Source organism: Anolis carolinensis, unplaced genomic scaffold, assembly GCF_035594765.1.
Source record: "Anolis carolinensis isolate JA03-04 unplaced genomic scaffold, rAnoCar3.1.pri scaffold_35, whole genome shotgun sequence".
NCBI lineage: Eukaryota > Metazoa > Chordata > Lepidosauria > Squamata > Dactyloidae > Anolis > Anolis carolinensis.
In genome coordinates this window covers 99-72,187 of record NW_026943844.1, presented here as the reverse complement: position 1 = coordinate 72,187, position 72,089 = coordinate 99, and the positions used below count along the sequence as shown (strand labels likewise).

The window sequence follows — 72,089 nt, the reverse complement described above, 5'->3', positions numbered from 1 at the left end:
AAAGTCTGCAGACACAATGTGATCTGTATAAGGTTGCATCTACATGGTGAAATGAATGCAATTTGACACCAACTTAACAACTGTGGCTCAATGCTATGGAACCATGGGAGTTGTATTTTGTCAAGGCACCATTCCTCTTTGGCATAGAAGGCTAAAGACTTTGTGGAATCGTCCTCGGACAAGTGGCCTCTTTCAGGAATTTGTCCTTGAGGCTCCAGTCTCTGTTCTGCAGAAACCTCTGGCTCTAAGGTAAACCTGTCAAGACCATCATCCCCATGGCAATCAGACACAGGCCCAGAAACCTCATTGACAACAGGCACTAACACAGGCTGAACTACAACAGTCCAAGTCAATCATATTATAATTATAATTATTTGTGTAGACTAATAGATAAAAGAGATTGTGCCTATCCCAGAAGGTGTTAAGTAAGAGACACTGATCTAATGAGGCACCTGGTGTGTAGAGACAGCTGGCTATAAATCTCCTGGCAGTTTGTTGCTCTCAACTAATATTTTCTTGTGACTGGCATTTGTTTTCAGTATTTATGTTCTTCCTGATCTTGGACTGGCTATGATTAATGACTCTGTTTCACTCACTTTTTAAAAAAGATTATGACTTGTTACAATAATTTCTGGACCAACTGATGGCCACTTTCCTGTTTTGCCCTTCATCTTCTTGGAGACTCTATGATTGATTTGGACTGTTGTAGTTCAGCCTGTGTTAGTGCCTGATGTCAATGATTCTCAATGAATCCATGGAGTTATCTGTCTCAGATGCAGCTGGTGGGAGTAAGAGAAAGGGCCTTCTCGGCGGTGGATCCTCGGCTCTGGAACTCCCTCCTGAGGAATATCAGAATGGCTCCCTCACTGCTATCATTTAGAAAACAACTTAAAAACTTACTTTGGAAGGAAGCCTTTGGTAGTTTCCCCTAATACACCCAGGAAAATCCTGGGGAAACTACCCAAAAGCAGCAGAGCACCCAAAAATATGCAAACACAGGATACTTAAAGTTGAGCATTCGGCTCACAGCAAGCAGAGTGTGTGGTGTCATGTGGCTGTAAAAAATGTAGAAGACAAACATGCAGAGTTCTGACTTTAAAAATACAAAAGTTTTATTTACAAAAATAATATCTACATTTCTTAATAGTAAAGAAATGAGTCTTAGCTACTCTATACTCCATCTCTCTAGGGTTCAAAAGAGAGGGAAACATCTCCAAGTACACATCTCTCCTGATACACAAGCAGAGAGGGATCTCAATTCACACAGCACACACCAAGATGTAAAAGTAGAAAAGCAAAGACAAAAGGCATGCACCTGCAAAGTATCAATTCTACACAACCAATCAGAATGAGAGTGAAAACAGAGAGGAGAGAAGAAATAGATACATTCCAGGAGACACCGGAGAAGGAGACACTGTTGGTGTATTTTGTTGTTAGAGGGAAATGTTGAATCAAGTGTTTGCTGTTGGTTTTTTGCAACTGTGTATTCTGGCAAACTTTCCAGCAGCACATGGGTTAATCACAAGTCAGCTTGACTGATAGCCTGCAGAGCCAATAGGTCAAGACTTCCGGACTCAGCAGCATGGATCGTAATCAGGAGTGGAATGTGGGAGTTGCTTGCCTGAGTGGTTTGCAGATGCTCAGCAAAGAGAGAGGACATGCTTTACCCTTGCTGGGGAAAGCATGAGTCCTAAGAGCGATGGACTTCGTAATTGTATATAGTTGTATATAATAAAGCCTTAGAACCGCTGGGATCAGCAGGATTACGACTGTGGTGTCGTTTGTCGGTGCTGCTTTCGCTGGATGCTTAAGCGCTCTGACTGGAGAGGAGTTGGTGAGAGTCCAGGCTCACCAATAAATCAGGGTGTTTCGGAGTCAATTAAAATTGAACCTACCCTGGCAGACACCAGGGAAGGAATTTCTTTCAGCCTATTCTAAACTAACTAACTACTCCTCATTGAGGATTGGAGACTTGAGCAGTGAGGGGTTGAATGCCAAGAGATGTACCCTTTGTCTTTATCAATGGTAGATTGATAGGGCTGGGCTTTAGCACGGCTGGTAAATCCCCAGCAGTAATAAGATCTACCAACTGAAAGGTGGCCAGTTCGAAGCCTGGTCGGGGTGAGCACCCAACTGTCAAGCCCAGCTCACTGTTTGTTTACCTAAGCAGTTCAAAAACAGCTTAGATTTGTAAATGAAAAATTAGACTAATTAAGCGGGGAGAGGTATTTTACAGCATCATATAATGCTAGTGACCAAAAGGAAGGCCTAATGGCTCTGCATCATAGAGAATGGAGGCACAGCACCCCCCTGTGGCTGAATCCGAGCACAACCTCCAAGGCACCGAAGCTGGACTTCAAATACAACATACCTCCTCTCAGTTTGTTCTGTCCTGTCCTCTCTGTTTAAACAGCATTGCCATGTATGTGTACTGTGATCTGCCCTGAGTCTCCTTGGGGAGATAGGGCGGAATATAAAATTATTATTATTATTATTATTATTATTATTATTATTATTATTATTATTGTATGACACAGCAAACAAGATAGATATGCTGGATTTCGTATCACAAAATCACAAGTCGAACACTTCCCAAGTGTCTAGGACTGTATGATGTATTTTCAGATGATGCGCGCAGATCCCAGCAGGGTGGCCTTTTGTAGTTGGCAGTTCGTAATTTTGTTAATGTCTATTGTTTCCAAATGCCGGCTGAGATCTTTTGGCACGGCACCCAGTGTGCCCATCACCACAGGGACTACCTGCACTAGTTTCTTCCAGAGTCTTTGAAATTCAGTCTTGAGGTCCTGATAGCGGCTGAGTTTTTCCTGTTGTTTTTCGTCAATGCAACTGTCACCTGGGATGGCGACATCAATGATCCAAACCTTTTTCTTTTCCACAACTGTGATGTCTGGTGTGTTGTGTTCCAGAACTTTGTCAGTCTGGATTCGGAAGTCCCACAGTATCTTTGCGTGCTCATTTTCCAAGACTTTTGCAGGTTTGTGATCCCACCAGTTCTTTGCTGCTGGGAGGTGGTACTTGAGGCATAAGTTCCAATGAATCATTTGGGCCACAGAGTTGTGCCTCTGTTTGTAGTCTGTCTGTGCGATTTTCTTACAGCAGCTGAAGATATGATCCATGGTTTCGTCGGTTTCTTTGCACAGTCTGCATTTTGGGTCATCAGCTGATTTTTCGATCTTGGCCTTAATGGCCTTTGTCCTGATGTCTTGCTCCTGGGCTGCAAGGATCAGGCCTTCTGTCTCCTTCTTCAGGGTCCCATTCGTGAGCCAGAGCCAGGTCTTCTCCTGATCAGCTTTTCCTTCAATTTTGTCAAGGAACTTTCCATGCAATGTTTTGTTGTGCCAGCTGTCAGCTCTAGTTTGTAGTGCGGTTTTCTTTACAAATAAAATAAGAAGAAGAACATGCCCTGGCAGAATATGTAAAGCAAAGTGAAAAACCTGCTTTGATTGAAGTCAATAATAATAATAATTATTATTATTATTACTACTATTATTATTGATAGAATTGTTTCGAATGACCCTGGTGCATCTCTACATTGTAAAATTAATGCAGCTTGACATGACTTGAACTGCCGATGCTATGGAATCCTGGGAATTGTCATTTGGTGTGGCACTAGCACGTTTTGGACATCGAAGTGGTGTCAAACCGGATCAATTCTATAGTGCCGATACACCCATTATGAGCTCTTTCACATTGGCTGATTCTTCGTCTGGTTTCCATCAGACAAAGAGCTCAGAGAAATAAATAAAGAGTAAATTAGCTGGGTGCTGACAGGAGGGCTGGTTTTTCTTTTTCTGCAGAAGCAAAGGCTTCAAGGAGAGAAAGCTGGGAGGCAGATGTGCCGTGCGAGGAAACCCAAGGAAAAACAGCTGGCTCCCTCTATAAGCAACAGCACCGCCGAGACTGGATTGTCACCAACCGTGGATTTTTCTTTTTTTCTATAACTCCAGACATAAGCGAGGATTACATCATGAAGCCTTGCAGCCAGGCTCTGCAGCCAAGAATACTTTCCGCCAGTTACCTGATCCCTTGCGTTGCCTTCGGGGAAGCCAGACAGCCAGGAATGGCGAGACGGGACAGGAATGGCCTGTTAGATCCAATGTCTAGGCTGGGTGCGGATGGGCCAGCTGTATCGTGTTTGGACTGCTGCTCCCATAATCCCTCTCTATTGGAAGTTGGAGGCCAACAATCAGCAGCACCTTTTCCATGGTCCCATGTACATTGACCTTCAATACTGTTCGAATCTAGACTCCAAATGTCCACAAAAGTGTGCAAAGAATGCCCTTAATGAGCATCAGTGCGCTATGATCTGTATCACCACCATCTGAGATTCAGACTGGTTCCAGGATTTCTTATGTACGTAATTATCTGCACAACAAACCCATTTTCTTCTCAACATCTGTTTAAAACAGCATTAAATGGTCAGTGCATTATGGGATTTCGGCTCCGCAAAATTGTGGGCTCAAGCCAAAGGATTGAATGAGACACAGATAGGTTGAAGGTAGAATCAAAGGCATTTATTCTTCTTGGCCAAAAAGGATGTCAGCAAAGACTGACATACTTCAGTGTAAACATATAGAAACATTTACACTACCTTGACAGCTTTCCAAAACAAAGGTATGCTGCCACAGTGGTTCCGGATTGATCCAGAAAGTGTCCAGCTAGGATCCACTTTCTGCTTGGTCTATAATAATAATAATAATAATAATAATAATAATAATAATAATAATAATTAATAATAATAATTTTATTCTTATACCCCACCCCATCTCCCCGTAGGGACTCGGAGCGGCTTACATGGGGCCAAGCCCAGTCACAACAATATAAAAACAAGCAGTAAAACGAATCAAACAACAATAAAACAAGTTATAAAAACACATACAATACAACATGGTAAAATCATGGATAAGATCTGTAGGAAACTGGGGTAAAGTGCTAGTATGTCGATATCATCGGGGGGAGTGGTTATCCAAAGTGTCATAGCCATCAAAGGTGCTAGGAGATTATAACCTTTTGAAAACCAGGATCTCCATTGCCATTTGGAATCGTGGTCCTTTTTTGGAGATCAACTGGCATTCCCATTATTTGGAGTAATCATAACCTTTTATAAAGTATGATCTTAAGAAGAGTTAAAAACTCGCTTGAGTCAATCTTCTCCTTAGTGGTAAATATTCACAAGTATTCATGCAAGGGAATTTAGGTTTCTCAGTTGTTAGACTGATATCCCTGGCTTTCTCTTTGAACTGTTAGGAACAAAGATATGCCAATGCATAAAAGATATAGCAGATCTTCAGAAGTATTATTTCAGTTGCCCAAAAATGAAACATCTACTCTCCCATAAAATATATTGCTTTTAAATCATGCTCTCAAGAGACCAAAAAATAAGTAGTCTTTGTTAAAAGTTAACATTGTTGATTTACTTACAAAACTTCACGTATTCAGCATACAGGTATATTGCTTATTGGTTCAAAATTTAAACAGTCTGTTCTTTAAGCATTCTGTTTCAGTCTCTTCTCTGTTGAATACAGACTAACACTCTCTTCTGGTCAGAGGCGGTTTAACCGTTAGGCGAGCTAGTTCTTTATTTAGGCTTTTCCTTAATCCCTCCTTATTATCCAACATTTTCGCTTATCCAACACTTTTATTTTTCAGTGATTGGTTTGGGGGGGGGGGCAAAATTCTGTTCGCCTACACTTGAAAATTACCTTGGGCCAGCCCTGCTTCTGGTGCATACTGTACTCAACTGTACTCAGCTCTCCTGACTTCTAAAATGGAGACTCAGTCTGAATAGTCCCAGGTCTGATCACATGGTCTGTAGTCCCACAACCTAAAACAACATAGAGTTATGAGGAAAACTGCATATCAATATATACATACAATATAGTAAGCAATCTCAATTATATACATAACAAATAGCTAGTAAAGGATGCTTGTGGAAGGTTGCTTTGTCCAACAGGCTCCATCCGTCATCATTGCTGGTTGGTTCCAGTTGTGGTAGGAAGTTTAAAAAACTGTCACTGGATTGTTTTGAAGATTGTGTGTGTTTATTGATCCGCCCATGAGAGGGATGCAGTCAGTAAGGAATGCGGTAATGGGCTGAAATGGGTATTGATATCTCAGCTCAGTGGTTAATACAATGGGTACAGAAGAACAAAAGGGTGCATAAGATGTTGACCGTTTCAATGGGAGCCCCCGGAGAGGGTCTGGTTGGAAAACATGGGTGAGAATGTGTTCAAAGGAATACATCAAATCATATCAGACAGGAAAAAAAGACACAGGATCTCATGTGCAAATCCACTGTGTGCCCCAGAGTCATCCCAATTCCTTGTGAGGGGATTGTGATATTTTGTTATTGTATCTTGAAATCTGAGTTATGATGGGGAAACATTCCGGGGAAATTCATGAAAGGTTACTACAAGATGAATGGAGAAGGTAATGTGGGCTTGCTGTATATCCCAATGGAGCCGGATCTCATAGTTCATAATTTTTGGAGCCTAATTTTCGATAACAAGTGGGTCCCAAGAGTAGTTTCTATCTGGAGTTGGTTTTGTGTTCAAGTTCAAATCCCAAGTCTGTGGAACCCGTATTAATGTTTTCATTATTCACAGCGTCTCTGGGAATTTTCTACGTACTCCAGCATGGTTTTGTGGTGTTCTTCGGCCAGAGGTCCTTCATTTCAATACAGTATAACATTGTTATACTGGTTTTCTATATCAACATGATGTCCAAGGACAGGGTCATTTTTTAGAACCCTGGGATTTGTAGTTTGGGCAGAAAAGGAAAATTACAACTCGCAGGATTCTGCAGTATTGATTCATACTCATTAATCTGGTGCCAAACCTGATTAATTCTACAGGATTTTGTAATATAGATCCATAACCATTAATATAGTGTCAAGCTGGATTAATTCTACAGTGTAGATGCATCTTCAGGGAGATCTATTTTGTCTTAAAAGAAACTAACTTTAACCTGAAGTAACCTCAGCTCCTGCTAATACTGACAAAGGTTTGGGATCCCCTTTGTAAACCGAACAATATATTTCTCAGACATTGTTGATTTGCGCGTTGTCTTCTTGCTCCTAACCAGTTCAGCTCCGCAATAAATATTTCGGCGCCGGGCTCGTTAAAGCCTCGGTGACTCAACGCAACGCAAATTCCAAATTTAGCCAAAGCCAAGTCAGGATTACGAGCCCGGTTCTTGTTTTGCTCCCACTAGAAAACCTCTCGGAGCTGCTCATTTAACTGAGGAAGACGGACCATATATTTGTCATCACTTTGCTAATTCTTCTGCTCTGGCCAATGTCTCCCTCTGGAACAAGAAGCGGATTTTGGGGAGAAATTCAATGCCATTTGTCTTTCTGTCACCAGGGTAAATTACCAACAGAGAGGGCCAGAGACAACGAAGACTTCTATATGTATGTGTGGATATATGTATATATTACTTACTTACTTTACTTAGGCGATCCCTTGTAGGCCGAGGATGATGGTCCTCTGTTTCTGGTGTCTTGGGGGTGTGTCTGTAGGTGGCTGAAGAGACCTATTCTTGATCTGCATGTTCTCCCGCAGTGAGGACATCGATTTCCAGGTAGAAGGCGGTCTCAGTCAGGGTTGGCTTGACGGGCCTTCCTCTTGGCACGTTTCTCCCTTAAGCCCTCCATTTGTGCCTCTTAGAACTCCACAGCACTGCTGGTCACAGCTGACCTCCAATTAGAGCGCTCAAGGGCCAGGACTTCCCAGTTCTCAGCGTCTATGCCACACTTTTTAAGGTTGGCTTTGAGCCCATCTTTCAATCTCTTTTCCTGCTCACCAACATTACGTTTCCCATTCTTGAGTTTGGAGTAGAGGAGCTGCTTTGGGAGACGGTGATCTTTGGGCATTCGGACAACGTGGCCAGTCCAGCGGAGTTGATGGCGTAGGAGCATCGCTTCAATGCTGGTGGTCTTTGCTTCTTCCAGCACACTGACATTTGTCCACCTGTCTTCCCAAGAGATTTGCAGGATTTTTCTGAGGCAACGCTGATGGAGTTGAGTGTGACGTCTGTAGACCATCCGTATTTCACAGGCATATAAGACGGTTTGGAGGACAATGGCTTCATAAACAAGCACCTTGGTATCTCTACGGATGTCCCGGTCATCAAACACTCTCTGCTTCATACGGAAAAATGCTGCACTCGCAGAGCTCAGGCGGTGTTGTATTTCAGTGTCGATGTTGACTTTTGTGGAGAGGTGGCTGCCAAGGTAGCGGAAATGGTCAACGTTTTCTAATGTGACACCATTAAGCTGTATTCCTGGCTTTGCAGAGGGATTGGCTGGTGCCTGTTGGAAGAGCACTTTGGTTTTCTCGATGTTCAGTGAGAGGCCGAGCTTCTCTTATGCTTCTGCAAAGGAGTTTAGAGTGGCTTGTAGGTCTTCTTCTGAATGCGCACAGACTACGTTGTCATCGGCATATTGGAATTCTATAATACGTTGTGGTGACCTTGGTTTTGGCTTTCAGTCTGCTGAGGTTCAATAACTTGCCATCTGTCTGATAGATGATTTCCACTCCGGTGGGAAGCTTCCCATCAACAAGGTGAAGTATCATAGCGATGAAGATGGAGAATAAGGTGGGGGCAATAACACATCCCTGCTTGACGCCTGATTCCACCTTAAATGGGTCACTTTGGGAGCCGTTGCTGTCCAAGACTGTTGCCATCATGTCATCGTGGAGGAGCCGCAGGATGTTCACGAGTTTGTCAGGGCACCCGATTTTTTGGAGGATGGTCCAGAGAGCGCTGCGATTCACGGTGTCGAATGCCTTTGCAGGATCAATGTAATGTATATATTACATACACACACATATACATACATTACATTACATTACATTACAAAGTGGTTCACCATACCCAATCAACCTACAATAAGACCTACATATATCCACAGTAGCTTTGTACATAAACTTACCATGAAAACCCAAAAGATGAATATTGATGAACTCTATCAAAATGAATGACTTTTGTGGGACCATATCATAGAACTGCATTGCAAGTCTTAGAAAACATCTAGATAGAAGACCACTCTTGCCATTTCTAGTTCCTCCCTATGTTCGATTGGTGGAAGTATTGCATAGAATAGAACTAGGACAAGGGCTGAAAGGGAATGAGAAGGATTTCAACATTAGGAAGAACATTGGAAGAACTTCCTGATGGTTTTACGAGGGTTGAATGAAAAGTAATGCCTCCACCTTCGTTACTTGGGTTTGGATGGGAGTACAGTAGTGTCTCACTTATCCAAGTTAAACAGGCCAGCAGAAGCTTGGTTAAGCGAATAACTTGGATAATAAGGAGGGATTAAGGAAAAGCCTATTAAACATCAAATTAGGTTATGATTTTACAAGTTAAGCACCAAAACATCCTGTTATACAACAAATTGGACAGAAAAGGTAGTTCAATACGCAGTAAGGTTATGGTGTAATTACTTTATTTACGAATTTAGCACCAAAATATCACGATGCATTGAAAACATTGACTACAAAAATGGCTTGGATTATCCAGAGGCTTGGATAAGCGAGGCTTGGATTAGTGAGACTCTACTGTATTTTAATAAATCAAACGCAGAAATAATCCTTAGAATGTGCTCTTTAACTACCACTATTCATTTTTCCACATAATCACCAGACAATTGGATACATTTCTGCCAATGATGAACAAGTTTTCTGAAGCCGTCACGGAAGAAGTCTATACTCTGTTTCCGCAACCGGAGTCTCACAGTTCTCTCAACGTCTTCATCAGAAGCATAATGATGTCCCTGCAGATCTTCTTTCATTATCAGGAAAAGATGGAAGTCAGAAGGTGCTAAATCTGGACTGTATGGAGGATGTTGTACGGTGTGAGATCCAGTCTCTGACACTTTCATTTCAGGCATCAGCATCCTGGGTACCCATCGTGCACAGATCTTCCGATAGTCAAGCAAAGTAATAATGTGACCCACACGTTCTTGTGAAATGCCGATTATACTTGAAATTTCTCGCTAATATGGTGATCGTCCTGAATCCATCTGTCCACCTTTTGCTTGTGAAACTCGGTGGTTGCTGTCACAGGACGTCCAACTCTTTGTTTGTCACGCAAGTCAGATGTTCCCACCTCAACATCTTGAAACTTACTCATCCAACAGTACTCACATCAACACAAACACCAGCTTGCATTCTCTGATGAATCTCCTTTGGGGTGTCAAGAATTCAATGACTGCACATTGCTTAAGTCGCATTGACCGACCATCTGCGCAGGGTTCCATACTTTGCACTTTAACAACACAACCGTTCATTGCTAAGGCTTCCCCGTCTGCGCAGGGTTCCGTACTTCGCACTTTAACAACACAACCGTTCAATGCTAAGGCTTCCCCGTCTGCACAGGGTTCCATACTTTGTACTTTAATAACACAACCATTCAATGCTAAGGCTTCCCCGTCTGCGCAGGGTTCCATACTTTGCACTTTAACAACACAACCGTTCAATGCTAAGGCTTCCCCGTCTGCGCAGGGTTCCGTACTTCGCACTTTAACAACACAACCGTTCAATGCTAAGGCTTCCCCGTCTGCACAGGGTTCCATACTTTGTACTTTAATAACACAACCATTCAATGCTAAGGCTTTCCGCCAAACAGAACTGTAGAAGAGAGTCTACTGAACAAGCCAGGACCTGCCGCAGACCAGGATTGCCATCTGTTGAGGAGTTACGAAGGTGGAGGCATTACTTTTCATTCAATCCTCATATTTATTTCGTATCAAAAACATTGCATAAATGTGATCAAAAGGTGATGGGCTAAACTTTGCCCGCAACTTACGCCCTGATGCCTAGCAGCAGAAAGTCCAAATGGTATCAATGCAAGTTGGAAAAAACCCTACAACAACAATGAAATAAGAGTTTACCAATGGAAAGAGGTTTCGGTTCATGAGAACAGGAAAGATTTGATCAATGAGGTGTGCTGGGAATGTATGTATACATTAAGCAGCTCTCCCCAATTCATTGTGAGAGGATTAGTTTTAATAAGTATACATGTTCAAGGGCTGCATAGTTTTCCAAGGGTGATTTGGAAGGAAGGAGATGCAACCTACTTGGCTTTAGAGAAATGGCAAAACATAGGGAGACAACCTGTTGGCATTGCAAGATTGCCAGGAAAAGAAATTTAATAATTATTATTTAGAGTTTATTATTTAGCGGGCTCATTTTTTCGATCACAATTTCTATGATCCTATTGATGTTCCTGAACAAACAGTGACTTGTTCAAGGTTTTCTTGGCAACTCTTCCAAAGTAACACCCTGTTTGTTCCAAAAGCGATCAGAAGCAAGCCCACATCGGATGAATCATTTGTGATTCATGAGCAACGAATCCAGCAGAAGGGATGGGCTCAGATAAGGAGGAAGGTGAGGAAGGAATAGTGCTGGCTGTTTTCCTGGAAGTGCCAGAGCTGAGCAGAGCTAGGTTTTGGGGACTAGAACTCACAGCTTCCAAAAAAGTTGCATTTCCAAGCCTGGAGTAGTTTTATTATGCACTAGCTGTGCCCAGCCACGTGTTGCTGTGGCAAAGTGGTGGTGGTATTGGTTAAAAATTGTTGTGTAATTTTTATTTGACGTTATTTGCAATTTTTTATTAATTTTATTGTAAGTTATATTTTTATTTATTATATTTTATTATTTTCTTGTACTATTTTTAGTTATTTTCTGTTATTATAGTATTTTATTGTATTAATTTTTAGTGTTTTTTATTATTTTTTATTGGGTTGCTAGGAGACCAAGTTGGAGGAGCTTAGCCTTCTAACTGGCAGCAATTGGATAAAAGCAATTATTCCTCTCTCTCAAATTAGGACTTTATTTTTCTTTTCTTTTTGTTGTATCAACCTAGAGGCGTGGATGATGGGTTGTGTTGTCAAATTTCGAGGTTGGGGGGCCTGTAGTTTTGTTGTTTTGTGGGTCGCCGTGATGCCATCACTCTTTTATATATATAGATTGTTAGTGTGTCGGCTTAAGCATGGCATCACTGACTTGTTTAATTTGACTCGTACCTGTGCCGTTGAGTGCTTTACTGCAGCACAGATGAATGAATGAATTATTCAATTAATTCAGTGATTAATCTCACAGCAATAAAGCATGTTGAATTAAGTACGTCCTCGTCAGTTTAGATATTATCAGTCTCACAGCTTCCATATGAAGGAGACATAGGGTGCACCTGTAAAGCAATTATCTCCAATCAGGCAGAAAATCCAGTTCTCATGAGAGTACAAAAGCAAAGTATTTATTGTTAACATAGCTATGATAAGGCGAAACAGCCGTACACACACACAGGTCTGTACATGCAAATGGCTGCTGCGCTGCGTGGTACAGTAAACAAAGAATATATATCGTGGCTTATCTAAACTTGACCAATTGCTGAGGGTCTCCTTCACCTCCACACCTATTTTGGCACAGGTGGTATCTGTGACCTAACTTGTTTACTCTGAGCTAGCTTTTGTCCTTGGAATTTTCTGGAGAAAGGCACCAGCTCAAAAGGGAGGGGCACAGGTCCTTTGTTACATGTACTACTTTGGTTCATGCAAGGAACTTACGTTGTCTATATAAAAAGGCTAATATAATATATACAAAGGCAAAGCTATGTATGCAAAAGTTTACTATTTTCTGGCTTACGGTCCCTTCACATCTACTTTGTGGATTTAATGTAAACCACTCCGAGTCTTCTAAATAAACACAATAATAATAATAATAAAAATGCAGACTGTGCAAGAAAGCTGACGAAACCATTGATCATATCCTCAGCTGCTGTGAGAAAATCGCACAGACAGACTACAAACAGAGGCACAACTATGTGGCCCAAATGATTCATTGGCCAGGTGGAATAGTAGTGAATAGCCTTGAAGCCTCAAAGCCAGGCTGCAAGGCTGTTTTCTTCTTATGGGAATCCTTTTTTGGTACTTGCATTCTAGGGGAATGTTTTTTTGGGCTGCTAGAATTGCAATGAATAGCCTCGCTGCTTCAAAGACTGTCTGCTTGCTATCTAGCAGAATCTTTGGTTGGTCAGCTTCAATAGTACAGAGTAGTATCGCTGCTTCAAAGCCTGGCTGCTTTCAAACAAGGTTAATCCTTTGTTAGCCTGGTTGAATTGCACTGAATAGCCTTGCAGCTTAAAAGCCTGGCTGCTTTCTACATATGAGCATGGTGTTTTCTTTTCTTTCTTTCTTTTTTTGATGGTCACTCCTTGGAAAGTGATTAGTTTTGTGGCCAAATTTGGTGTGATTTGGGCCAGTGGTTTTGTTGTTAACTCAGTCCTAATTATGCAGATTACATTTTTATATATAAAGATTGGCACAGTATGACACAGCAAACGAGATATACATGCTGACTTTCTTCTTCTTCTTCTTCTTCTTCTTCTTCTTCTTATTATTATTATTATTATTATTATTATTATTATTATTATTATTATTATTATTATTATTATTATTATTATTACAGATTGGTACCATTCAGAACTGGTTCAAAACTTCAAGATAGTTTGGACTGATAGGATTTTCTTCTAAACTAGCTTCCTATTTGTGGATTCCTTTATTGATTCCTTAATACTTGCTCGCCCCCTGGTGGCCATCAGGATGACCTGCCACTCAAAAGATGAAATTAATTTGCTTTTGAACAGTCTTTCATTTTATAAGTCTTGAAAAAGTTCCCATTTCTGGACATCACCTCGTATATGAGTTGGGGTCATTGAGGATTCTGGGAGACGTAGTCCCCCTAAAAGTTGCTTCTGATTGTCAAATACAGACTCAGAATTTTTTTGAAGAATGTTAAATGTTTTTGAATATTTACATAAAGCTCAAATTGAAGATAAGACTGTCCAACTCTGATCAAATCATGATTCTCATCTTCTTCAATGTAAATGTGCTTATGTATCCTTTTAATAATAATAGAGTAAAATAATACATGTAATAATAATAATAATAATAATAATAACAACAACAACAAATACAGGAGAATAATACAAGTAATAATAGTCAAATAATAAATGCAACAATAATAATAAGATCAGAGTGAAATAATAAATGTATTATTATTAATAATAATAAAAATAGAGTAAAATAAATGTAATAGTAGCAACAATAATAGAGAAAAATAATAAATGTAATAATACCAATAATAATAGAGAAAAATAATAAATGTACCATATATTCCCAAGTATAAGCTGACCCAAATATAAGCCAACCAGGACCCTCATCCGAGTATAAGCCAAGGGGGGCTTTTTCAGTCTTAAAAAAAGGGCTGAAAAACTAGGCTTATACTCGAGCATATACAGTACATGCAATATTACTAAGTCGTATATTACAATATAACAATATATAATGCTTATATAATGCCTATATTGTGCTATACTAATAATATAATATATTGTATGTATATATAACTTGTAAGCCACCCTGAGTCCCCTTCGGGATGAGAAGGGTGGGATATAAATGTCGCTAATAAATAAATAAATAGAAGGAAAGGGTATATTGAGTATTCATGACAAGTTTGGTCCAGATCCATCATCGTTTGAGTCCACAGTGCTCTCTAGATGTAGGTGAACTACAATTCCCAAACTCAAAGTCAATGCCCACCAAACCCTTCCAGTATTTTCTGTTGGTCATGGGAGTTCTTTGTGCCACGTTTGGTTCAATTCCATCGTTGGTGGAGTTCAGAATGCAATTTGATTGTAGGTGAACTATAAATCCCAGCAACTACAACTCCCAAGTGACAAAATCAGTCTCCTCCCAACCCCACCAGTATTCAAATTTGGCATATTGGGTATTTGTGCCAAATTTGGTCCAGTAATAATAATAATAATAATAATAATAATAATAATAATAATAATAATAATAACTATGTGGCCCAAATGATTCATTGGAACTTATGCTTCAAGTACCACCTGCCAGCAGCAAAGAACTGGTGGGATAACAAACCTGCAAAAGTATTGGAAAATGAGCACGCAAAGATACTGTGGGACTTCCAAATCCAGACTGACAAAGTTCTGGAACACAACACACCAGACATCACAGTCGTGGAAAAGAACAAGGTTTGGATCATTGATGTCGCCATCCCAGGTGACAGTCGCATTGACGAAAAACAACAGGAAAAACTCAGCCGCTATCAGGACCTCAAGATTGAACTTCAAAGACTCTGGCAGAAACCAGTGCAGGTGGTCCCGGTGGTGATGGGCACACTGGGTGCCGTGCCAAAAGATCTCAGCCGGCATTTGGAAACAATAAACATTGACAAAATTACAATCTGCCAGCTGCAAAAGGCCACCCTACTGGGATCTGCACACATCATCCGAAAATACATCACACAGTCCTAGACACTTGGGAAGTGTTTGACTTGTGATTTTGTGATATGAAATCCAGCATATCTATCTTGTTTGCTGTGTCATAATAAAACTATTATTATTATTATTATTATTATTATTATTATTATTATTATTACTATTATTTGGGAAGTGTTCGACTTGTGATTTTGTGAAACAAAATCCAGCATAACTATCTTGTTTGCTGTGTCATACAACATCGTTGTGTCAATAATAATAATAATAATAATAACTTTATTTTTATACCCCGCTCCATCTCCTCGAAGGGACTCTGGGCGGCTTACATGGGGCCTAGCCCGATAAGACAATCAATATCAATAGCACGACTATAAAACGATTATACCAGTAAAACATAAATAGCAATAAAACAATTGTTAAAATCAGCAAAAAGCATACAAAAACATACAATATTAAAACAGGAGACTAATTCATAAAATGTCCAGTGAATGCAAACACATCCTGCATATCAGATATTTGCATTATGATTCATAACAGTAGCAAAAATGAAAGTTGCGAAGTAGCAACAAAAATAATTTTATATAAGTCACTACAACATGAGGAACTGTATTAAGGAGTTGGGAAGGTTGTGAACCACTGCCATAGAGCCATAGGCATCTCCGATCTTTTTGCCAACATGTCTGCATGGGATGCTCCTAACAATGACCGATTGTTAGGAATGGTGGGAATTGAAGTCCAAAATACCTGGAGGGCCAAAGTTTGGCCATGCCTGTGCTAAAGTAATGGATCTTATTGAGTGCAAGTGGGACCATAAGCCAGAAAAGAGTAAACTTTTGCATATATAGCTTTGCCTCTGCATATAACACATTAGCATTTTATATAGACAGTGTAAGCTCTTTGTGTGAACCAAAGTAGTACAGTAGAGTCTCACTTATCCAAGCTAAACGGGCCGACAGAAGCTTGGATAAGCGAATATCTTGGATTATAAGGACGGATTAAGGAAAAGCCTATTAAACGTCAAATTAGGTTATGATTTTACAAATTAAGCACCAAAACATCATGTTATACAACAAATTTGACAGAAAAAGTAGTTCATTACGCAGTAATGTTAGGTTGTAATTACTGTATTTACGAATTTAGCACCAAAATATCATGATATATTGAAAGCATTGACTACAAAAATGGCTTGGATAATCCAGAGGCTTGGATAAGTGAGACTCTACTGTATGTGTAACAAAGGACCTATGCCCCTCCCTTTCTTTTTGAGCTGGTGCTTTTTCTCCAGAATATTCTGAGGAGAGAAGAAAGCTCGGAGTAAACAAGTGAGGCCACAGATACCACTTGTGCCAAAGTCGGTGTGGAAGGTGAGGAAGATCATCAGCAATTGGTCAAGTTCAGATAAGCGAAGATATATATTCTTTGTTTACTGCGTCATGCTTTGCAGCAGCCATTTACATAGTACAGGCCTTTGTGGGTGTGTACGGCTTTTTTTGCCTTATCATAGCTGTGATAATAATAAATACTTTGCTTTTTGTACTCTCACGAGACTGAGTTTTCTGCCTGCCTACCTCCTGGGCCAGAACCTTTGAAGGTAATTGTCTTACACAAGGAGTGTTGTGCTCTGTTTGTGGGTACACGTTGCAGAATATCTGGGAAGCAGATGTACCATTTGCAAGAAAAAGCAAAACAAAGCCCCGCACACACACCTTGGCAAGCCAACAACTCTTTTACTGTAAGGCCTACCGAAGGGGAATGGGGGTTTCGAGGGGAAAATATGTCAAGCCGCACCTCTCCGGGACTCGCACTCGAGTCCAAAGCAAACAAAGGGCCCGGTTTCCAGATGGAACTGGTTAAGGAGAAAGGAAAGGAGACCCGTCGCCTCTCTCTCGCCTTCAGGAAGGGGCCATGGGGAAAAAAGGTGAAACGTTTGGGTCTGGAAGCAATTACAGGCAGAGTTTCGAAGAGCCCACTCCCTGCCTTTCTTGCAAGGATCAAATCCATGTTTTTCTGGTTGAGCAACTGCTTTCGAACTAGATTCTGGGAGGGACATCCTGCAATACGTTTTGCTTATGTTTTTCAACAAATATCTCTCAAAATCTCAACCAATTCAATATAGTTCTTGGCAGCCATGAAAAAGTTTCTGGAGTAGAACAGCTACTTTAGAAGTCAGTGCCGCACAATTAAAAAGGAAGAAAAAAAAAAACCACTTTCAAACCAGAAACAAATGCATCCACACTGTAGAATGGATGCAGATTAACACCACTTTGACTGCCATGTCTCGATGCCGGTGGAAGTTGTAGTTCAGTGAGGCATCAGTACCCATCCTGCTGTTGAGCCAGGCATCGCCCCCCATTCTGTCTCTTTGCATTTCATTTTTTCTGTCTAAGTGGAGTATCTTGCATTTATCCCTGTTGAACTTCATTTGATCATCTCTCTTATCTGTTGAGATCGTTTTGAATTCTGCTCCTGTCTTCTGGAGTATTGGCTCTCCCTCCCAATTTGGTCCCATCTGCAAACTTGAGGATCTTGACTTCTAACCTTTCACCTAAGTCAGGGGTCCCCAAACTAAGGCCCGGGGGCTGGATGCGGCCCATCGAAGCCATTTATCCGGCCCCCACAGCACAAGGGCAGAAGGGGGTTGGGCTAAATGACCCAAGGGGTCTCTTCTTCTCTTACAACCATCATCATCATCATCATTATTAACATTGAAGGTGGGTGGCCATCTTTCAGGGGTGCTTTGCTTGTGCTTTTGGTGCAGAAAGGCAGGAGGGGATTGGACTCAATGGCCCAAATGGTCTCTTCCAGCCCTCTTTTATTATTATTATTATTATTATTATTATTATTATTATTATTATTATTGCTATTAACATTGAGGCTGGGTGGCCATCTGTCAGGGGTGCTTTGAATGTGCTTTCGTTGCACAAAGGCAGAAGGGGATTGGATTCAATGGCCCAAAGGGTCTCTTCCAACCCTCTTTATTATTATTATTATTATTATTATTATTATTATTATTATTATTATTATTATTATTACTATTAACATTGAGGCTGGGAAGTCATCTGTCAGGGGTGCTTTGCTTGTGCTTTTGGTGCACAAAGGCAAAAGGGGGTCGGGCTAAATGGCCCAAAGGGTCTCTTCCAACGCTCTTGTTGTTGTTATTATTATTGTTTGGTGGCCAACTATAATCCGGCCCTCCAACGGTCCGAAGGATCGTGAACTGGCCCCCCGTTTAAAAAGATTGGTGACTCCTGATCTAAGTCATTAATAAAGATGTTGAACAGAACCGAGCCCAGGTTCTGTCAGGGGAATACAGACAGTTCCCAAGTTGGGTTGTTATATGTCTTTCGGGCTGTGTGGCCATGTTCCAGAAGCATTCTCTCCTGAAGTTTCGCCCACATCTATGGCAGGCAACCTCAGAGGTTGTGAGGTATGGATAAACTAGGCAAGGAAAGGAAAAAAATATATATCTGTGGAGAGTCCAGGGTGTGGCAAGAGTCTTTTGTCACTGGGAAGCCAGCATTAATGTTTCAGTTAATCACCCTAATTAGCATTGGAAAGGTTTTTGTCTCTTGCCTGGGGGGGATCCTTTGTTCAGTCAATAGCCGTCCTTGGGGCTCCTCTGCCTTCAGAGTGTTGGTTCCCATCTACTGTTTTGATTTTAGAGTTTTTTAATACTGGTAGCCAGATTTTGTTCATTTTCATGGTTTCCTCCTTTCTGTTGAAGTTGTCCACATGCTTGTGGATTTCAATGGCTTCTCTGTGGAGTCTGACATGATAGTTGTTGGAGTGGTCAAGCATTTCTGTGGCCACACAGCCCAAAAGACATACAACAAGCCTGTGATCCCGGCCATGAAAGCTTTCGACAACACTGTTCCCAAGTTACAAACAAGATAGATTCTGTAGGTTTGTGTTGTCGAAGGCTTTCATGGCTGGAATCACTGGGTTGTTGTGAGTTTTCCAGGCTGTATGGCCATGTTCCATGTTCTGGGTGTATGGCCATACAGCCCGGAAAACTCACAACAACCCACCTTCTGAAGTTGAATTTGTATGTTAACCAGAACATATGCATTTTTAACAGTAACTCCAGATATATATATATTGGATTGCATTGGGAAGGGCTAACACTCTTGTGGGGTTTCCCTCACTGCCTGTGCCCCTGTTCAGAAGATTTCCCCTCACTTTCTGTCCCGGTGATCATTGGATTTTGGAAAATGTGACTTGTTGTGGAAACAAGGATTGGTGAGAAAGCTTCAGTGGAGACCCCTTTTCCCCATGATAACTCTTTCAAGAATTTTTCTTCCAAGTGGTAGGTTTCTCTCACTTTCTGTTGTCTCAGCCCTGTTTGCAACTATATAAGTTGGATATTTGTAACTCAGGGACTGCCTGTATTTGATTCACCAGCATGGCAGAAAAGGTCCCTCTGCATTATTCCCTTATTCAGAACGAAGACAAGGAGCAGACATATATGGCAAGATACAGAATGTACAATAGAGAAGGACGGTGCAGTACAGCCTTGGTGTCACTACTTGGGTGTCAAATTATACTTTGCAAGCATAATACAGGATCCAGCCCATTCTTGGAAGATTTTTTTCCCCCTGACCCACCTTGTTGTCTTTGGCCCAGATTCTGGAATGAAGCCACTGACTAGCAATGATTCAGTGTCTTTCCCTTTCGAGCCAACGTCAACAAGGGCTCCGAGCAGCAGTCTGCAAGGCACAGCAGGAGGGTTGTGCGGCTGCAAACGGAGACCCTTTCGAGCAGGCTCCACATCTGGAACTGAGCTTCACCAAGACACAAGCCTTGATGCAAAGACCAGAAGGGCTGGAGGGAAATCGAGAAAGCCAAAGCATCAAGCAAAGCCAGGACTTGCAATGAATGAGGTTTAGAGCTTTGCTTTGCTTTAGGCTTTGGGGCTGTCTGGGCAGCTGGGTCGAGTCTGTTTGGCACAATCCAAAACTAAAAAAATGAGTTTCAAGAGGGAGAAATGGACGGTGCTAAACTTTGGCAATAAAAAGGAAAGGCACAGATATAGAATGGGGAGCACCTGGCTTGGAAACAGTCCACGAGGAAAGGATCTAAGAGTCTTAGTAGACCAAAAGAGTTAAACATAAGTCAATAGTGTGATGCAGCTGCTAAAAAAACCCAATGTGATGCTAGGATGCATCCATAGGAGTATAGTGTCGAGACTGAAGGAAGTCATAGTCCCATTCTATTCTGCTACAGACAGACCTTACCAAGAATAACCCTGGGTCTTGTTTTGGGAATGACAATTTGATATCTGGATTTGGTTAAGCAAACGAAGATTATCGCCAATGGTTCCTCTTCATCCTGGAACGAAGCCATGAGTAGAGTGCTGCAGGGTTCTGTCCTGGGCCTGGTTCTGTTCAGGATCTTTATTAATGACTTAGATCAGTGTGGTCCAATCTTTAGTTACCTGAGGGCCAATCAAGCTTTAGTATAGGAATGTGAGGGCCAGAGACATTCCAGAAAGAAAATGAATTACATAATTGAAATATTAATATTGAATTACATAATTCAAATATTTTTCCAGCAAGAAGAGCAAGGGTCAACAAAAACGAATTTTGGGCTGCAGGTGGCTCATAGGCCGCAGGTTGGACCACAATGACTTAGATGAAGGGCTAGAAGGCTCTATCATCAAGTTTGCAGACGGGACCAAATTGGGAGGGAGAGCCAATACTCCAGAAGACAGGAGCAGAATCCAAAAGGATCTTAACAGATGAGAGAGATGATTGGCCAAAACTAACAAAATTAAGTTCAACAGGGACAAATGCAAGATACTCCACTTCGGCAGAAAAAAAATGAAATGCAAAGACACAGAATAGGGGATGATGCCTGGCTCAACAGTAGTACGTATGAAAAAAGATTTTGGAGTCTTCATGGGAAGGCAGGTGGACATGAGCCAACAATATGATGCAGCAGCTCAAAAAGCCAATGGGATTTTGGCCTGCATAAATAGGAGTCTAGTGCGTAGATCCAGGAAAGTCACAATATCCCTTTATTCTGCCTTGGTCAGACCACTTTACCTGGAATCACACTGTGTCCAGTTGAAGGGCACTGCAGTTGAAGGGAGATGACAAGCTCGAATCTGTCCAAAGGAAGGTGACTAAAATGATCAAGGGTCTGAAGAACAAGTCCTATGAGGAGCGGCTTAAAGAGCTAAGCATGTTTAGGCTGAGAGGAGACATGAGGAGGGCCATGGATCAAGAGGCAAGGGGAGGAGGGAGAAAGCTTGTTTTTTTGCTGCCGTGGAGACTAGGGTGCAATGGAGCAATGGCTTCAAACTACAGGAAAGAAGATTCCACCTGAACATAAGAACTTCCTGACTGAAAGAAGAGCTGTTTGGCAGTGGAACTCTCTCTCTCTGCCCCGGAGTGTGGTAGATGCTCCTTCTTTGGAGGCTTTTAAGCAGAGGCTGGGTGGCCATCTGTCAGGGAGGTGCTTTGAATGTGATTTTTCCTGCTTCTTGGCAGAATGGGGTTGGACTGGATGGCCCATAAGGCCTCTTCCAACTCTAGGATTCTATGAGAGAAGATATGGCCAAGATGGAAGGAACCCAAAGAAGGGCAACACAAATGGTCAAATCCAAACGCTATGAGAAATGACTTTGGGAGCGGAGTATGTTTAGCTTGGAGAAGGGAAGGTCGAGAGGGGGCATGATGATATCCATGTTTAATTTGATGTCCCAATGAGAAGGGGCCAAACTTGTTTTCGGCTACTCCAGAGACTAGGACACAACAGAGCCATGGGTTCAAATTGCAGGAAAAGAGATTCCACCTAAACATTAAGAAGAACGTCTTGAAGGCGAAAGCTGTCCAGCAGTAGAATATGCTTCCTCGGAAAATGGTATTCCCTGGAGGTTTTTAAGAAGAGGCTGGATGGCCATCTGTTGGGAGTGCTTTGATTGTATTTTCTTGCATTTTAGGGGGTTGGACTGGATCCCCTACTCTATGATTCTATAATAGCAAGAGCAGGTGGTTTAAATCTCAAGAAGGGAGCCTCCGTTCTGGATTTCAGGTCAAATTTTGAAAAAACTAAGCAAAGAACCCATGTGGGCACACCGGATTAAGTTTCCCCAGTAGGGCCTTTAAAGCACAGGATAAAACCCAGAATGGATTCGCTTCCCAACCTGGAATGGAAGGTCCCAGCTGGCATGGCCTTGAGGGTAAAATGTGCCATGGGCCTTGCTCACTCCCTCAAACATTGGGCATAAAAACAATATAAGGGAAATTGAGAGATTCCAGTTTTATTGGAAGGAGCAAACCGTGGGGGCCCAGCATGCAAAGGGGCCAAAGGATGCCAAATGTGTATTGCTCTGATAAAAGGCCATTTCTGCCAACTTGTGGGCATTCATGCCATTACGAGAAGGAGCTGTGGAACAATGTTTCCAGTCCCAGTGCAAGTGAGGTATCCTTTCCCAGCCGGAATGCTGGGATAATAAGAAAAGTGCAAGTTGCCGTACTGTTTCCGTGTGCTCCGAAAAAGCACCGTAAAATTGCAAAGTGCTCTCTTAGGACGGGCTGTCACAAGGGACCCCGTCAGCCAGTCTTTACATTACCAATCGCTCATAATTAGTATTTACATCCGTTAAATGGAAGCCAAGTCTTAGGGGGAAGGGAAGGACAGGTGGCCGGAGATTTAGCGTGACCACAGTCTTGTAGTGCCGTGCATCCAGGCGGTGGTGTCTTTGCCCTTTTGACAGCCGATCACTTGTAGGAGACGAATTCGATTAATCGAGGAGGGATGTGGAGCTGGGCCACCTTCTGCAGGCCACGCTGGCCAATGGCTCGTCTCAGGCTGAGTCGGCAGAGCTGGGACAAGCTCAGTGGGGTTCCTGGAAGAAAGAAACAAACAAAGAAGATGAGCAGACATTGGCAAACTTCACCCCTCCCGGTGTTTTGGACTTCAACTCTCTCCATTCCTAACAGCCTATTGGAAATAGCAACCTCTCACGCCTTTCACTATTTATTTGTAAATGTATATATTTGCTAACCTGTATTCTATGTATCTCCTGCCAACCTAGCAGTTCGAAAACATGCCAATGTGAGTAGATCAATAGGTACCGCTCCGGCAGGAAGGTAAGGGCGCTCCATGCAGTCATTTATTTATTTATTTATTTATTTATTAGACTTGTATACCACTACTCCCAATTTGGCTCAGAGCGGTTTACAGAAATAGATTAAAACAATACAATTAGCTTTAAAATAACAATAAGAACAGACATGCCGGCCACATGACCTTGGAGGTGTCTACGGACAGCGCTGGCTCTTCGGCTTAGAAATGGAGATGAGCACCACACCCCAGAGTCAGACATGACTGGACTTGACGTCAGGGAAAACCTTTACCTTTACCTTATTCTATGTATATGTTGATTTGCCAGTTTAACTGTACCTCTTTGGTTGGGAGAGGTGATAGACATTTACTTATATTTATTTATTTATTTATTTATTTATTTATTTATTACAACATTTGTATCCCGCCCTTCTCACCCAAAAGGGGACTCAGGGCGGTTTACAATAAAACACACATATATAAAAATATAAAATACAATGGAAATCAATTAAAATAGTTAACTAATTAATTACAGCAACATCCATAAAATACAATACTAAATAAGCAGATGGGCACAATCAGATCTAGAAATACGAGTCTATCAAATTGAGTTCCAGCACACATAATAATACTTAATGCTGCTATTGCAATTGCAGTTGTAATTGCTCAAAAGACATACACTCTCTTAGTTTAAAATATGCACTCAGAGATTTAAAAAACGAAGTATTGTACTGACCACATTCAGACTCAGGACTCCATTTTGTATTCAGTATCTGCTATCTCCTCAGTGGAGGTGGATGCATGTCTGCTTTACACCTCAGTGGAGGTGGGTGCATGTTTGCATCAGACCTCAGTGGAAGTGGATGCATGTTGCTTTTAGGCCTTCAGTAGAGAAGTATGACTTATGGAGTTCAGTGCGTACAACTATACCTAGACTATGAATAATTGATGCCTTGTGTACTCAACACAGAGAGAACTACATCCTATCTATAACTGAACTTTAATAAGAAATGTACCTGTATGGTGAATCTTTGTGGGTAAACAAGATACATTATTTTTCAAAGAATACTTCGGTTTTTTTTAAATCTCTGAGTGCATATTTTAAACTAAGGGAGTGTATGTCTTTTGAGAAATTACAACTGCAATTGCAATTTCAGCTTCAAAGAAGAAACCATCTTCTGCTAACCAAATATATTTTTGTAGTGGCATGTCTTTGTCCTTGGCAGTTCAAAGACATGGTTCTTCAGTTTAACAGCCGAGTTACCTGTGTGCCATTACATGAATGCTTATGAATATCACTTGTTCAAAGAGTTGACTTCAAACAAGCTCATGCCTTTTTTTGACTAGTGCTTTTCAAAAGGTGGTCTCCATATGTTCATGGATATTCATATTTGCCAAATGGGCATGGCATCATTTTTCCTTTTAAATAAGGTTATGATTAAGACAGCAATATAGATAGATAGATAGATAGATAGATAGATAGATAGATAGATAGATAGATAGAGATATAGGCCCTATAGGAAATGCATGACTATAACACCCAGCAGCCCCAGATGATATCACCAATGGTGAAAAATGCTGGGAACTACAGTTCTATATCTATATATATAAAAGAGTGATGGCATTAGGGCAGCGGACAAAACAACAAAACTACAGGCCCCCCAACCTCGAAATTTGACAACACAACCCATCATTCACGGCTCTAGGTTGATACAACAAAAAGAAAAGAAAAATAAAGTCCTAATTACAGCGAGAGGGATAATAGTTTTTATCCAATTGCTGCCAGTTTGAAGGCTAAGCTCCGCCCACTTGGTCTCCTAGCAACCTACTCAGCCCAGGGGATAGGCACAGTTAGGCCTCACTTAGGCCTCTTCCACAGATTATCTCATTTTAACTGGATTATATGGCAGTGTAGACTCAAGGCCCTTCCACACAGCTATATAACCCATTTATAATCTTATATTATCTCCTTTGAACTGGATTATCTTGACTCCACACTGCCATATAATCCACTTCAGTGTGCATACTAAACATAAAGACAACCATACAACAGACATTCAATACCACCACTACCTCAACAATTTCTCAGCAACACCACCAGACAACGCCACAGCAACGCATGGCCGGGCACAGCTAGTACATAATAAAAGTGATTATTGTTACTATTGTTGTTACTATTGTTGTTGTTGTTGTTGTTGTTGTTATCACCCTGCCCTGTACTGCCGCATTTAGTCCACCCACCCACGAAGATAACAGAAACTGTGTTTGTTTGCCGGTTGATGTCATTATTTATTGTTATGTTGTTGTTTTTACTCTGTTTTTATACTGTAAACTGCATTTATATATAATTTTTATTTTTGTGTTGTTGGGCTTTGCCCCATGTGAGCCTCCCTGAGTCCCCTAGGGGAGATGGTGGTGGGATATAAAAATAAAGTTGTTGTTGTTGTTGTATTGCCATTTATGTCCAAAGGGATATCTGCCCAGAGACTGAGTGCAGTTATTTCCAATACGATAGGCTGTTAGAAATGGTGGGAGTTGAAGTCCAAAACACCTGGAAGGTCGAAGTTTGCACATGCATGGTATAGAGGCAAGGAGTATAGCAGGAAACAGCAACGACCTTTAGTAGTGACCTTTTTTAAGGATTGCAACTCCCAAAATCCCCCAGCCATGCTAGTTTTGAGTGTCTGAGAGTTGCAGTTTTTTTTAAAAAAGGAACTTGTCCAAACTCTGGGCGTTACTCACTTTCGTAATGCTCAAAGCACTTGGCTGCGGGGCTGCTGCTCCAGGTGTAGTCGGAAGGCTTCCTCCCTTGGTTGTCCCGGGCCCAAATGTTCCCTCCAAATTCGACCAGCATCTCCACCAGATCGGCGTTTTTCACTTTGGCAGCGTGGTGGAGGGCGGTCTCGTGGAGTTTGGCAGCATTCACATTGGCTCCTGATGGTACCGAAATAAATAAAAGTCGAACAGAAGCAAATGATCGAGGTGACCAGGCAACTCCAAAAAGGAGAGGCATCAAGCAAATTTCCTCCTTGTCCTGTGCAATCTGAACTCTACAAAATCTGCTGAATAACATTTGAGGTTCTTCAGATGCGGTAAACGCCTAAGACTAATAAGATTTAGAACCATAAGTGAGCACTACAGAGGCACTATTCATCCTAAGAATCTTTGATATACTGGAATACAAATAGAATTTAGTACAGGTTGACTTTCTCTCATCCAGAAATCTGAAATACTGAAATAACTGGAACTTTTTGCTACCTGCTACCCACTTCTATCTTTGGGGAAAGGGGGCTGGACACACATTCGGCACCCCCACTGAGGTGTTCCTTAATAAGAAAAACAAAGAAAGGGGAATGGGAGAAAACTCTGCTCAAACACGGTCACTGTAAAAATTGGGCATCCTAGACCCTTCTGTGTTCACCTTTCATCCAGCCAATGGTGGAATATGGTAGGTCAGGTGCCATAGAAATGGCTGCAAGGGTTAGTATGGAGCAATTCCATTGGCTTCCACCTGTATCCAGCCCAAAGACAATGTAATAGATTCATAGGAGGAGTATTTTTCCCTGCCTATTTGACTAATTTTGTAAAAGAGATGAAAGTGCGCTGAAAACTCTGCAGGTGCTGGATGTGTGTCTAGCTCCCTTTCCCTCATTTGTGACATATAAATATTGTTATTCCGAAATCTGACAAATAGTGTATATACTCGAGTATAAGCCTAGTTTTCAGCCCTTTTTTAGGGGCTGAAAAAGCTCCCCTCGGCTTATACTCGAGTGAGGATCCTGGCTGGCTTATGTTTCGGTCGGCTTATACTCGAGTATATAGGTAATCAGACTTAGACAGTCTTATCTTATTGAAGTCTTATTATTATCATCATAAATTACAATTTTATGTAAACAATCAAAAACATTTAACCTATTGATTTATTTATTATTTATTTACAGCATTTATATTCCGCCCTTCTCACCCCAAAGGGGACTCAGGGCAGATCACATTGCACACATAAAGGCAAACATTCAATGCCATAACATAGAACAGAGACAAGACGCAGGCACGGGCTGGCCTCGAACTCATGACCTCTTGGTGTGATGACTCATGGGCCATGTAGTCCCGTTCCTAGCGCTGTTGTGACAGATGAAGAGGAAAACTTAGGTTTCCCACCGTTTCAGCCAGAATTGGAGCTTTCTCAGCCAGAAATGGAGCCCCTGCACCTGCAGGAGATTTGTCTTCCAGAAGTTTGTCAAACAAGCCCTGAGCCGAAATCTCCCCCATTTTCTCGCCATGTTTATTGTAAACAGAGGGGCGCTCAGGAGGCGTCTCGCAGGAGCGCTAGGATCGCTGCAAAGCATTTAGCTGATTAAGCCTGCTTCCCATGGGAAACTTTAAGGAGTCATGCATCTGGACTCAGAGAATAGCTTTCGTTTCTGGTTCTCCAGAGAACTGCTCTTTGGCGGGAAAACGAGACCCTACTTAGGTGTTTTGCCCACGAAGGAATCTTGCGGAGTCAATTCGTCAGCTTCGGGAGTAGGTTGTGTTTGGACTACGCTACTCCCGCATCCAAGTCCTTTGCTCTCGTTTCCAGCCCTGCCTTGCTTCCCAGGACCTTGCCTTGCTTCCCGGACCTCGCCACGTAATTACCACGGATCCTGGTTTTGCTCCTCGTTCTTGTTGCTTTGAATCAAGCCTAGTGTTCCAAGAATCAAGTTACTTCCTAGCCTTGCTTAAGTTTCACGGACTAAAGGGCCTTGTCATCTCCCCTCACTTTGCTTGGCAAAGTGAGTGTTTCGGTTACTGGATTACAACTTTGGACCTTAATATTTCATATTGGACATTGCTTTCCTGGACTATAATTGACCTTTCCCGAAAGGTCTTCTTCTGAACTTTATTCTGCACTTATTTTTATTGACTTTACATATTTCCTTAATAAAGATATTAGATAGATTCTGGCCTCTGTGTATGGTTATTGGTGCTCTGCAGCCTGGGTCGTGACACTTGGTCAGAGTGATTTGTTGCAGCTGGCTTGCTTTCCAGCCTGCACCACAGCCCGTGCCTCAAATAATGTAATTTTATTAGTATCTATATCTATTTTTGAAATTTGCCAGTAGCTGCTGCATTTCCCACCCTCGTCTTATACTCGAGTCAATAGGTTTTCCCAGTTTTGTGATAAAATTAGGTGCCTCGGCTTATATTCAGGTCGGCTTATACTTGAGTATATATGGTATCTCATCTGTAGCATTCTGGATAATTTGTAAACGGAAAAAGTGCATGCCGTCCCAGGTCTGGCTCACCTGCATTGAGCAAAATCTTCACACAATCCAGGTGCTCTCTGGCACACGCCACATGCAACGGGGTGCCGAAGTGGCAGTCGTGAGCTTCCAGGTTTGCACCCATGTCAATCAGGAGGCGAACACACTCGGCGCTGCCTTGAAAAGAAACAGAGGAGACCAAATCACTGGAAAACCTCTAGAACAGACAACATCTTGAAGATGAGCACTTTCATTGCAGGATACTTGCAAAAAGTGTATTTTATATGTTCTGCATTGTACTTTTCTTGCCATGTAAGCCACCCTGAGTCCCTTCTTGGGAGATGGTGGTGGGATATAAATAAAGTTATTATTATTATTATCATCATCATCAGATGTAAGGATATTGTAGATGACATTGTTGTTTTTATGACTTTTCTTTTATCTTGTTGTCATGGTTTTACCTGTATAATTCGTGCTTGATTCTGTTTTTATTTGATCTTATACTGTTATTGTTATTGCTTCATATTTTAACTTGTTTATACCTTGTTTTCTTTTGGGCCTGGCCCCATGTTAGCCGCCCCAAGTCCCTTCGGGGAGATGGTGGCGGGATACAAAAATAAAATATTATTATTATTATTATTATTATTATTATTATTATTATTTTATTATGACACAGCAAACAAGATAGACATGCTAGATTTCGTATCACAAAATCACAAGTCGAACACTTACCAAGTGTCTAGGACTGTGTGATGTATTTTCGGATGATGCGTGCAGATCCCAGTAGGGTGGTCTTTTGCAGTTGGCAGATCGTGATAATTATTATTATTATTATTTAACAAAACTTTTAGGCTGTTAAGGAAGCCAACTTTACTGGGGCATAGCAATCACCAGATTGTGTGTGTGCATCTCTGGCAATAAGCATTTCTGTCCCTGTCCCTGTTTTGACAATAAAATGGTTACTAACAAACTGGATTGTGTCTGAAAAGGGAGAGCAAGATGTTCGAAGTTCTGGAAAATAAAGCCTTAGGAAGCTGGGTATGTTCAGCTCGGAGAAAACCAAGAGATGATCATTAGCTAACTTTAAACATCTGAAGGGATGTCACCAACAAGATGGATCAAACTTTTTTCTGCTCCTCCAGAGACTAAGATATGACACTATGGATTTAAATAGTAAGAGATCCCACCTAAACATTAGGAAGCACCTTTTTACTGTATTTGCAGTTTGAGAATGGAGCAGATGGTCTTAGAGCAGGCATAGGCAAACTTGGGCCTTCCAGGCGTTTTGGACTTCAACTCCCACAATTCCTAACAGCCGGAAGGCTGTTAGGAATTGTGGGAGTTGAAGTCCAAAACACCTGGAGGGAGGGCCCAAGTTTGAGGATGGTGTACTCTCCATCTCTGGAAGTCTTCAAACAGGTTTGATAGGCATCTTTTAGCAGTGCCTTAGTTCATGGATTAATGCAGAGCAGGGGGTTCAACTAGATATCTCCTGTGGTCCCTTCTATCTTGAATAATCTATAATTCTTTGGGAACAAGATAAGGGTTCAGGGGAATAGGGGGCTTTCTACTTCTCAACCCAGGTTCTCAAGCATTAAATTAAGCCCTAGATTTATGCTACATTAATGTAGTCAGCGCTTGTATCCACGGATACTGCAGCCTCACCATCCATAGCTTGTCCTCATTCCAAGGGCAAGTCAACAGATCTATGCAATGAGAATCATAGAATCATAGAGTTGGAAGAGACCACATGGGCCATCTAGTCCAACCCCTTGCTATGCAGGAAAAGCACAATCAAAGCACCCCTGACAGATGGCCAGCCAGCATCTGTTTAAAGGCTTCCAGTACACTCCAAGGCAGAGGGTTCCACTGCTGACCAGCTCTTCTTGCAGTCAGGAAGTCCTTCCTAATGTTCACGTGGAATCTCCTTTCCTGTCATTTGAAACCATTGCTCCACTGAGTGCTAGTTTCCAGGGCAGCAGAGGGAGTTTCTAGGGCAGCTCCCTCTTCCTTATGGCATCCTTTGACATATTTATACATGGCTATTGTGTCTCCTCTCAAGCCTTCTCTTCCGCAGGACAAACATACCCAGTTCTGTATCAACGGAAATGTTCTACATGGGTTTCAGGCAAAAAATATTTTTAAAAGGTTCATATTTTTAAAGCGTTAGGCTTTGGGAGACTGCGGAAGACCAGGAAGGGCTAGAAGAGCTGTAACTATATTGAACTCCATAGTTTCGCAATGATGTGGCATTGGGGGCTGTGCGGTTGTGGTTGGAGTGTGGAGGGATGGGTGTGTTGTTTTGTGGTGTGTGCTGGGGAAAGATTTTAATTTCATTTACAATGACAATAAGGTTAGTCTATTCTATTCTATTTGTGGGTTCTGGGGCCATATGTGGCCCATGGACCATGCTCTGTCCCTCCTGGTTTACCCACTTGAATCCTCCCAAGGCTGCTGTTGACTTACCATTCATGCAGGCCTCGTGGAGGGGGGAGGCGGTGTAGAGGGGCGGGTTGACCTTGGCCCCGTGGGAGAGCAGGACCTTCACACAGTCAATGCTCCCAGAAGCACAAGCGTCGCAGAGTGGGGTGCTCCCATCGATGTTCCGAGCATCAACCTGCGATGCAAAAGTAAGACATTAAGAAACTATCAGCTAGGACTGCTGGATTTCAACCCCCAATATTTCTTAGTACTGACCATGATGCTGGAATTTGCAGTCCAATGACATAGGGAAGCTTACGTGAATCCCGTCCACCCTTAATCTAAATGGACTGAACAGCAATGGTTACAAAGAATACGATCTCAGTCATGATTGGTTCAACTGTTCTATTAGGTGGCTACTAAGAAGAGCAAGAAGACGTAATTGGGTCAGCTAGATGCTGGTCATTATTGGCTTGCCCAATGGTAGAATATTTAAAGACTGGTCCATAATAGCATTGAGTGGTTAAGAATACATTGACAGAAGGAAGAGCAAGATTATGATAAATATTGTACAATTAGGTCACCACTGAATACAGTAGAGTCTCACTTATCCAACATTCGCTTATCCAACGTTCTGGATTATCCAATGCATTTTTGTAGTCAATGTTTTCAATACATCGTGATATTTTGGTGCTAAATTCGTAAATACATCAATTACTACCTAGCATTACTGTGTATTAAACTACTATTTCTGTCAAATTTGTTGTATAACATGATGTTTTGGTGCTTAATTTGTAAAATCATAACCTAATTTGATAGATCCTTCAGCACCACACTAGGATCAATTTTTGCTTCCATGACAAACATCCATGTAGCACAATTGAACACCATATGAGTAGTGATGAAATATGGTGGCTGGCTATAATTGACATTTTGCTTGTTTGTGGCAGAAGTGAGATTTGAACTTGTAGCTTCCTGATTCACTGTAAGTCTTGTTGCTCTGTATTACATTCTCCCTCCTGGACCAGAAGCTCAAGCTCACATGTCAACCTGAAATAACTTCGGTTAATGCATCTGAGGAAGCAGACTGAGTCTATGAAAGCTTAGGCTATCAACTTCTTTCTCTCGGCTACATCTCTTTGCACATTGATTAATGGGTGTTGATTTTGACTCTTTGTGGACATGATGTTAGAAAGGGGAACCTCAGGCCCTGTGGCTGAATCTAGCCAGTTGGGCTAACAATGTGGTAAGCCATTCTACCTTTCCCATCACACCACTTTTCAATTTTCCAGCTTTTATGCATTTCCCTCCTATTCAAAATGATATAAATTATTTTAGTTCCTGTCCAATTTAAGCTTTGAATGAAAATACAGTGGTACCGTTGGTCCTTCAGATCCACAATTTGTGAATTCACGACGTCAACTTGCCATGACTAAAAAATATTTGGGGAAATAATTCCAAATAATAAACCTTGATAATCCTACTGATGTACAGACATATCCTCCATAGTCATTTCCTAGATCCTCGCTCAGGCTCTCTTCCAGCCTTTGAATTGTCTGCTATCTTATATAAGGGACACTACTTTACTACACCAATATATATAATGGGACTTGAGCATCCTACATTGTTCTTAAACCTGGCTAGTCTGCACCCACCTGGGCTCCGGCGGCAAGGAGCATTTCCACGCACTGCGTCTGTCCCCGGAGACTGGCCTCATGCAGCGGCGTGATGGAGTCAAAGGTGACCAGGTTGACGCAGGCACCATTCTCAATGAGCTCTCGCAGTTGGACCGTCTCTCCTCCCCTGGCCGCTTCATGAACTGGGGTTCTGTCAGCCCAAAACCCTGGAGAAGAAATGAGAGGAGCAAATGGCATGGTCACTGTTTGCAACAGAGACCAATAATCAAGGGTTCCAAATGATGTAGTCCATGGGTCATGGTGTAGTGGTTTGAGCATTATACCATGGGTGCATCTACACCAGGCATGGCTAAACTTGGGCCCTCCAGGTGTTTTGGACTTCAACTTCCACCATTCCTAACAGCCGATAGGCTGTTAGGAATGGTGGGAGTTGAAGTCCAAAACACCTGGAGGGCCCAAGTTTAGCCATGCCTGATCTATGCAATGGAATTGGAAAACGTGGCAAGGTGCATTCGTCCATATTTGGCTGAATTACTTTGCCCAGAACTGGACACAGCACTGTTCCAGGTGAGATTTGACTAAAGTAGAATACAGTGGGACTAGGATTTCCCGTGATCTAGACACCAGACCCCTACTGATGCATCCTAGAATCACATTAGCTTCTTAGCTGTCACTTTCTAAAATGAGAGGTTCATCTTCAAATGACTTTTCCTTGAATGAATCTATCATCTTTCTTATCCCTTTATAAGTTCTTTCGTGTATTGTTTCCATAATCTTTTTCTTCCTACTCCCAAAGTATTTTCACTCTTGGTTTAAATATCCCCTAGATTTCCCATATCTTGTGGAGGAGGTCTCTTGTTCTTCTGTTTTTGTCTGTCATGTTTTATTTCTCAGCATTGATTAGTTCAGTATTTGTCCTTGTTCCTGTGCATACATTGCTAAATATTTGCGTTAAGGCTTCCGACTCTATTCCTGTCCTTTTTTGTTTTTGCTTCTTGTCTGTCCTTAATTGTTTGACAGTTTCATCTATCATTCATTGAACTTTCTCTTTCTTTTTGGCTACAGAGAATGCTTTTTCCTTCCTTCATAACCATGTTCCTGGTTTTATTTCAGAGGCTTGATACAAATCTATTTTTCATATTGTTTTTAAATTCTATGGGAATTTAGTATTCTTCTTCAGATTTTCTTTCAATATATTAGTTGTTCATGATCTATGCTATAATCTCTTCCTGGTCTTGTTTTTGCAGAAAGATTGGAGCTTCTCCATCTTCTTCTTCCAATTATGTAGGCCACACGAATGTTAAATTGACATCAGGTGAAGTTGACGCCATGGATTTGGTTGCTTCTTGTGTTACTTGGAAAATATATTTGTGATGAACAAATTGTTGCCCTCACAAAATTTAGAAAGACAGTCTTCTGCTTCATTACTTCATTCTAACCCAAATTTTTTTATAAATCTTTGATTCTGCTCTATTTCCTATATCTGCATTCCAATCTACGATTAAGAAGAAATCTTGTTTTGGGTTGTTGTATGTCTTTCGGGCTGTGTGGCCATGTTCCAGAAGCATTCTCTCCTGACGTTTCGCCCACATCTATGGCAGGCATCCTCAGAGGTTGTGAGGTATGGAGAAAACTAAGCAAAGAGGTTAATATATATCTGTGGAAAGTCTAGGGTGAGAGAGGTCAGTGTGAATGTGTAGTTAATCACTTAAATTAGCATTGAAAAGCTTATCTGCTGTCTTCTTCCTGCCTCTGGGGCATCCTTTGTTTAGAGTCGTTAACTGCCCTTGGTTGATTCATGTCTGGAAACCCTCTGTTTTCAGAGTATTGCTTTTTATTTACTGTTCTGATTTTTGAGTTTTGTAATACTGGTAGCCAGATTTTGTTCATTTTCATGGTTTCTTCCTTTCTGTTGAAGTTGTCCACATGCTTGTGGATTTCAATGGCTTCTCTGTGTAGTCTGACATGATAGTTGTTAGAATGGTCCAGCATTTTTGTGTTCTCAAATAGTATTCTGTGTCCAGGTTGGTTCATCAAATGCTCTGCTATGGCTGATTTCTCTGGTTAATCTTGTTTTGGCACGTGGTCATTTTCTTCCTGGACTCCAGCATAGAATATTTCTATTTCTTCTCTTTCTCTACCTGTAGTTCTTTATCTGTAGCATAAACTTGGATTTCAGTTGTATTGATAGGTTTTCCATCACAATCAGCCCTCCACATTTGCGGGTTTCACTTTCATGAATTTGATTGATATGTTCCCTCTAGGGAAACTCTAGGATCTCCAGTGTGACTCTAGCTGAAAGTTGACCAAAAATTTGCACTGGAGGCCTAAACAAAGGACACTTCTCTAAGCATTTGTAGGATCTTGCAGTGCAATTCTGTGGTTAATGTCTAGTGGAACTGGTCCACTAAATTGCACTAAAAAGTCTAGGGATTCCCAGTGAGGTGACAAAATAGAAATGTCTTTACCCGTGTTTTCTCTATTTTTTGTGGAGGTCCCATGGCTGCAACCACAGCCAATTTGGAAAGAAAACAGTATATCCCTTGACTACTTTTGCTGCATCTCACTAGCAATGCCACCCTGTTTCTATGGCAGGCACCCTCAGAGCTTATGAGGTCTGTTGGAAACGAGGCAAGTGGGGTTTATATATCTGTGGAACAGTTTCTCACCAAAGAGAAGTCCAATGTGTTGTCAAAAACTTTCATGGCCAGAATCACTGGGTTGCTGTGAGTTTTCCGGGCTGTATGGCCATGTTCCACAATAATTCTTTCCTGATGTTTTGCCCACATCAATTGCCTAGTTTCCATCAGACCTCCCAACCTCTGAGGATGCCTGCCACAGATGTGGGCGAAATGTCAGGAGAGATTGCTTCTAGAACATAGACAGACAGCCCGGAAAACTCACAGCAACCCAGTGATTCCGGCCATGAAACCCTTCGACAACACATTAAATGATAAATAATAGCAGTGGGTTGCTGTGAGTTTTTAGTATGGCTATATTCCGGTAGCATTCTTTTCTGATGTTTTGCCTACATCCTCAGAGGTTTGTTCAGAGGTCTGTGGGAATGAGGAAAGTGGAGTGTATATATATCTTTAGAATGTCCAGGGTGGGAGAAAGGACTCTTGTCTGTTTGAAGCAAGTACGAATATTGCAATTAGCAAGCTTGAATAGCACTGAGCAGCCCTGCAGCTGCAAAGCCTGGCCATTGTTGCCTGGGGGCATTCTTTGTTTGGGAGGTGTTCCCTGGCACTTGATTGTTGGCTGTCTAGAATTTCCCTGTTTCTGAATGGTGTTCTTTATTTACTGTCTTGCAGCTCTACTCTACTACAGACATCAGAAGAGCTGCAGGACCAAGAACAAGCCACGGGAGTCAAGACAAAGACTCACCCAGAGGAAAAGTATTATTACCATACATCAAAGGAACCACTGGCCGCATAAGGAAGCTGATGAAGAAAAACAACCTGCAAACCATCTACAGACCCATCAAAAAATCCAACAAATGCTACATTCAGCAAAGGACAAGAAGGATCCCCTCACCACTACAGGAGTCTGTCACATACAGTGCAGCTGCAAAGTCAATCAGTGAGAGTATCTACATAGAGGTAGCCTGGCTGTTGTTGCCCGGAGGCACCCTCTGTTTGGGAGGTGTTGGGAGGACCCCTCTCACCCCTGCGGGAGTTTAGGCCACAACAGCCAGGCTACCTCTATGCAGATACCCTCACTGATTGACTTTGCAAACTTCATGGCTACTCAGTGCTAATCAAGCTTGCTCATTGCAACATCCACACTTGCTTCAAACAGACAAGGCTTCTTTCTCCTAGCTTGAACATCATTCCACAGACATATATATATATATACACACACACACACACATATACACACACCATTTGCTTCACTACCTCTATGCAGATACCCTCACTGATTGACTTTGCAAACTTTATGGCTACACAATGCTATTCCAGCTTGCTAACTGCAACATCCACAATTGCTTCAAGTAAACAATGGTTCTTTCTCCCACCCTGGATATTATTCCAAAGTTATATATATATACACACACACACACACACACACACACACCACTTGCTACTTCTATGCAGAGACCCTCACTGACTGAGTTTGCAAACTTCATGCCTACTCAATGCTAATCAAGCTTACTCATTGCAACATTGACACTTGCTTCAAACAGACAAGGGTTGTTGTGTGTTTTCTGGGCTGTGTAGCCCTGATCCAAAAGTATTATCTCCTGACGTTTCACCCACATCTATGGCAGACATGCCCAGAGGTTGTGTGGTATGGAAAAACTACGCAAGGAAGGTTTATATATCTGTGGAAGGTCCAGGGTGGGGGAAAGAACTCTAGTCTGTTGGAGGCCAGTGTGAATGTTGTAATTAGTCACCTTGATTAGCAGTAAATGGCCTTCCAAGCTTCATGTCTTGGCCTGGGGGAATCCTTTGTTCAGAGTCATTAGCTGCCCCTGATTGTTTCATGTCTGGAATCCTTCTGTTTTCTTCTGTATATAATTTGGGAAGACAGAAATGCTGGACCACTGCAACAACCACCATGTGAGACTACACAGAGAAGCCATTGAAATCCACAAGCATGTGGACAATTTCAACATAAAAGAGGGAACCATGAAAATTAACAAAATCTGGCTACCAGTCTAAAATCAGAACAGTAAATAAGGAACAACACTCTGAAAACAGAAGAATTCCAGGCATGAATCAATCAGGGGCAGCTAACGACTCTGAAATAAGGATTCTCCCAGGCCAGGAAATGAAGCTTGGAAGGCTATTTAATGCTAATCAAGGTGACTAATTACAACATTCACACTGGCCTCCAACAGACAAGTGTTCTTTCCCCCACCCTGGACCTTCCACAGATATATACTGGAAACCTTCCTTGCTTAGTTTCTCCATATACCTCATAACCTCTGAGGATGCCTGCCAAAGATGTGGGCGAAACGTCAGGAGAGAATACTTCTGGAACATGGTCATCATAGAGCGCAGAAAACACACAATAATCTTATGATCCCGGCCATGAAGGCCTTCGACAACACAGACAAGGGTTCTTTTTCCCACCCTGGTCATCATTCCACAGAGGATGCCTCCAGGCCACAACAGCCTGGCCACTTCTGCCACTCTGGACATTATTCCACAGATAGATAGATAGACACACTCCACATGCCTCCTTTCCAACAGACTTCTGAACAAACCAATAATAGCTGTCATAAGACAGACAGGTCCTTCTCACCGATCTCTCCCAGCAAAGAGCCACTGGACATGGCGCGCTCCATGGCCACCCTGCCTGAAACTCCAACTCCCAGCGTCCCTCTGGCGCAGGAAAAGAGCGAGCCAATTGCGAGCCGCACCGCACGCATGCGCACCCGCAATGAGCGGCTGTTGGGCTAATAGTGCTGTCAGAGGAAGGCGGGGACAATGCAGCGTCTCGGCGCAACGCAGTGTCGCAAAGGACACTGGGAGTTGTAGTTTACGCTTGGGTTATATAATACAGGGAGACTGCAGACAAAGCTGAGGTGTTTCTTAGCAACGTTTTGCCTTTTGTTTCTATCATATACACACTGTCACTCAAACATACATATACATACATGTGTGTGTATGTATGCATATATGTGTGTGTATATACACTTTTAGCAGTATATAATTATAGGATATTATTATAATTATTATTATTACTATTACCGTAGAGTCTCACTTATGCAAGACTCGTTTATCCAACGTTCTGGATTATCCAAGCCATTTTTGTAGTCAATGTTTTCAATATATCGTGATATTTTGGTGCTAAATTCGTAAATACAGTAATTACAACATAACATTACTGCGTATTGAACTACTTTTTCTGTCAAATTTGTTGTATAACATGAAGTTTTGGTGCTTAATTTGTAAAATCATAACCTATTTTGATGTTTAATAGGCTTCTCCTTAATCTCTCCTTATTATCCAACATATTCGCTTATCCAACGTTCTGCCGGCCCATTTATGTTGGTTAAATGAGACTCTACTGTATATATATATATAATATATATATGTATATGTGTGTATACAGTTTTAGTAGTATATAAGTACAGGATATTATTATTATTATTACTACTATTACTATTATGTATAATTTCCCCTCCTCTTACGAGCTTATAATTCTGATTGTTGTTATTATTAGCAATTGCTCCCCAAAGTGTCTGCATTCATAGTTTATCATGCTATAATATTATACTACAGTAGAGTCTCACTTATCCAACATAAACTGGCCGGCAGAACGTTGGATATGCGAATATGTTGGATAATAAGGAGGGATTAAGGAAAAGCCTATTACACATCAAATTAGGTTATGATTTTACAAATTAAGCACCAAAACATCATGTTTAACAACAAATTTGACAGAAAAAGTAGTTCAATATGCAGTAATGCTATGTAGTAATTACTGTATTTACAAATTTAGCACCAAAATATCACGACATATTGAAAACATTGACTACAAAAATGCGCTGGATAATCCAGAATGTTGGATAAGCGAGTGTTGGATAAGTGAGACTCTACTGTACTAAGGTAAACTACAACTCCCACTATGGTGACTCAGTCCCCTCAAACCCCTCGAGTTAGTCATGAGGGTCCTATGTGCCAAGTTTGGTCCAGGTCCATCATTGGTGGAGATCAGTTTCTCTGGTTGTGAGTGAACTACAACTCCCAGAAATGAAGGTCAGTTTTCCCCAAACCGTTCAGATAATCTAATTTCGGCATATCAGGTATGTGTGCAAAGTTTGGTCCAGATCTATCGGTTGTTTGGGTTCACAGTGCTCTCTGGATGTAGGTGAACTACAACTCCCCCAAATCAAGGTAAATTTTTCCCCAAAGCCCTCCGGTATTTTTTGCAGGTCATGGGGACTCTGTGTGCTAAGTTTGGTCCAATTCCATCTTTGATAGAGTTCAGAGTGCTCCTTGATTGTAGGTGAACTATAAATCCCAGTACCTACAAGTCCAAAATGTCCAGGCCAATTCCCCTCAAAACCCATCAGTATTCAAATGTGGGCATATGGGGTGTGCCGTCGCACCTGGGGCTATAACTCTTAGCGAAAGAGGCATGGACGTGACATCTTTCTCCAGGGGATTGCTTCTTGCCCTCCTTTAGGGAAGCTGGAACTCCCAAGGATCAAAACACTGAAGATAACTCAAAACTGGTTTTATTGTTTCAAAAGTTTATCTCTTTAAGGCAATAAGCTGGAAGTTTCAAAGGGGTAAAGGAAAATATACATTACAGTCTCTGGTTGTCTTGAGTCCAAGGAGCTCTGCAGCTGAGAAGCTTTTCCAGGTCCCTCTTTCTCAATGGCTGTGAATACCGGAGCAGTCCTCAGCCTCAGTCCAAATGGCCGATGTTTGAAGACACAGAGTCTTCCTCTGGTGCCAAAGAACTGATCTGAAGGCGCTTGAGACTCCTCAACGTCGTCCAGGTTGGCCCTGAACATGAAGCATACGTCTCAAGGGTAAGAACCTCAGAATTGGTGCTGAGAGATAACTTAATCAAGGGCTTTTAGAGCCAAGTCTCTCTCTCACGTCCATCTGATAGAAAGCTTGATGGTGGAATGAAAAAGGAAACACTGACCCACTCCAGGAAAGGGTGGAGTCAAACAATTGAGCTGAGGGAGCAATATAACTGGGGAAAACAACATTGATTGACAGCTATAAATAACCAATCAATCCAACTACATTTACAGGGTAAAGGCAAAATCAGGCATGATACAACAATTCAAATCTTTCAACTTACAGTTCGACATATAGATGGTGCCAATCGCGCCGTCACATGGAGTATGCATGTCAAGTTTGGGCCAAATCTGTCATTGTTTGGGTTCATAGTACATGCTGGATGTAGGTGAACTACAACTCCTATCAATCCCTCCAAAGACCTCCAGTATGTTTTGTTGGCCATGGGAGCTCTGTGTGCCAAGTTAGTTCCAGGTCCATTGTTGGTGGAGTTCAGAGTGCTCTTAGATTGCAGGTGAACTATACATCCCAGTCCCTACATGTCCTATAAATCATGGTGAATTGTCTCTAGGATGTTCAGTTGCTGATCAATTCCTCTGTTTGCTGTGAGACATAGAAAAAAATAGGAAAGGGTTATGGGAGAGGCAGTGGGTGGGGTCATGCAAATTCCACATCAATGGAGAGAGTAAAGAACACTGGGATGTTTATGTATAATAATAATAATAATAATAATAATAATTAATAATAATAATAATATATTATAATGCAATCCCAGCCCCAAAGTGTATACATCCATAGTAGTTTAGAACACTATATTTATTATTGCTATTACTGTTAGCAATTTCTTCCCAAAGTGTATATATTCAGTTTATAATGCTACAGTAGAGTCTCACTTATCCAACATAAACGGGCCAGCAGAATGTTGGATAAGCAAATATGTTGGATAATAAGGAGGCATTAAGGAAAAGCCTATTAAACATCAAATGAGGTTATGATTTTACAAATTAAGCACCAAAACATCATGTTAGACAACAAATTTGGCAGAAAAAATAGTTCAATACGCAGTAATGTTATGTTGTAATTACTGTATTTATGAATTTAGCACCAAAATATCATTATATATTGAAAACATTGACTACAAAAATGCGTTGGATAATCCAGAACGTTGGATAAGCGAGTGTTGGATAAGTGAGACTCTACTGTATATTATTGGCTATTCCAGCCCCAAAGTGTATACATCCATAGTAGTTCATAATGCTATATTTATTGTTGTTGTTATTGTTGTTGGCAATACCTCTCTAAAGTGTATACATCGATAGTACTAAATATTATTATTAAAAATGTCTTCCCAAAGTGTATACATCCACAGTAACAGTAGTTTATCATGCTAAATTATTTATTCCTGTTAACAATTTGCCCTCCAAAATGGAGACACCCATAGCAGTTAATAATTCTGTACTATTATTAATTGCATTTTTCCCCTAAATATTTGTATTCACAGTAGTTTATAACACATTATTATTATTATTATTATTATTATTATTATTATTATTATTATTACATTTTCCCTCCAAGGTATATACATGTTTAGCAGTTTACTACTATTAATATTCCAATGTTACCTCCAAAATGCTTTAGCATTTGGAATGATGAGATTTGTAGTTTCACAAGGTCTTAGGCCTTCTCTGTCCTGAGTGCTGGGCCTCTCCAAAACTACAACTCCTTGGATTCTCTAGCATTGAGCCGTGGCAGTGAAAGTTGTGTCAAACTGCATTAAATCTACAATGTAGATGCACTCCATTTGGCACTCTGTCAGACATTTCCTTCCAGTTTGAAGCCATTGATTACAACTCTTTTGCACCTGATTTCCCAACGAGTTATTATCCCACCTGCTGGTGTTTGTGTTAATTAGATACTTAATTGGTTTCCTCTTCAAAATATCATGGGGGACCTTGTCAAAGACTTGGCTGAAAGATGAATTACATTTACAGCATTCCCACCATCTACTAAACTAGTGACCTGCTTAAAGAAATAAATAAAATTAGAGAGGTGGTATGGTCCTTCCCTCTTTCTTTCCTTTCCTTCCTTCTTTCTTTGCAAAGGCAGCTTAGTGTCTCCCTCCCTACCTTCCTTTTTTTTGCAAAGCCAGTTTGGTCCCTTCCTTTTTGCAGTCCTCCCTTCCTTTTTTGCAAAGAGAGTTTAGTCCCTTCCTTTTTGCAAAGTCCTCCTTTCCTTTTTTGCAAAGCCAGTTTGGTCCCTTCCTTTTTGCAAAGTCCTCCCTTCCTTTTTTGCAAAGTGAGTTTAGTCCCTTTTTGCAAACTCCTTCCTTCCTTGCTTTTTGCAAACTCCTTCCTTCCTTTCTTCTTTCCTTCTTTTTTGCAAAGCCAGTTTGGTCCCTTCCTTTTTCCAAAGTGCTCCCTTCCTTTTTTGCAAAGCGAGTTTATTTATTTATTACAATATTTATATCCCGCCCTCCTCACCCAACAGGGGACTCAGGGCAGCTTACAATAAAACGCATATATAAAAATTATACAGTGCAATATAAATCAGTTAAAATTATTATTAACTTACATCAGTATTCATAAAACACATTATAAAATACAGGTAGGCGTGTTCAGTTCAAAAAACTGGGTCTGTTGATTGATTTCCAGCATACATGATAATAATTAACGCTGCCAATTATTATTCAAAAGCCTGGCCCCACAACCAAGTTTTAACCTTTCTACGGAAGGACAGGAGGGAGGGAGCCTGCCTGACTTCAATGGGGAGGGCGTTCCATAGGCGGGGAGCCACCACTGAAAAGGCCCTGTCTCTCGTCCCCGCCAACCACACCTGTGAGGCTGATAGGACCGTGAGCAGGGCCTTATCTGATGATCTTAAGCTTTGAGGTGGGTCGTAGCGAGAGAAACGTTCGGACCGATAAGCTGGGCTGGAACCGTTTAGAGCTTTATAGGCTAAAGCCAGCACCTTGAATTGTGCTCGGTAGCTAATCGGCAGCCAGTGGAGCTGGCGTAACAGAGGAGTAGTACACTCCCTGAATGCCGCTCCAGTTATTAACCTGGCAGCCTTCCTCCCGTTGGACTAATTGAAGCTTCCGACCAGTCTTCAAAGGCAGCCCCACGTAGAGTGCGTTGCAGTAGTCTAAACGGGATGTAACGAGAGCGTGGACCATCGTGGCCAAATCCGGCTTCCCTAGGTAGGGTCGCAGCTGGCGCACAAGTTTTAACTGTGCGAAGGCTCCCCTGGCCACCGCTGAGACCTGGGGCTCCAGGCTCAATGATGAGTCTAGGATCACCCCCAGACTGCGCACCTGCGCCTTCAGGGGGAGTGTGACCCCATCCAGCACAGGCTGTAACCCTATTCCCTGTTGGGCTTCCGACTGACCAGGAGGACCTCTGTCTTATCTGGATTCAGTTTCAATTTGTTGGCCCTCATCCAGTCTAACACAGTGGCCAAGCACCGGTTCAGGACCTGAACAACCTCCTTAGTGACAGGTGGGAAGGAGTGACAGAGCTGGACATCATCTGCATACAGATGACACCTCACCCCGAAACTCCGGATGATCTCTCCCAGCGGCTTCACGTAGATGTTAAACAACATGGGAGACAACACAGAGCCCTGCGGGACCCCAGAAGTCAATGGTTGTGGGGCCAAGCAGGCGTCCCCAATGACACCATCTGGGATCGACCCTCCAGGAATGAGTGGAGCCACTGCAGAACAGTACCTCCAATTCCCATTCCGGCGAGGCGTCCCAGAAGGATACTGTGATCAACGATATTGAAGGCCGCTGAGAGGTCCAGCAGAACCAGCATGGACACACTCCCCGTCCAGTTCCCGGCGAAGATCATCGACTAAGGAGACCAAGGCTGTCTCGGTACCATGTCCCGCCCTGAAGCCAGACTGTGCCGGATCCAGAAAATCAGTGTCAACCAAGAATCCCTGGAGCTGCGAGGCAACCACATGTTCCAAGACCTTGCCCAAATAGGGGAGACTGGAGATAGGACAAAAGTTTCTGAATTGAGTGGGTTCCAGCGGCTTGATCACAGCCATTTTTAGGCTCGCTGGAAACATGCCCTCCCAGAGGGAGGCATTCACCACCACCTTCACCCACTTGGCCAATCCCCCTCTGCCTTCTCTCACCAGCCAGGATGGGCAGGGGTCCAGGATGCATGTGGTCGGTCTCGCCTCTCCAAGGATCTTGTCCACATCCTCGAGCTCAACCAATTGAAATGAATTCAACAAAACTGGACAAGCAATCCCTTTTTGCAAACTCCTTCCTTCCTTTTTGCAAACTCCTTCCTTCCTTGCTTGCTTTTTGCAAACTCCTTCCTTCCTTCCTTCCTTTTTGCAAACTCCTTCCTTCCTTCCTTTTTGTAAACTCCTTCCTTCCTTGCTTGCTTTTTGCAAACTCCTTCCTTCCTTCCTTCCTTTTTGCAAACTCCTTCCTTCCTTCCTTTTTGTAAACTCCTTCCTTCTTCCTTGCTTTTTGCAAACTCCTTCCTTCCCTCCTTCCTTCCTTCTTTTTTGCAAAGCCAGTTTGGTCCCTTCCTTTTTGCAAAGTCCTCCCTTCCTTTTTTGCAAAGCGAGTTTAGTCCCTTTTTGCAAACTCCTTTTTTCCTTGCTTTTTGCAAACTCCTTCCTTCCTTTCTTTTTTGCAAAGCCAATTTGGTTCCTTCCTTTTTGCAAAGACCTCCCTCCCTCCTTCCTTCCTTTTTAGCCAAGCTACTCAGCTGGGGAAGCCAAATAAAACAAAGAGTGCATTCAAATGTGGATTGCATCAGTTCCCTTTTGCAGGAAATGCCAAACGCCTGCCCAAGGCGAGGAGGAGACTCTTTCCGGGTCAGTTTTCACTTTCTCTCTGCCTCCCTCTCTCTGCCTTCGCTTTGTTTTCACTTCCAGGGCAAGAGAGCCTTCTCTCCCCCCCTTTGCAAAGAAGACTGGGGCAGCCGACATGTTTCCTTGCCTTGCCTTTGCGCATTTTTGAAGGGTCCCGGATTGGATCCTGGTTTTATTGGGATTTTATTGCAAGATATATTTTTGCAAATAATTATTTGCATTTTTTTTTTGGTTTTGGTTTTTCTTCCCTTTGCCAGGTTGAAAGCTATGGGGAGACTTTGGGGAGCCCTCGATTTTGGCGTGGGTTTGGTTTAAGTCTGTGTTTTATTCATAGGATTTTAAAGGAATTCCAGATACATTTTTTTTTAAAAAAAAAACCCTGCACTTTTTTTTAGCATCCTTTGCAATTCCCCTTTTCTTGCCATTGAGTGCATTTATTTAAAAACTCGGGTGTATATTGAAGAAGCAGGAGGACAAAAGGAAGGAAATACACACACACATACACACATGAATAATTGAGACATAATTTCCACCGGAATGCGGAGTGGCTTCGGATCCGTCTCGTGTGAACCCAAAGCGAAGTGAATCAGTCACTGGCAAGAATCGGTTCCCTGGTTGGATCCAAAGGGAGACCCGGTTTTCTCCTGGGCCATGGGAAGGCCCCAAGGTTTAAGGACCTGGACACGTGTTAATGGTGAGTGGGAACGTGTGGATGGGAGGACACGTGTCGGGGAGGTTGCGTGAACGAAAGGGAAGCAAACCACCAAAGGCCCACGCTGCTTTGGGGTGCATTTATCGACACTGGGACTGGTGTAGTTTGATCCCACTTCAGCTGTCATGGCTCAGTGCGGTGGGAGTTGTAGTTTTGCAAGGTCTCGGGGGTGGTGCTAGGATTCCGTGGCGTCCAGCGTGGGTGCTTGCGCGCTTTGGATCGGGCGCATGTCACCCGAATGACGTGGGTCCAGGCCAGTTTCGGTTCGGCCAGGCTGGGCTCCAGGGCGGCGAGGCTTTGGTTTCGCTCTCCGGCTTCCCTCGCCAGGCCCCGCCTGGGTCTCCTCGGAAGTCAGGGCTGCCTGGGCCCCAGGAGGAAAGAGAGAGGAAAGAAGGAAGGAAGGAAGGCGAGAAAGAAGGAAAGAGGAAAAGAAAGCAGGGCAAGGAAGAAACAAGGAAGGAAGGAAAGGGGGAGAGGAAGGAAACTTGGAAGGAAGGAACAAGGAAGGAAGACAAACTAGGAAGTAACATGAGAGAGGGAGGGAGAAACAAGGAGGGAAAGGTCGAAAGGGAAAAAGGAAAGGGAAAGGGAGGGAGGAAGGAAACAAGGAAGGAAGGAAGGAAGGAGACAAACTAGGAAGTAACATGAGAAAGGAAAGGAGGGAGGGAGGGAGGAACAAGGAAAGGTAAAGGAAGACAGGAAAGGGAAAGGGAGGGAGAGGAAGGAAACTTGGAAGGAAGACAAACTAGAAAGGAAGGAGAAGGATGGAAGGAGACAAACTAGGAAGAAACATGAGAAAGGAAGGAAAGAAGGGAGGGATAAACAATCAAGGAAGGAAACTTGGAAGGAAGAAAGAAGAAACAAGAAAGAAGAAGGAAGGAGACAAACTAGAAAGGAAGGAGAAACAAGGAAGGAAGGAGACAAACTAGGAAGAAACATGAAGAAGGAAGGAAGGAAGGAAAGGGAGGAAGTAAAGAAGCTTGGAAGGAGACAAACTAGGAAGCGAGGAAGGGAAGGAAGGAAGAAGAAACAAGAAAGGAGGGAAAGGGAGAAACAAGGAAGGAAGGAGACAAACTAGGAAGAAACACGAGGAAAGAAGGAAAGGGAAAGGGAGGGAGGAAAGAAGCTTGGAAAGAGAAACTAGGAAGTGAGGAAGGAAGGAAGGAAGAAAGAAACAAAAAAGAAGGGAAAGGGAATACTGAAGGAAAGAAACAAGGAAGGAGAGAAACTAGAAAGAAAGGAAGGAGAGAAACTAGATAGGAAAGTAATAAGGAAACTTGGAAAGACAAAGCTGTAAGGGAGGAAAAAAGGAGAGGAAGGAAGGAGAGAAACTGGCAAGAATGAAGGAGAAAAATAAGAAAGTAAGGAAAGGGAGGGAGGAAACTTGGAAGGAGGAAGGATAGAAGGAAGGAAACTAGGAAAGAAGGAAAGAAACTAGGAAGGAAAGGAGGGAAACCTGGAAAGGAAAGAAGGAGAGAAAACTTGGAAGGAAGAAGGGAAAGTTGGAAAGAGGAAGGAAAAAAGAAAAACTAGGAAGGGAAGGAGAGAAACTGGCAAGAAGGAATGAAGGAAGGGATGAGAGAAAGTTGGAAGAAAGGAAACAGAAGGGGAAGGAAGGAGAGAAACAAGGAAGGAGGGAAAGAAATCTGGATAGAATATTGGAAGGAAGGAAAAAGAGAAACCAGGATCACATTTCTTTATCCAAAATGTGGTTTTCTGTGAAAATGCCTTTCTTTGATCTGAACAATCAAGATGCCTAGGGTTGGACAGGGACGTGGTTCAGGTCCCTGCTCAGCCTTGGGAACCCACTGGGTGAAGATGAGCAAGTCACTCTGTCTCAGCCTCAGAGGAAGCTGCAACAAGCCTCCCATTACAGCGGGTCTCTTGTACCTGCTGTGGTTTGATTCCAGTACCTTTGTGGATCCCAAAATCATGGATGCTCAAGTCTCATTAAATACAATAGTGTAATAAAATGGCATCCCTAAGAGAAAATGGCAAAACTTATGTGCAAGCTGTGATGGCTGGCTTTGGGTATGTAAATATTTGACCAAACTCCAGCAGATATTAAGAGCTTATTTTCTTTTTTTAGGTATTTAATCTATATGTCTTTATTTTATTTGTACTTTCTTCTTTCTGCTCATACAACCAGCTTCTTTCCTAAGGACAGTAGAACTAGGCAGAATTCTAATGACTGATTTGACTCACAATGCTTTCACTCTAAGTCCCTTTGTCTTGTAGATTTAGACCAAACCTCCACAAAGGAGGGTATGTATCAGCTGGTCCTAATTTTTTTGCAAAGGATGATGTGCATCAGATGGTCGCTAATTGTCTTAATTGTTTTGTAGAAGGAGGGTGGTCATCATGCCAGAAATAGCACTTGGAGCTAATGCTGTATTTCTAAACGCAGTGAATTGTTTTCCCCTTTGTATTTTGTTGTAAGCCGTCCTGAATTCTTTTCGGGGAGATAGGGCAGGCTATAAATAAAGTTTCATTAATAAACATATTCAGGATCATAAATTCCATTGGGTATAATGGAACTACCAAGGCTAGTAGGCAACACACATAAAATAAGACTGTGAGTCAACTTGATTAATGGCAACCCTGTTCCAGGATTTTCTGGGCAATAATCAAGAGCAGGTTTGCCTCCTGAGGCTGAGAGAGTGTGACTTGAAGTGTTTCTGTATTCTTAATCATGGTGAAAATGGAGTGCCAACACTATTATTATGGAAGTGAAATTATATTTCCTATCCTCTTTCTGTTGCCGTATCAACCGGCTTAAAAGTGTTTAAGTCTCCCATTTGTTTAATCACACTTTGATTGTTCTGTCTCAGTTCTGTGTTTAAGTATGGTCTGCTGAAACAAGTTGCTTTCCATGGTTTGAAATTGACTTCCTTCATTCGAATTGTACCTAAGATTAGTCATGTTTTTTGCATTATCCAACACAAGTAGGGAGGCTTAATCATAAATCAATATGACCGAGAGGTCATGAGTTCGAAGTCAGTCTGCGTCGGAGTGAGCACCCAACCATTAAAATAACCCTGCTCGTTGACCTAAGCAACCCGAAAGATAGTTGCATCTATCAAGTAGGAAATTTCGGTACCGCTTATGAGATGAGGCTAATTTAATTAGTTTACGACACCATAAAAATCGTCCAGCAGCATTTGGAATAGGAAGTATTCCATCAAGGACTCGGTGTCACAGTGGATGATGAAGCAGCAGCTCCCCCTGTTGCCGGAATCGAGCATACCCTCATGAAGCTGGAAGCTGAAGAATGTTAAATTGCCTCTGAGTCTTTGTTTCTATATTCATATGGTATCGAGTGTTTGCCATGTATATGTACATTGTGATCCGCCCTGAGTCCCCTTTGGGGTGAGAAGGGTGGAATATAAATACTATAAATAAATAAATGTGAAAATGTTCCATTCTAAAGTCCTTGTAATGGTTAAGGGAAAGAGGAATGTGTGGGAACTTAGGTTTGCTCGTGTCAAGATAAGCCATGGTTTATTGTGATGTCCTTTGGTTTGGATCAGGGATGAGTATGGGGAGCGTTTTATAATATGGGAGGAGGGCATTTCATAGCAGACGGGTGGGATATTTTATTGCACATGGTCCCAGTTTAGATTGCTGGCATTCCAAGTTTCAGCCCTTTGAGAGAACCAGTGCTTGTAACTGGAGACAAATCTTGCAAATTGGCATCTCCCCAAATGCATTAGAATGTTTGTGCCGTCCGCCGGACAATAAAAAACTATAAAACTGAAACGTGCTGTCCTTTATCCGGGCGAACTGCAAATCCCTATAAGCTGTCCTATAGATATTGAACGACTGAGTCTGGATAACTTCAAAAAAGGATGTTTATTCATACAAGGTTGTAAACCTGGCACAGATCTTAAAGTTGCAGAAAATGAAACAAATTTCCATAGGTTTTAGTTGCAGAATTATCCCTGGTTCCAGAAGGCAAAGGTGATTATAAAACCACTATACCCTAATCACGCTGTCTATATTAGAAGGAGAAACTCTTTCCTTCCCTATCTTTACAGCAAAGATTAGTTCTAGAAGCGACAGAATAACCCTGCTCCTATAACTAGATTTCCTATTCCAGATCAATATAATTCAATACTTATCTAATTTGGATAGGCTTAGATTGGCCTGGTTTTGAGGATGATTTGTCCCAGTTAGCCTTGCACAGCTCCAGCACGTTGGAAGACTATAGCCAGAATGAAACTCTAAAATGGAGACTAGACCCTGGTAAAAAGGGCGGTCCTAAGATGTTGCACTCTTTGACCAATCACTGCAAAGAAAACTGCAGCCAGCTCTGTCAGATTCCAAGCCACTTTTCCTGGGCTTTGCAGCCAGAGGCTGAAACAAAATGCAAAGGAGGGAAAACAAACAAACGACCAATAGGTAAGGCAAACCATCGTCCTGGGGGACGGAACACTCCCCGCTAAATTCCCAGGATGTGGGAATTTACCAATCAAAAACATACAAACACCTTTGTATACACAACAATAAAACAGTATAAAACTTACACACTTTGGACAAGCAACACGAGATTGCTGGTTGGTCTGTTCAGGACAGACATTTTGTCCTTACTATGAGTCTTTACCTGAACTTTTCTAACCTTACCGTCAGGGCAAGGAAAGGTCTTTAGTGTAATGCCCATAGGCCAGGCATAGCGGGGCAAGTCTTTGTCCTTTAGCAACACAAGGTTTCCCACCTTGAAATTGTCCTCTGGGGTTTGCCAGAGTCTTCTGGTTGGAAGCTGGCTTAAGTATTCGGCCTTCCACCTCTTCCTGAAGTGGTTGGCTAAGGTCTGCACATGCAAAATTGGTGCCACAGTCCGATCGAATTGACTTAATTGGCCCTCTGAGGGCTATGAACCTTTTCAATGCATTTAAAAATGATGAAGTGTCCATTCCCTCTACATCCTCAATATAGACAGTTCGTTTTGACAAACAAGTAAACAAAACCGCACATCTTTTGTTATTTACAACACCACCCCTGGTTTTCCTAGTGACAACCTCCCAAGGACCAAACACATCGATTCCCACATGGGAAAAGGGGGGGTCTGTCAAAGTCCTGTCCTGAGGTAACTCAGCCATCAGCTGACTCTGACAGTTACGTCTGAGTCGCCGACATTTGACACACTTAAAAATAACACTGCTGACCAAACTTTTAGCATTTACCACCCACAGGCCTTCATTTCTAAGGGTCGCCTCAGTCAGAATTCTACCCTGATGATGGATCCTTTCATGATGATGCCGAACGAGCAGCAATGCAGTGTGACTATTAGGGGGTATGATGATGGGGTTTTTTACGCACACCTTGAGTTTAGCCTTGGCTAACCTTCCTCCAACTCTCAAAATACCCTCCTTGTCTAGAAATGGGTTTAACTCATTTAGAAGACTTTGATTAGGGATGTTGAGCCCTTGCTCTAGCCTAGCTATTTCCTGCTTGAAAGCAGATCTCTGCACTGACTTGAATATGACGCTCTTAGCCTTTATCATATCCTGGACCTGTAAAGGCTCACTATCTTTGCAAGCTAAACGATGTATAAGCCTAGCAACTGCTCTAAGAAGACTGTGCCACTCCGAAAAACATTCAAAACGGTGTGGTTCCAGGCAAGATCTTTGGCCCATCTTGATTTCTGTGGTTGATTTGCAGGCTTTCACCTCTGCACTTCGTGAGACTTGAGCATTCATAATGTCCGAAAACCTTTGCTCATCTTTCGAGAGCGCTGTGGCTTCGTCTCTCTCAGAGACTTTGAAGATGGAGGAATACTCTGGAGTTATTGCTTGGCAGTAGACTGAGATGTGACTTAGGCAACTGCGCACAAGTGTAGGACGTCCACCTTTAAGCACCTGTGCTTGATTGGAGTCCAACGACGATGGTGGGTGCATCTTGTTTATGCACACTGGGCCTGTAACTGTCCAGCCTAGTGGTAGCAGCTGAGCAATGGGCGCCCCTGGAGGTCCCTTAACTTGGTCGTTCACATAGAACAAGTTCGGACAGTCCGCACCAAGCAGAAGGGCAATGTCCACATCTGGACGGAAAGCAGGTATGGCATTCTTTAATCGTCGCAAATGTGGATGAGCCTCCACAACTTCTCTAGTTACAATTTGTTTTTTGTTCCGAGGGATGGAGGAACACTCAATCAGGTCTGGCAACTTGAACTGCCTCTTCTGGTCGCAAGAGGAGACAACAAAGCCAGATGCTATGCGACCCTGCAACTTCTTTTTTCCTGCACACGTAGTCATAGTGTAGTCAACCATCTTGGTTTTAAGGTCAAACATGCGGAAGAACTCTGGAGTAGCCAGGGAGGCGTCGCTCTGTGAATCCAGGGCCACATAGAGTCTCTTTCTAAGCCAAGGGCTCTTGGCTGGATATACATCCGCTAGGCAGATAGGATGACAAACTCTGTACTGGTGCGAGTCAGAACACAGCTCTGTACAGGTGACTGCTGAAACCTCCACCTGCATCTCTGGTACGACTGGCTTGTCGGTGTCTTCGACTGCTGACTTTTCTTTTGGTGAAACGTTCCCTTTGGGGTGGGAGATGACACTGGAGTTGTGCATTGCGGTGCAATGCTTGAGGCTGTTGCATTTCTCACACTTGACGTTTTCTTTGCAGTTGGACGCAAAGTGTGGAGTTGCTCCACAGCATCTAAAGCAGATTCCCTGCTTTTGAACTAGCTGTTGCCTTTCTTTGTATGACTTTCTACTAAACTCCCTGCAGTTGGCCAAGCTGTGAGGCTTTTGGTGGATAGGGCAAAGCAACTCTTTTACTTCTGACCTGGTTTTGTCAGTCTTGTGTTGAGTTTCGACTGCCTTTACGCTGACAGGTCTATTGGCCTCTCTAGGTGGTTTCTTGTCCACTTCAGGCGCCTTCCCTGTATGGATCCCTTGATATAAGGTGGGCAGGCCCGTCTGTGGATCATTCCTTTCCCTGGCCGCTCTGGTGATGAACTGGACCAGATGGGAAAACGGTGGGTACGCCTGAGAATGGGCCTCCTTGTAGTTAAAAACCTGTTTCCCCCAGTCTTCCTGCAGGGCAAAGGGAAGTTTGTCCAGAATCTGCCGCTGGGACAGATGCTGATCGAGGCACTGCAGTCCAGGCAACTCTGGATTCTCCTTGGCCGACTCTAACTCTGCAAGAAGATCACTGAGGTCCCACAAGAGCTTGCAGTCCTTGAGCTTTAAGGTTGGGAACCTTTGCAGCTTGTCCATTAGAGATGCTTCAATCTCTGTGCTAGCTCCATACCGCTGATGTAATCTGTCCCAGGCCTTTTCCAAGGCTTTGTCGGGATCAGCTACATGGGCTGAATATATTCTCTTAACTTGAGAAGATGATGCTGGACCCAACCAGGCGCCTAGCAGGGTCAGCTCTTCTTCAGGCAACAACTTTAAGTCTCTAATTGCCCTCTTGAAGGTAACCTTCCAGAGAAGGAACTCTTCAGGCTTGTCTGAAAACTTTTCGACTCCCTTGTCCTTGAGGTCTCTTTTGGGACTTCTAAGGATCGAGACGAGTTGGGATTCTGGTGTTGACGGTGTCTTATGTGGCGTTGGCTGCTGCAGGGAGAAATCCCGTGCTCCTGGTGTCGACCTTTGACCCTTTGGAGGGATGACATCGTCTGTAGATGGACCGATGGTTCCCTTTGGACTTGCTTGTAGGGCCCAATTGGTGGTAGGCTTTGATGGTTTGGCTGACTGTTCAGGAATCTTAGTAGGAGGCACAGGCAACCTGAGCAAAGACGAGCTCCCCGCTATGATGCTCTGAACTTTAGGCAACCCGAAGGCAACTTTAGGGCCCTGTTCTGACCGAAGAGAGAAGTCTTCATGTTCCTCGTCAGAAAGCTGGCTGTTTAAACTATTAAGGTGCACAAGCACCTTGGAGGAAGGGTCCTGCATTGGCAACTGACTTACATTTTCTTCTGTGAGTTGCCCACTTAGGACCTTGGCCAAAGTCTCAGCTTTTACCTTTTTGGCAGTAGCATCCATCCTTATTCTAAGCATTTCTATTTCACATTGCCTTTGGGCCTGTTCTATTTGGAGTCGCTGTTCCTCCTCTTTAAGGTGGAAAGTGTGGTCAGCTGCTTTTGCATCAGCTTCCGCCTCCGCAACCTTGCTCTGTAGCTCCAGACGTGCAGCCTCCTTAATGTGCAAGGCAGCTAGGGAAGAGATGGCACTCCCAGCAGCAGAAGACTTGCTAGAGTGGCTGTGTTTAGACGATGCACGCTCCCTTAGTTTAGATACCTGGCTAGACCGGTTGGACTTAAGACTAAGTGCCACAGCAGGTGATTTTAAAAGATTGGTCTCATGGCTGCATAAGGAAGCTAGGATTGCCCTCACCCTATTTTCTTTCTCATTAGTGTCAGCTAAAACACTCACTATTTCTAACTCTGAATCCTTGGCGTTAATGCGCTCGAGGACCTGGACTATCTTAGACACCAAACCCCTCCAGAGACCAAAGGTCTCTTCAAGGTCTGTCTGTAATATGGATGGCACCCTTGTAATACCCAAGCTCTCAATTCTGTCCATTAATGTTGTGATGCGCTCCCATGCCGAACCTAACCTCACATGGAGGAACTCCTTTTCGTCTATTAGATGGGCTAGCATTTTGGCTGAAGGGTGCTTTATCCTTTGGGGCCTTTCATTCCTACTTTCAGCCTCAGGAGGAGATATACCATCTGTATCATCTTGAAATTGCATAGACATTATATATTCTTAGTAGCAAGTAAATTTACAACAAAGGCAAATGCAATATACCTGCAAGTAAATTTACAATAAAAGCAAATTCAATATATAATACAATTCACAGCACTTAACCATAGCAATATATATCACTAAGTAACTATACTTTACAAAGATTGTGACCTTTGGCGCCAAACTTTGGTAGGCAAGCTGCAAAATGCCAACTGACAGCAACTTGCCACTTGATACCTCCCTTGCCCGAGTGACGTAAACTGCCAAAATGGCGACTTCGCCAAATTTTCAAGCACCTTGTGCTCCGCGGCTCGAGGCCTGCCGCCGAAGGAGCACCGAGGCTGGCTTTGGAAAGGAGGAGAGAAGAGACGCCTCCTCCCCGCTGTGAAGGGAGGTCACCACCGCAGGTCAATGAGGCAGGTCACCACCGCAGGACGATGAGGCAGGTCACCACCGCAGGACGATGAGGCAGGTCACCACCGCAGGACGATGAGGCAGGTCACCACCGCCAGGCGATGAGGCAGGTCACCACCGCAGGACGATGAGGCAGGTCACCACCGCAGGACGATGAGGCAGGTCGAAGCCGGCCGAGTGCTCCGGCCGAACTCGCAGCAGCGTTGCCAGGCCTGTCCAGGTTCTAGCCTGGTTCTGGTGGGCTTCACGCCTCAGAGCCAGCCAAAGAACTGTCGCTGGTGCTCCGCGGCTCGAGGTCTACCGCCGAGGGAGCCCTGGACGTTGCTGGGAACTGCACAGCCTGTGCAAACCCAGAAAGCCACTGGGCCACGTGCGCACACGCGAGCCAAATAGCAAGGAAATAGAGCCCCACTATTTGACTCCTTCAGGTCTGAGAGCGGGCTCCACTGCCTCAGACGCTGGTAGAGTCTTTAGGTATGCAGACTGAGCTCAGGCGGAAAAGCCGCGGCCTAAACTAAACTTCCTAAACTATAAAAAACTATAAGCCGTGCAAGCTAGCTCAAGCGGAAAAACCGCTGATCTACCTCAAAACTGTGCCGTCCGCCGGACAATAAAAAACTATAAAACTGAAACGTGCTGTCCTTTATCCGGGCGAACTGCAAATCCCTATAAGCTGTCCTATAGATATTGAACGACTGAGTCTGGATAACTTCAAAAAAGGATGTTTATTCATACAAGGTTGTAAACCTGGCACAGATCTTAAAGTTGCAGAAAATGAAACAAATTTCCATAGGTTTTAGTTGCAGAATTATCCCTGGTTCCAGAAGGCAAAGGTGATTATAAAACCACTATACCCTAATCACGCTGTCTATATTAGAAGGAGAAACTCTTTCCTTCCCTATCTTTACAGCAAAGATTAGTTCTAGAAGCGACAGAATAACCCTGCTCCTATAACTAGATTTCCTATTCCAGATCAATATAATTCAATACTTATCTAATTTGGATAGGCTTAGATTGGCCTGGTTTTGAGGATGATTTGTCCCAGTTAGCCTTGCACAGCTCCAGCACGTTGGAAGACTATAGCCAGAATGAAACTCTAAAATGGAGACTAGACCCTGGTAAAAAGGGCGGTCCTAAGATGTTGCACTCTTTGACCAATCACTGCAAAGAAAACTGCAGCCAGCTCTGTCAGATTCCAAGCCACTTTTCCTGGGCTTTGCAGCCAGAGGCTGAAACAAAATGCAAAGGAGGGAAAACAAACAAACGACCAATAGGTAAGGCAAACCATCGTCCTGGGGGACGGAACAATGTTTTTGTTTTCTAATAAAAATTGTAAGATGTGAATGGCCTTTTATGGAGACACCAGTGTTCAGATTGTCTAGACTTAAATTGCACTGTACTTTATAATCTCTAAATCAAATGACTATAAAGAAAATTGCAATCCTTCAATTGTGACCTGAAATAGAGATGTTTCAAGAATGGAGTTCCGATACAACTCTTGTACCTGTGGTTTCATTTATCCACATCTGCCAACTTCAATATGCCAGGTGACATTTCTTGCATTTGAGCAGCAAAGTGGCAGACTTTCCAGCTATGTCTCATGAAAAAAAAATGGGCATGAAAACTTGTCTAACGAGTTTATGAAAAGCTAGTATCTGTCCAGGAGAGATTTTGGAGCAGAGGTTGCTCCCTGATTTCAAAGAATTACAGTTCCATTTCACCAATAAGCATATTTTAATTTGCTGAAAATCAGATGTATCACCAAGTTGTTGTTGTTGATGGGGTGGGGTATAAATAAAGTTATTGTTTTCTTTAAGCATTTGCGCTAATTTTGTATGTGGTGATGGATATTCATTTGAAAGTACATTACAGTAGTATTTTCTATAAAGCTGGTCCTCTACATGTGCAAGTTTGACTCAGATTTAGTTAAAATGTTCTCTCCAGGAATCTCTACAATTTCCAGTGCTACTTGCAGAAGTTGACCATACAGTTATGGTGGAGGACTTAGGCAGCTCTAGGTACTTCAATGTGATTATGTGATCAACTATTGCCAGGAGGTAATCATAGATGCTGGATCTACACTGCCATATAATCCAGTTCAAAGCAGTTAGTTTGGATTCAGAAACTGGATTATATGGCGATGTAGACGGGTCCAGAGTTGTGCTGGAGGACTTAGATATTCTCAGATATCCCTTGGGCAAAAAAATAGTTGGGTTTTTTGTATTTTTTCCACTTCTGTGGGGGTCCGGTGCACATTCTGTAGTTTCTGAGGTGGTTTTAGTTTTGTGACACCTTTACCAGAAAGGATTTGCATTTTGGGCTTCTGAAATCGTAAAGATTACAGTGGTAAATGTGCATAAATGGGAATAGATTCCATGGCAATGAATGCAAATTTTTGTCATGAGAAGTCATGATCCACATTCTTTCTGCTGTCCAGTAACAGCTCTGAAGTAACTGGCTTTGTGTGTTCTGGTTTATAGCACTCTAAGCAAGAAGAAGGAACTGGCAAAACCACTTCAGAGAATTGCTTACCTAAGAAAACCCCATGAAATCCATGTGGTTGCCATCAGTCGACAGGTGACTTGGTGGACAGGAACAGATGTTGTCTTACCTCACACTACATTAGTGGCGCGTTTTGCTATATATTGTCTACACTTGCGCCCTTCTCCAAACTGGTAAACTCCAGAGACATGGCATTACGACTTCCATCATCCCCAGTCAGTGCATTTTGTTTATGCTGTGGAACATGAAGTTCTCCAACAGATCTGCAGTGCACTTGACAGGAGAAAGCTGGCATACAGAGACATGCAATGATATTCAGGGTTTTAGGAGCATTTTTTTTAAGATTAGGAAAACAACATGAATCACAGTTAAAAAGGATTACACTCAGAGAAAGCAAGCATTTAAGTTAGAGGAAGAAACATCTATATCTGCTATCTAAGATAGGCAGATGACACTATGCTGCTAGGAGAGATTACTGAAGAAAGTGCAAAGGCAGGTTTATAGTTGAACATTAACGAAAATAATGACCACCGATGATTTGTTGCTCCTGCTGCTGCTGTTGTGCCTTCAAGTAATTTCCAAGCTATGGTGACCCTAAAGTCAACAAGGCTTTCTTGACAAGATTTGTTTGGAAGAGGTTTGCTAAGGTCACTCAATGTGTTTCATGGCCAAGTGGAGCATAATTGTAAAGATGTCAGAGGCACTGAAATAGTTCAAGGTTTTGCAGGACCTTGGCTCAATCATTAATCAGAGTGGAGATGGCAGTCAAGAAAACAGAAGAAGAGGATGACTTGGAAAGGCATCTGTGAAGGAACCAGACAAGATCTTGAGCTGTCAAGATACATAATACTGAGGTTAAGATTGTCCATACCACCCTAATTTCCCATCTCTGCATATCGTTATGAGAGTGTGACAGTGAAGAAAGTGGTTAGGAAGAAAATCAGCTCATGTGAAATGTAGTACTGCAGAAAGGTCCTGCAGATGTGAGCTGCTAAAAGAATAAACTCAAGAGCAAGTCAGGCTCTTCCTCATATGCCAAGAGGACTAAACTGGGGCTGTGGCACTTTGGCCATATCATGAAAAGAGAAGACTACATTCCAGATGGATAGACTCGAAACAACGGAGCTGAGCCTGGAAGACCTGAATAAGACTGTGCCTGACAGGACAAGGTGGAGATCTTGAATTCAAAAGCCACAGTTGTCTTGACAACAGTTAACAAGAAGAGTACATTTATTTAAATACCCTAAAAGCACCAGATATCATTTGATATTAGAAGCAAACAATGTCGGCCCTGGTTAGACCGCCAAAGAATCCCAGGTCCTGTAGGCCATGTTTCAGAGGAAGGAACTAGCAAAACCACATCTGAGTATTTATTTCTTGCCTGTGAAATTCATTGGGTCATCGTACATCAACAGGCAACTCAAAGGCACATGTGCACACATGCCCGCATACACATCCCACCAATATTGCCTTGAATCATAGAATCATAGAGTTGGAAGAGACCTCACAGGCCAAGAAATGGGAAAATCACATTTGAAGCACCCCCGACAGATGCCTATGAGATGATTATGTATTTATATTCTGCTTTTTTCCAAGCCTTGGGACTTAAGACACCACATACGGAAGTTACAGCGCAGTTAAACAATAAATAGAATTTAAAGTACCCTACTTCTGTGGGGATCCGGAGCCCGTAACCTCTGCAAAAGCAAAAGGCCTAATATCTTTCAAATTGATTATTCCTTGTCAGAGAAAACCTTATGAAAGAGGTCAGCATAAATCAGCAGGTGGCTTGAAGATATGCACATTTCACACCTGAGAAGAGTAGTCCATAGGATTAGAACATGGTTTTCATATGCTGAAGAGTGGATTACCTTTCTGGTCTATGTTCGGGATCAGTTGTCCATAAACTTGGAATCTGCTCTTCTGTTTTGTGAGTCATCTTAAAGCAGAGCTTTCCAAACATTTCATGTTGATGACATGCTTTTTAGACATGCATCATTTCGCGACACAGTAATTGAGTTTTAATAGCAGACCAGAGGTTAAACTAACTCCTATAAGACATATGCACACATACTTCAATTGTAATAAAGAAATACATAGGCAGACACACAACATATCTCATGAAAACCTTTTATTTATATATATTTAAAATATTTGATTTATTGATTGTTTCAAATAGGTTCAGAAGTTTCTCATTATATTTGTGCCATACACCTGCACATTGCAGCCCGACACACTAAAAAAAAATCATGACATATGGTTTGGAAAGTTGCCTTAAAATGTGCATCCATGTGAACTAGAAAATTGCTTTTTATTATATTTTGGGGATTTCAGCTCATGCCATCCAGCTCCATTCCATTCATGCTACACCATGCAACTAACTAGGCTGTGCATGCTGAATTGCTGTTAGTTTCTGAACAAAAGAATCAGATAAGTATAAGAGGCACTTGGTAGCTGACAGTTAACTCCAGATAAATGGGCCAGATACCCCTGAATATTGACATGCCCAGCAATTTATAAATTTAGGCCCAATCCCCTAATAACAAATCCTGTAATAATGACTGGCTTGAATCTAAAAAAATAGAAGTCAGTAAAGCAACATGAATGATAATTTGTGTTGCTTTACTACCGTGTTTCCCCGAAAATAAGACAGTGTCTTATATTAATTTTTGCTCCCAAAGATGCTCTAGGTCTTATTTTCAGGGGATGTCTTATTTTTCCATGAAGAAGAATTCACATTTATTGCTGAACAAAAAAATGAACATTTATTATATACTGTACAGTGGTTGTCATCACAGACTAGCATAACCAGACAAACTGAATCCTATCAATAATTTCTTGTTACTACCATTATTTCCATGTACAACACTCTATGGTACGTACATTTACCAATCCTTCATGTTCTGGTGTTCTGTTCAGCGGGCATGCTTCCGAACACAAACTTTGCTAGGTCTTACTTTCGGGGGAGGCCTTATATTTAGCAATTCAGCAAAACCTCTACTAGGTCTTATTTTCTGGGGATGTCTTATTTTAGGCGAAACAGGGTAACTTCTATTTTTAGATTCAAGCCGGTCATTTTGACAGAATGAAAAGCTGTCTCTCCAACTGCATGGTACATTTATGTAATAGTTTGTATAAAGCACAAGAAGACAAAGCAGATTTCCTCTCAAGGAGTCAGATCAGAACCTGTACAAGGGTTCGGGGTTTTTTGCAGTGCAGTTTTGCAGCAGCAATTATAAATTGGTCTACAAAACATGAATTTGAGATTTCAAAAATGAACATATATTCACATTAAAATGCATTTTGTTACCTGTGTTTCTTGCTGGTGTTGTTTCGGCTGTTCCTTCGGTGCATCTGTGCAGCAGAATACTTTCACTCTCGGTTCTATTTTAAATCAGTTTCACTTTCCACTTCCCAGAACTGTGGAAGAAGCACAAAGCCCGTTTCGGAAATGATGTTTTAAAAACACAAATCTGAAAGTAAATAGCATATTGGGAGGTGGAGAATTACACTGAATACCTGTTTTGTTGTGTGTGTGTGTGTTTTTTTGTTTCGTATATGATCCCCATATACAGTCGGGATTCTGTTTGTAGTAGCATGGTTCCCTTTGATTATATTATTTGTTTTTCACTGGCAATTGAGTGTCAATTACTTTTTTTAAAAAAAGTTGGAGAGATTAATGGAAAATATTGGCAGGGCTTAGCCATAGAGATACTGCAGATTGAATCTCCAAGAGAAATAGTCTAGCAAATATAGGAACATATAACACGGAAGGCATTTGCATTCAATCCTGAATTCTGAGGATGTTTGAAGCATCTTTCTAGATTCTCATGCAAGCAAAAAGTAGAATTGAGGGGTCTTTAGTTTATTTTAACTATTTTAATGGTTTTTAACTGAATTTTAAATACTATTTATATTTAATTCTGTTTTAATGTTTGCATATTTGTATATTTTAAATTGTGTACTAATGCTTTTATGTTAAGTGTCTTTGAATCTCCTTTGGGAGAGATAAAGCAGGGTATAATAATAATAATAATAATAATAATAATAATAATAATAATAATAATAATAGAAATAGTAATAATAATAATATTCTAGCAGGTTTATAGAATTTTGTCCAGAAAACCTGATGAATAATTGATTTTAGGACCCTCTGAACTAATTTATGGGTGCATCTACATTGCAGAATGAATGCTAATGCTAATAATAATGCTAATAATAATGCTAATAATAATAATAATAATAATAATAATAATAGTATTTGTTGCCTGCCCGTCCTTGTGGTTTGAAGTGGGGCGCAACACAGTTAAAATACATGTCATAAAATACATTAAATAAAATGCATGTATTAAAAAACACATGCCATAAAATACATGTTAAAGTATTAAATTGATTATTTGCAGGTTGTGGCATTTGATGCCATGGATGTAGAAGCAGTAGATATGGAGACTGACTATTAGATGTACTGTATAATATAAAAGGAGCATGGCATCCCTTCTCAACGAATCAATATTTTCCTTGGTGTAAAAGCAATGCAATGCTTCAAAAGCAAGCAATTGTGGACAAACAGTTGTGTAACAAAACAGGAAACATCAACACTTTCTATTAATCCTTCCAGCTTCAGCATATATTGGCACTTTGCAGTTTGGTTTCTCTTTCGAGGGGAATCCACTGGACTTCTTCGCAACCGCTTTTAGTTTCATTTTGCATTGGGTGTCACTTGTGGCCGGGACTTTGAACATTGCAGTTTCCTTTGAACCGGATGTGCCTTTTGTTGCATTGATGACTCACCTGTACAAGAACATACATATACAGAGTTAATTCTACAGTAAATAGATAAAGTAAATTAACTTGCATAGTAAATATTTGCCAGAATGAGATCAACTATGGATTTTGGAATGCATTAATGTCCTGGTCAAACAACAGTTGGCAGGGGGAAAAGCCTCTCCGTTCTGCATCCACAAAGCCAACCATCAGAAATCTCAAAAGCAAAACTTGATTTTGCTGTTTTCTATAAGGGACACCATTTTACAACACTGAGATATATATATATATATATATATATATATATATATATATATATATACACACACACACACATACACACACACACACACACATACATACATACATATACACACACACACACAGACACACACACACATATAGACACATATATAATGAGCCTTTGAGATTTTGTTTCAGGATTCCCTCATGGATACCAAAAGTCCCATTATGTACAATGATGTAGAAAAGTGGTATTCCTTATCTAGGAGGGCAACATAAAGATTTGCTTTTGGAATTTATTTTTAAAAATATATTTTCAAGCCATTGATGGTTGAATCAGTGGAAACTCAAGTCCTGTTATATACAATGGCATAGCAAAATGGAGGACCAAGGGAATGAAATGGCGGACGGAGGGCACGAAATAGAGGACTGAAAGGCACATAATGGAGGACCAAAGCAAAAAAAAATATGGAAGACTGAGAGCACAAAATGGCAGCCTGGGAGGGATAATGGGAGTTTATCTTTAGACATTCCTCTCTAATGTTACTTTCTCTCCATCTCACAGAATGAAGGACCGGGGGGGGGGGGGGGAATGGAAGACTGAGGGCACAAAATGGAAGACTGGGGGGGACGAGGACGAAATGGAAGACCGAAGACGCAAAATGGGAGACCGAGAGCACAAAATGGAGGACTGAGGGCACGAAATGAAGGATCGAGGGGCAAAATGAAAGACCAAGGGCACAAAATGGAAGACTGGGGTGAAATGGAAGACTGAAGGAACAAAATGGAGGACCGCGGGCACAAAATGGAAGACCAGAGGGCGAAATGGAAGACTGAAGGCACGAAATGAAGGATCAAGAGGCAAAATGAAAGACTGAGGGCAAAAAATGGAGGACCAAGGGCACAACATGGAAGATCAAGGGGTGAAATGGAAGACTGAGGGCACAAATTGAAGGACCGAGGGGCAAAATGAAAGACCAAAGGCACAAAATGGAAGACTGGGGGTGAAATGGAGGACTGAAGGAACAAAATGGAAGACTGAGGGGTGAAATGGAGGACTGAAGGCACAAAATGGAGAACCAAGAGCACAAAATGGAAGACCGGAGGGCAAAATGGTGACTGAGGGTACAAAATTGGAGGGCCGAGGAGCAAAATGGAGGGCTGAAGGGCAAATTGGAAACTGAGGGCACCAAATGGAGGGCCGAGGCACAAAATGGAAGACTGAGGGCAACAAATGGAGGGCCAGTGGTACAAAATGGAGGCCCGTGGGTACAAAATGGCAGCCTGTGAGCACAAAATGGAGGACCAAGGGGCAAAATGGAGGAACGAGAGCATCAAAACGAGGACCATGAGTACAAAATAGCGGCCTGTGAGCACAAAATGGAGGGCTGAAGGGCAAAATGGAAGACTAAGGACACCAAATGGAAGGCCAAGGAGCAAAATGGAAGACTGAGGGCACGAAATGGAGGGCACGAACTGGAGGGCTGAGTGGCAAAATGAAAGACTGAGGGCATGAAATGGAGGACCAATGGTGTAAAACGGAGGACTGAGTACAAAATGGTGGCCTGGAAACACAAAATGGAGGACTGAGAGCACAAAATGGAGAACCAAGGGGCAAGATGGAGGACCAAGAGCATCAAAACGAGGACCATGAGTACAAAATAGCGGCCTGGGAGCACAAAATGGAGGGCTGAAGGGCATAATGAAAGACTAAGGGCACCAAATGGAAGGCCGAGGAGCAAAATGGAAGATTGAGGGCACAAAATGGAGGACCAATGGTACAAAATGGAGGACCTTGAGTACAAAATGTCATCCTGGGAACACAAAATGGAGGACTAAGGGCACAAAATGGAGGACTGAGAGCATCAAAACGAGGACCATGAGGACAACGGCGGCCTGGGAGCACAAAATGGAGTCTCAAGGGGCAAAATGGAGGAAAAAGAGCATCAAAACGAGGACCATGAGTACAAAATTATGGCCTGGGGGCACAAAATGGAGGACTGAGTGACAAAATAGAGGGCCGAGGAGCAAAATGGAAGGCTGAGGGCACTAAATGGAGGGCCAATGGCCAAAATGGAAGACCGAGGTCACAAAATGGAGGACCAATGGTACAAAATGGAGGACCATGAGTATAAAATGGCGGCCTGGGAGCACAAAATGGAGGACTGAGTGACAAAACGGAGGACTGAAGGGGCAAAATGGAAGTCTGAGGGCACAAAATAGAGGACTGAGGGCACAAAATGGAGGACCATGAGTACAAAATGGTGGCATGGGGGCATAATGGTGGTTTAGCTTTATCCCTATCCCCTCTTTGTGTTTCACAGAGTGACATTCCTCCCTCATGTTGCCCTCTCTCCCTCTTCACCATCCCTCAGAATTTAGAATCCATGTGTTTGTCTGGTTCACATTGGAACTGAAATTCTGAATGCGGGAAGGAATGTTCTCTCCTTCCAGTAACATGGAGCCTGTGAAAAGGCGGCAAGATGGAGTCGGGCCTTCCTTTAGGTCTGACCTCAAACTTCTTGCCTTGTCAAGAAGCCTTTGGAATTGAAAACATATTTAAAGGCCTGTTCCTCTGGCAGGCCTACTCAGTTGCTTTAAACTATGAATGTTAAATCCACATTTTATTAGTATCGGTGATTTAATCTTTATTCTATGTTTTTAATGTATGCATTTTAAAGATTGTTTGTTTTATCTATGTATTTTAACTATGCCTCAAGCCATAAGGAGAAGTGGGTAACTAATAAAATGTAGGATTATGATTATTATTGTTATTTTCTTGTCTTTCTCCCTCAGGTTGATAATTTGGGGAAAGGCGAAATACACATGTGTGCATTGTCTACAACCACAAGTTTCGGCTGCCATTTTGTTAACATATAGAGAAACCAGTAGTGTGGTGGCTTAAAGTATATCTGCACTGTAGAATTAATGCAGTTTGATGCCACTTGAACTGTCATAGCTCAATGCTATGGGTTCCTGGGACTTGTAGTTTGACAGGGTCTTTTGCCTTCTCCGCCAAAGGATGCTGGTGCCTCACCAAACTACAAATCCCAGGATTTCATGGCATTGGAGCCCTTACGGTTCAAGTGATATATAAAACTGTGTTAATTCTACAGTGCAGATGTGTCCTTAGCCATCCTCCTAAACAAAACAATGTTGGAGAGCTTGGTTTCGTCCATCTGTCATGTGGGATATTCTTTGAAATTTACTATATACATATTTATTTTATGTGTCCAGGTTCAGAATTTCTGATGCCTTTGCTTTCTAATAGTTCAGTATACCCATGCTTTGTTTCATGCACACAAATATTTGTTTCATGCACACAAATTACAAATACTGTGTATACAATTGCTTTTGGTCGATGTCAGGTATATAAGAAACAAACAAATTTCAGGTTTGGATTTGGGTCCCATCTCATTATGTATATGCAAGTTTTTTTTTTAAATCTGAAATCCAAAACACTTCTGGATAAGGGACATTTAAATTGAATAAATAATTTTATAATGTGTAACATGGCAAATAATCAGCATTTTTAAAATTGCAACGTACGAGCCAACTTAAAAGATGAAAGCAGGATATAAATAAATATAATAATAAAAATAACAATAAAAATAAGGGGTGTAAATAATAATAATACTGACCTCACGATTGTGTTATAAAACAAAGTATGGATTGTCGATGTTGCAATCCCAGGGGACAGCAAGATTGAGGAGAAACAACGGGAAAAGCTGACACAATATGAGGATTTATTTATTTATTTAAAGTATTTATATTCCGCCCTTCTCACCCGGAAGGGGACTCAGGGCGGATTACAATGAACACATATATGGCAAACATTCAATGCCAACAGACAAACAACATACATTAGACAGACTCAGAGGCATTTTTTAAACATTTTTCCAGCTTCACGATTCCGGCCACAGGGGAAGCTGTTGCTTCACCGTCCAGTAGTGGCTGTACTTCCTCATTCCTTTCCTCGTGTTTTGCTGGCAGTTTTATGGTGTTGTAAATTAGCCTCCCGCATAAAGCGTCCCTAAATTTCCCTAATTGACGGGTGCAACTGTCTTTCGGGGCTGCATAGGTTAACAGCAAGCCGGGGCTATTAATAGTCGGAGGCTTAACCCGACCCGGGCTTCGAACTCATGACCTCTCGGTCAGTAGTGATTTATAGCAGCTGGTTACTAGCCAGCTGCGCCACAGCCTGGCCACAATTCCAGCAGTTCACAATTCCAGCAGTGTATCTAATGACGGGGATGGCCCAGGTGTTGATAGCTTTGATCGTATTTCCGCCATTTAATTTGATCTTCAAAACCTTTCTGACTCTTTGGATATATTCTTTGCTGACCACATTTTTCACATGCCCATGCTTGATATTGTCCAACTGTAGTATGCCCAGATATTTATAGGCTTCAGGCTGATTGCACTTTATGGTTTGTCCATTTGGCATCTCTATGCCCTCGCTGTGAGTCATTATTATTATTATTATTATTATTATTATTAATTATTTGATACACAAGATTATTACACAGCAAACAAGATCACTATACTGGCTGTTGTATTGGATCCCATGTCAGACACTTCCCAAATGTGATATGATGTGATGTGATACTATGTGATGTATCAGCAAATAATGCATACAGATCCAAGTTGGGTAGCCTTTTGCAGCTGACAGATGTAATTTTGTTAGCGCTGATTGTTTTCAAGTGCTGACCAAGGTCTTTAGGCCCTGCACCCAATGTGCCGGTCATCACTGAAACCAGCTTTACTTGCTTGTGCCAGAGTCTTTGCAGTTCGATTTTTAAATCCTCATATCGTGTAAGCTATCATCATCATCATCATCATCATCATCATCATCATCATCTTGCTTTCCTCTCTTAAAGGAGACTCAATGATAATATATGTGTAACTTGGAATACTGGGATAATGCATATGAAAAGGACTGTGTGTTCATTACCATTTTATTTGCTTATTTCCCCCCTAGATATTCCATGTATGATTTTTCCACTTGTGGAGCTGTTGAATACCTTTGGCAGAACTGTATCTAAGTTAACATAATTCTTCAGTCCAGTGAGCGTCAGAAGATGGCTCCATTAACCCGCAAGAGCTCGTAAGCAGCATGAAATCATTCTACAAAATAAATAATATGTACTTCATTGTTTTCCTTTGTTTGTTAAAAGTAGCATTCTTTTCTTTCTTTCTCCCTGTTTCCCATCTGCAGGGCTGAACGTAAGGCAGAAGGTAAGAACATCTTGGTTTTCAAAATCTTTTTTCTCCCTATTTTGTTGTTGGCTCTTGATAATTCAATATATATTCCCCTCTACTTTTGGAAAAACTTTTTAGCAATCTACTGTGCCTGGAAAGGACAGCTCTTCATTCAAGATCAGCAGATCTCTGACATTGCTCTCCGATCATCATGTAGATTTTCTATCCCAGCACAGCTGTAAGTATAAGAGTATTTTTCCTTCCCCTCCTGGACATTTGGGCTTATAGAGAAGCAAAAAGGGAAAAAAGAGAACGAATCAGGAGGAGGTTTGAGCATTTGTAGTGCATTAATGTGTGCAAAATATATACGAACCCTGCAAGGAAGTGCATAACCATATTGTTACTGCCGTGTTTATACTCATAGGGAAGACATTAAATTTTGTATATATTTTTCCAATTTTTCAAACCAGAATAAACAAATAGAGCCATAGGTTAGCCTGCTGTGCTCATAGCTAGGGAGCAATTCTAACCTAGAGATTCCTGATTATTCAAAACTCCCATTCAACTTCACCTTAGCTGTGAACTTGATGGTGGCTTCATAAATAGAGTACAACTCCTGTATGCGCAGATCCGATGCTTGCGATTTCACATGCCTGTGTTCAAAAACATATATCATCTCTAGGTGTTTTCTAGTATCTCTGATGCTATTTTATGGTATGGTTGCATCCGCATTGACCATAAAATTGTACTGAAGGAGCTAGAAATTCTGGAAAGGTGATCTGTCTAATCTACTGTCTTTACCTGCATCTGTGCATGGTTTGGTAACAGCACAGTGGCAGAAAGGAAGGTGCTCTAAAGGGTCACCACTTCTTCCCAGAGTCATTGTTTGCCCTCTTTCTGCTCCTCTTTGGAAGAACTTTATAGGTCCTGCAGCCTTAAAGCTCAGAGCCTTTTTAAGGATCCATCTCACCCGGCATATTCTTTCTTTGAATGATTGCCATCTGGCAGGCGGTACAGGGTGACAAAGAAAAGGACAAACACGGTTCCACTCTCAATGACAGCCTTTAGGGCAGGGTATGGGGCAGGGCATCTCATAAGAGGCCAGGTGGGAAGGAAAGAGGGGAAGGAGGCATAAGGATGATATACTGCTCTTTATTAAGGTGCTCAGCTGTTGGGCTTTCCACACCATGTTGCCCACTCTCTGTCTATTATTATTATTATTATTGACACAACGACATTGTATGACACAGCAAACAAGATAGATATGCTGGATTTCGTTTCACAAAACCACAAGTCGAACACTTCCCAAGTGTCTAGGACTGTGTGATGTATTTTCGGATGATGCGTGCAGATCCCAGCAGGGTGGCCATTATTATTATTATTATTATTATTATTATTATTATTATTATTATTATTATTATTATTACCCTCTTCCATGTTGGCGGCAATTTCATTTCAGTGCTCTTCCAGCTCATTTTAAACCCAGGAGAGTCTTTTTCTCCAACAGTGAGTGATCCAGAGGTCAATATGAAGTCACGTCCTTTGAAAAAAAGGGTCCTCTCTTGGACCTAAAACATCCTGCTGATGCAAACTCCAAGGGTTGCTAATACATATTTTAGGGCACATTTGGGAGGTAATTTTGGGCTGAGGACTCATTTTCAAAAATATTGAAGAGCTCTGGGGGCTATTTGCAAGATGCACTTTCCTTAATCTTGAACCAGAAGCCAGGATTACAAATCATTGTTTGTTTATAGTTTATGAATCCTAGCTTGTTTTAAGTGCTCAACAAACAAATATTTCCGATTATGATGTAAAACAAAACACACTTCTTGTTTACTCTCACAGAGGAACTAGTTGGAAGCAAACAAACTGCTTGCTCCTGTTAAGATTATGTGAAATTCTGATTTATTCTGTGCAAGCACAACTATAGCCTATCTTTCCATCTTGTATTGATGTCAGGGGATTATCCAAATTGTTCCTTACCTTCGGCAGCATTTCCTTTGTAGTTACTTTCAGATTTCCAATATTTTTCTTTACTGTGATATCTTAAAAGGATCATTGGCCTGGGAATCATTAGGTATGCCTGCCATCGATAACTTTTTTCATTTCTTCTTTTGCTAGGCCAACCAAACTAGAGATCAGACATGCTGTAGCTGTATCTGAATTGAGAAAAAAACTGCCTGAGGAAGCATTTCGAATAAAAAATTATTCCAGTCATGAAGGTACAGTTTAAAGCTACGTAAATTATGAAGAGAGCTATGTGTTTCAATTCTTTGCATAAAATGGCATGCAAATTTAAACAAGTGCTGGAGTTTGTTTCTCCCCCCCCCCCCCCCCCTACATATTTTTGAACTTTGGTTGAATATGTGGATGTACACCTGTGGTTACTGTGTTTTTTCATCTCCTCTTGATGTTTAGTTATAAAGCCGATCTTGGTATCCATTGGGGTTTGGTTCTAGGAACACCTCATGCATGTATATTTTAATCCTTTCAGTATTTATTATATGTATTTTGTGATGGTGTGTTTTAAGGTACGTATGTATGGTATGTATTTTATGGCAATCTGTTTTAACTGCGTTTGTGTCCTGCCTTGAGCTGTGGGGAGTGGCAGGTAGCAATATAAAAAATCTGCACCTGGCTATTGATTGGTTGTGAGTATGTTTTTATTGTATTTTATATGCTTTATGATTTTATATATTTATATGTTTTAAATGTATCTATGTTGTTGTTTTATTGTGTATTCTGAGTTTGGGCCGCATGTGAGCCGCCCTGAGTCCCTTCGGGGAGATGGGGTGGGATACAAAAATAAAGTTATTATTATTATTATTATTATTATTATTATTAATAATAATAATAATAATAATACCATTAATATTTAATTCTGAGTTAGTGTTTATATATTTTTAGGTTTTAACTTCTATTGCTTTTGGCTTTACCTTAAGCCGCTTTGAGTCTCTTTTGTAGCAAGAGAAAGCGAGGTATAAATAAACATATTTTTATTCCCATTATTATTACTATTATTATTGTTTATTATATTTAAATCTGGGGATGCTCAGGTCCCATTAGATACAATGACAGAGTAAAATGTCAAACCTGATATAAAATGATGGACAACTGCAATGAGTTGAATGTGGAATGTTTCTGCCCCCTTAATATTGCTCAACATAATATAGTTGCTCCCCCCTTGATGCATGAATTTTGCATCCATGGCTTCAACCATCCATGATCCCCCCACCTCAATTAAAAAAGTAAAATTTGATTTTCCCATTTTATAAAAGAGACACTATTCTACTATGCTTTTTTAATAGTGGGTCTCAGCCATCCATGGCTTTGGATATCCACAGTGTGTTTGTATGTCCTGGAATCAAACCCCAGTGGATACAAAAGACCCACTGTTCTGTTTGACTTAATTTACAGAGATACTCAGGGATAACGTACTATTATTATTTGAACCTTTACAATCGTTTTTGATATTATTTTCCCTTTTAAACCACCACAGTAATTCTCTTACAGAACCATCATGGTAATAAATACTTTTATATTGCCTTTCTTTCTTTCTTTCTTTCTTTCTTTCTTTCTTTCTTTCTTTCTTTCTTTCTTTCTTTCTTTCTTTCAACATTCTTTAAAAAGTGCTTGTTTTTCTTGCAGTCGAATGTCAAGACTTATTATTCTGTTTATACGAAGTGGAAATATTGAATCAAAATGAACCAAAAGTGGTGCTGTTAATAGACAGCTTGAAAGAAAAAAAGCTGGTAAGCACATAAAGGGTGGGGCTGCTAATTCTGTCATCATTTTTGTGGAGTGAGCTTTTTCTTCTCTTCTGATTATTCCTTACAGATTGATGTCCAAAATTGCCCATCTGGGTGGCTGAGATAGTGGTAATTTTGTTTTTTGATGGTTTAATTTTATGCACAGAATGATTCTAAGAATAGTAAATAATAGTATCTCTAGGCCAGTGGTTCTCAATTTTTGGGCCTCCAGGTGTTTTGGATTTCAGCTCCCACAGTTCCTTACAGTGGTAAGCTGGCTGGGATTTCTGGGAGTTGAAGTTCAAAACACCTGTAGGCCCAAAGGTTGGGAACCACTGCTATAGGCCATGTGTATAAAACTCATATGAAACATTAATGCATTTTGTATTTAGACTTGGGTTTTATTTCCAAGATTTCTCCTTATGTACATGTATGCAGATACAGGTATTTTAAAATCTGGGGGAAAATGCTATATTGCACTTTGTCAATTTTAACTGTGAAATTACCTTCCCCATTTCGGCACATGTTGCACGTTGCCTGGGTTCTATGAATTAGTCTCCAGTGTTAATATTGTATGTTTTATGTTGATTTTAACGATTGTTTTTACTGTAATTGATGTTTTTATTGGATAACTGTTTTATTGCTGTGTTTTGATATTTGATTGTTTTATCGGGCAAGGCCCCATGTAAGCTGCCCCAAGTCCCTTCGGGGAGATGGGGCGGGGTATAAAAATAAAGTTATTATTATTATTATTAAAATCCAAAATGTGGAATGTTTCTG

The 72,089-nt window shown here is 41.8% G+C and overlaps 2 protein-coding genes across 5 annotated transcripts; one reads left to right on the top strand and one right to left on the bottom strand.

The window, feature by feature from the left end:
- Positions 1-22,575: 22,575 nt before the first annotated feature.
- Positions 22,576-43,486, bottom strand: asb13 (ankyrin repeat and SOCS box containing 13). Of its 3 annotated transcripts, none has more exons than XM_062966836.1 (7): positions 42,760-43,486; positions 40,472-40,791; positions 32,717-32,904; positions 31,107-31,257; positions 28,683-28,817; positions 26,140-26,331; positions 22,576-23,179 (listed from the first exon to the last, which is right to left on the bottom strand). In XM_062966836.1, exons 2-7 carry the CDS (start codon positions 40,518-40,520, stop codon positions 23,052-23,054), a joined length of 843 nt encoding a protein of 280 aa, XP_062822906.1. In that variant the 5' UTR covers positions 40,521-40,791; positions 42,760-43,486; the 3' UTR covers positions 22,576-23,051. The 3 variants fall into 3 exon arrangements, with proteins under 3 accessions (XP_062822906.1, XP_062822908.1, XP_062822905.1); XM_062966838.1 differs by lacking the exon at positions 42,760-43,486 and adding an exon at positions 41,811-42,674; XM_062966835.1 differs by lacking the exons at positions 40,472-40,791; positions 42,760-43,486 and adding an exon at positions 37,949-38,104.
- Positions 43,487-44,912: 1,426 nt separating this feature from the next.
- Positions 44,913-71,312, top strand: LOC134294936 (protein TASOR 2-like; the record flags this gene model as incomplete). 2 transcript variants are annotated; one of them, XM_062966839.1, is given in 6 exon segments in its annotated part: positions 44,913-45,718; positions 67,340-67,465; positions 67,577-67,596; positions 67,699-67,798; positions 69,682-69,782; positions 71,209-71,312. In XM_062966839.1, coding segments are annotated over 5 exon segments (351 nt in total), but the record flags the coding sequence as incomplete, so codon positions are not given.
- Between the last annotated feature and the right edge of the window lie 777 nt (positions 71,313-72,089).

What these genes read in the sequence shown, in the direction of transcription:
- asb13 (XM_062966835.1), bottom strand. Translation starts at nt 38,075, where the DNA reads ATGCGTGCGGTGCGGCTCGCAATTGGCTCGCTCTTTTCCTGCGCCAGA. An exon ending in TCCTTGCCGCCGGAGCCCAG is followed by an intron (nt 31,258 to 32,716) that starts GTGGGTGCAGAC and finishes TTTGCATCGCAG; the next exon opens with GTTGATGCTCGGAACATCGA. An exon ending in CCACGAGGCCTGCATGAATG is followed by an intron (nt 28,818 to 31,106) that starts GTAAGTCAACAG and finishes TTTCTTTTCAAG; the next exon opens with GCAGCGCCGAGTGTGTTCGC.